The 72,089-nt window shown below is 34.9% G+C and overlaps 2 protein-coding genes across 2 annotated transcripts; both read right to left on the reverse strand.

Annotated features, from left to right (window-relative positions):
- Positions 1–2,614: 2,614 nt before the first annotated feature.
- On the reverse strand, positions 2,615–24,982 carry BIRC2 (baculoviral IAP repeat containing 2). The gene is made up of 9 exons (XM_016133992.2): positions 24,826–24,982; positions 21,435–23,578; positions 21,238–21,337; positions 17,996–18,074; positions 17,353–17,401; positions 7,545–7,787; positions 3,735–3,989; positions 3,423–3,464; positions 2,615–3,312 (listed from the first exon to the last, which is right to left on the reverse strand). Exons 2-9 carry the CDS (start codon positions 22,267–22,269, stop codon positions 3,119–3,121), a joined length of 1,797 nt encoding a protein of 598 aa, XP_015989478.1. The 5' UTR covers positions 22,270–23,578; positions 24,826–24,982; the 3' UTR covers positions 2,615–3,118.
- A 7,520-nt stretch (positions 24,983–32,502) lies between these two features.
- On the reverse strand, positions 32,503–48,365 carry LOC107504640 (baculoviral IAP repeat-containing protein 3). The gene is made up of 9 exons (XM_016133991.2): positions 48,236–48,365; positions 41,745–44,925; positions 41,543–41,642; positions 39,840–39,918; positions 39,026–39,074; positions 37,161–37,403; positions 33,815–34,069; positions 33,501–33,542; positions 32,503–33,389 (listed from the first exon to the last, which is right to left on the reverse strand). The coding sequence occupies exons 2-9, from the start codon at positions 42,613–42,615 to the stop codon at positions 33,196–33,198; spliced, it is 1,833 nt and encodes a 610-aa protein (XP_015989477.1). The 5' UTR covers positions 42,616–44,925; positions 48,236–48,365; the 3' UTR covers positions 32,503–33,195.
- Positions 48,366–72,089: the final 23,724 nt, after the last annotated feature.

Consider the following 72,089-nt stretch of genomic DNA (forward strand, 5'->3'; position numbering starts at 1 on the left):
GGCATACTCGTTTCTCTCCCAAAAGTACCCATAAGGTTAAGTGCGGAAGCAAAGAGAACTATGCTGCAGGACACTTTAAAATAAAGACTAAACATTCTCCCTAACACAGTCTTTCCTGGATTAATTTTCGTAACAATAAGACTAATGATTTTTTGATAGAGTAATGGAATGAGCCAACATTTGGGAGACCTGCATAATTCAGTAAACAAGTATTTTCCAAATGACCAATGCATGATGACACAAGATTATGCATGGGTTAATGATCCATTCCAAGTGTACCATTGGCTCTTAATATAACAGAATACAAAGATCACTCAACAGTAAAAAGATCAGGGCTTACCAGGGGTTAGCTGGGAGGGAGGAATTAATAGGTGAAGCACTGAGAATTTTTACGGCAGTGAAACTATTCTCTATGATATGACAATGGTGGATACATGTCATCTATCTGTTAAAACCCATCTAATGTATAACACCAAGAGTGAACCCTAATGTAAACTATGACACTGAGTGATAATGATGTGTCAATGTAGATTCGCCAGTTTGAACAATTTTACTGTTCTGTAACAGATGTTGACAATGGGGTAAGTCGTGCATGTGTACTGAGAGTACATGAGAACTTTCTGTACTTTCTGCTCAATTTTGCAGTGACCCTAAAATTACTCTAAAAAATAAAATATAAATTTTTAATTTCATTTCAGTTTTTAAAAAGATCACTGATATTATTTTAGATTCCACATTCCAACTATCTTTAAGGAACTACCACATGTCAAGTTTTGGTGCAGCATCAAAAAGAATATTCACCATTATCTGAAAAGTTCTTCCTTTTCCAAATACATACTCTAAGAATAGTTACTATGCACTAAAGAGTTTATTTTGTATTGAGAAAGCGATACATTCATCTATTTGTTCAACATAATGAATACCTGTTATGACACTGATTATTATCATTAGGAGGGCAGAAATGATAAGGACTCAAACCCTACTCTCTCATCTATGTACACGGAATTCAGTAAATGATAAAACAATAATTACATTACCATTTACTTCTATTTTAAGCAATATTTTGAGTGAATGCAAAAAAAGTTCTTGCATATTATTAAAACTAGCTAAATAAGACCAAATAAATGAACTCTCAAATAAACAGAACTCAAAAAGTTATAGCTGGATGGCAGCCCATGTAATTTTAAAAACTATTAATACAGCTTAATAGGACAATTGTTCTAAAAAAACACAAGTTAAGGAGTCAAGTAGATCCATGTTCAAATTTTACTTTGCAGTTGTTGAAAGGAATAGGGCTAATATGCTCTGAAGTTTCTAGCACCTTGTATGAGTTTGCTAGGGGTGCCATAACAAAGAATCAGGCTAAGTGGCTTCAACAACAAAAATTTATTTTCTCACAGTTCTGGCAGCTAGAAGACAAGATCAAGATTTTGGAAAATGTCGGTTTCTTCTGAGGCTTCTCACCTTGGCTTGTTCATGCCATCTTCTTTCGCTATCTTCACATGGTCCTCTGAGTGTCTATATCCAAATCTCTTCTTGTAAGGGCAATTTAGATTGGATTAGGACTCATACAATCTCATTTTACCTTAATTACCTCTTTAAAGGCCTTATCTCCAAATACAGTTACATTCTGAGGTACTAAGGATGAGGGCTTCGACATATGAATTTTGTGGAGACACAATTCTGCCCATAACACATCTTTAAACAGTTTAAAGAATCTGGCACTGTGCCTGGCACATGGTGGATCCTCAATATATTGTAGCTATTTCTAAGCAAAAAGAGAAAAGAGAGGACAGTTTCTTAAAGGATTTAATCCCCCCTTAACATTCCTTCTATAATGGCAAGAAACTTTCCCTCGCTGACATCAGGTCTTGCACCTAGATATATGCGTTGTGGACTTAAATAAATCAGCACATCGGGATGGAAACAAACGCAACAAAAGAGAATGAAAGATAAATTTTTACTTTTCCTAGTATATTTTCTATTTAAACGGATCTAAAGAAGTTGTGAGGTGAGAAGACAAATGGAATTTTTAATATCAGACTTGCTTTCCACTTGGTCTCAGAAGTCTGCCAAAGACCCAGATCAATGAAAGATCAAACTAAGATTCGGTTCCAAAAGGAGATACTTACTACTGCCTGTATTCCACCTCTTCATTCCATCAACACCTATGCAAAAAAAGCAATTATACTATTTTTTGAAAATCCACTGCAGATTTATCTAGTTTTATTTGAGTTTTTTGATATGGATTTAAAATTCAAATTACATTTGTAATATACAAAGCAACTAGACAAATATTAACTAAAGGAATTCTCATGTTACTATTAAAAAACATTTAACTTTGGGTGGTGAAAAGACAATGTAATAGACATATGACATTATTGAAGTGTATACTTGAAACCTATTTGATTTTATTAACGAATGTTACCCTAATACTTTTAATTAAAAATATTAGTAATTTGTTTCAAAAGTCTAATTTTTATCTAATATCTAGCATTTGAATGCTTACAGCGTGACAGGTACTATGCTTTGTGTATGTTATCTCATTTAATCCTTATAACCCTATAAAGACATATTAAAATTATTTTTTAAATCAAGAAAAAAATTGATGATGTAGTCTTTTTAAAGAACTTTATTAAGATGTTTCTCACAAATCAGAGAAAAGCTTATTTACCAGTTAAAGGAAAACTCTTATTTTACTACATAAGTGAAAAACACCAAAGAAAATCTGACACCATAACTGATAAACTCCAGAGTTCCTAGTTTCCAGTTTTTAAACTATACTATATTGTAGTACTCAAAGCTTTCAGAAATAACAAATTCAGTCACTCCTGAAATTATACATAATAGCACTGAGACGACTTTAATTTCTGTGTTCACGCATGTACATAAAATAGCCCAAACATAAATCTTCCCTTTCATATAAACAAAGATTAAGATTAAATTTAATATACAATACTAATTACTTTTGGAAACAACATTACTAGTACTAAAGCAGAGTAGAACACGTTACGAATTAAAAAACCAATAATTCCTTTTTTACTGTAGATGGCGTCAAATGTTCAACAATATTTTAAAGATTTTTACATAAAGGCTAACTAACATATAAACTATTTTTTTATGAGAGAAATGTACGAACAGTACCCTTAATTATACCCCTGCAAATAGGGCATTTTCTTAGAGAAGGGGCACATTCCTGGCATACTACCAGATGACCACAAGGAATGAATACAATAGAAACTTCTTTGTCCATACACACTTTACATGTTCTTTCTTCTTGCAATCTTCTCAATTGTTCTTCTAGTGACAAACCTAGTAACAACAACAAAACTTTAGTGAAACTGTTCCTACTTTACCTCCCATTAAAAAAAAATAATAATACAGGTAATATTTCACATTGGTCTTAAGTCTTTTTGTTTTACCTGAAACATCTTCTGTTGGAATATACTTCATATTCTTTTCCACTGAGGAAAGATAAACATACAAAAAGCATCACTTTACCAAATACAACACTGCTTAACCACTACCTATCTTGTTTTATCTATTATCTATTGAACAACAAAGATTCTAGGTATATATTTTCAGAAAATATTTAGCCATACTACTTGGGCAATAAAAGTTTTTTTTAGAACATGTTAAATTATAGACTATAGTTTGCTAATTGGATTTACTGTTTGTCAAATACAAAGATTAACATTATCCCAAGGATTTCTAAAAAATTTTTACCAACTCACCAAATAAGTTCTTATATAATGTAGAGTCGATTTCTTTTAGACAGTTTTTGAAGATGTTGGCTGCAGCATTTCCTTTAACTAAAACAGTATCAATAAGTTCTCTTGCTTGTAAAGGTATCTGTGTTTTCTGTTTAATTATATCATGTTCCTGTTTATTAATTATATTGGCCTTTAAAAGATTATCCAGAATAGGAAGCACACACGTCAATTGCTGAAAGAGAGCCATTCTATTCTTCCGAATTAATGACAAATCATCTTCATTTGAAAAAAAAAAAAGAAAGAAAATCCATTAGATTTTAAAGTACTCCTACTAAAAAGAGGGACAAAATTACTTCTTTGCACATTAATGTCTGTCATTTGGAAACTCCCAGAAGACTTAGTTAAGGTATATTATATAGTGTACATGTAAGGTCTGTTTTTTGTCTCTTTAAAGTCAATATATTTACATGCTTAGAATTTTGTTTTTTCTTTATTCTGTTGAAAGCAAGCAGAGAATGTTAGCAGACAGTAAAAATTGCCCACCTCTGTACTTTCCTCTCATGGAATACTAATTTCTATTTGCATTATGTCACTACTTAAATTTTTTTTTTAATTTAAGTATAATTGCTATACAATCTTATAGTGGTTAGATTAATTTCAGCTGTACAATATAGTGATTCAACATTTTTATACCTTACAATGTGAGGTATAATTGGGCAGAAGACATGAAAAGAGATTTCTCCAAAGAGGACATATAGATGGCCAATCAATGTATGAAAAGATGCTCTACATCACTAATCAGGGAAATGCAAATCAAAACCACAATGGCATACCACCTGACACCTATCAAAATGACTATTATCAACAAGTCAACAAAGAACATGTGTTGGTGAGGATGTAGAGAAAAGTGAATCCTTGTGCACTGTTTGTGGGACTGCAAACTGGTATAGCCCCTGTGGAAAACAGTACGAAGAGGCCTCACAAAACTAAAATTAGATGAACCATTCGACCCAGCAATTCCATTTCTGGATATTCATTCGAAGAGAATGAAAACCTAATTCAAAAATATACATATCACTTTACTTTTATAAGTACTTCTTATGTAAACTGTCTTATTTGATATAAAGATCCTGTCAATTAAACAAGATAGGTATGACTGCTCATTTTCGAATAGGGAGAAAAAGACTCAAAAAAGAATGAGTAACCTGTTCAAGGTCACATAAGTTGAGGAACCAAATCTCCTAGTGTTCTTTTCAACTCCATGCTTATGAAGCAAGCAGTATAGTAATCCTCCCTTAACCAGGATTTCACTTTCTGTTGTTTAAGTTACCCACAGTCTGAAAATAGCAGATGAAAAATTCCAGAAATAAACAATTCAATTCATAAGTTTTAAACTGAGCACCATCCTGAGTGGGGGGATGAAATCTCGCTCTGTTCCAGCTGTGATGTGAATCATCCCTTCGTCCAGTGTATGTATGCTATATATGCTACCCACACATTAGTCACTAAGTTATCAGATCAACTGTCACAGAATTATAGTGCTGTGTTCAAGTAACCTTTATTTTACTTAATAATGGCCACAAAGCCATTCACATAACTTTTAATATAGTATATTATTATAATTGTTTTATTGTTTAATGTTATTAATCTCTTACTGTGCCTAATTTATAAATTAAACTTTAACATAGATATTAATGTACAGGAAAAAAACATAGTACATGTAGGTTCAGCACTATCTGCAGTTTCAAGCATCCACTGGGGTTCTTGGAATGTATACCCCATGGATAAGGAGGGACTACTGTACTGTGGTGTTAGAGTCTAAGCTATAAAGTCAGGACAGATAGAGATCCCCAAGCGGGCCTAGCCACGTACTAGCTGTGTGCCTAACCTCCAGATACCTTAGTTCCCTCATCTATAAAATAGAGATAATAATAGTACCTCCCTCAAAAGGTTGTAAGGAATAAATAAGTATTTGGCATAATATCTGGTATACAACTACCAATATTATTTTGGTACTAATATTATTGGTATTATTATTATTAATGGCTAGGTTTATACCAATTAAAAAAAACAAACTGCATATGAATCAACCCTAATCTTTTTTTAAAAGTAAATGTTTTCTCCTCTAACCTCAAATCACATCAAATTCATAGTTAAATTTCCTATATTCCATAAATATGGAATATAGGCATGGATTCCCAAGGTATTTTTCAGAAACTTCCTTCTTTTGGTTGTCCCAATCTCCATTATATTTAACTGCCTGTTTTTGGCCTTAAAAAAAAAAATCTTTACATTTATAAGTTTAATGAGAACTAAGTTGTGAAAAGTGAAGTCTATGTTCCTTCCCCTTTTACTTCTTTCTAGAAGTTAAATGCTCTATTCAACTCAAAACTATGAAAGTCCCTTCTCTGATCACAATTTATCCTTTTACCTTAATAACTGACCTCAGTAACAAATTTGTTATCCACCTTTTTAAACATTAACATGTCATTCCCAATTCCACTATTAAGAGCTGTCTTCCAGCTTCGTTTACTTCCAATTCTAGTTTAGCTACCAGTCAGGCGTTATAATGATCTTTTAAGTAGCACCCCAAACTCTTCCCTATTCTTTCTTTGACCATGTCTATTGAGAATTCCATAATTTCAAATCCATAATTCAAGATTATTCTCTGAGCCTCACGAAGAGACAGTAACAAAACAATGGTTACAAGATTATAGTGAATTCATTTAACCTGTGTTTTATTACTGCTTAACAACCCTTAAAAGTTTTCACTCTGCTCAGGGCCTTTCTTTCACTAAGCCCCTCCCACTTCCCAAACCAATCTACTTAGCAAAAATTTTTGATGTGCTAGGCACTGTGCTAAACTGTTTTATTTGAAACATCTCATTTAATTCCATGCAATATGCACTATTATTATCCCCATTTTAAAGATAAGAAAGCTGAAGTCTGGTTAAATAAATTGCCAACCTGGTAAGTGAGAGCGCCAAGATTTAAAGACAAATCTGTCTCAATTTAGAAGTCAGGTTTTAAACATTTTGTTACATGGCCACACAGTAAGGTTCCCTTAAACTAATCCTATTAATACTTATAAGCTTAAACAGAGAGAGTGTCTTTCAATTAATGTACCCCAATTTACACTGTATATGCAACCTTAACCTCTGCTGGCTCTTTATCTCTATCTTTCACATACTAGTCTCCAGAGCTAGTCTACAAGCTGAGAGCAAGCACCATGATTAACACAGTATTTGACACAAATGTTCATGCTCAATAAATATTTGTCGAAGGAATGATTATTCAAAAGACTTGTTTTGGGAAATCTGAGACTTAACATAATCTAGATGAAAACCAAAATCAGTTCCCTATCATTGGGTTAGACAGGGGCTTTTTATCAAGCCCTAAGATTTCATCATCAGTTCTATTTTTTGTTTCAGGATCACTTACAAGGATTAGAGAGTCAAATACCATATTAGGAATATGATTTGAAGAAACTTAAAGAGAAATAAGACTTACATTCAACTTTAAAATCTTGCTTTTTCAGAACTTAAATTTGTCTTAAAAAATATAGCTCAAAAAAGGGGTTATGCTAAAGTCCTCTGATTAACATATATCGGGGAACATTACTGGAAAATAAGCATATAGAAAAAAGCTAGTCAATGGTTCTCAAGTAGGGTGGTCCACTGCCCACAGTGAAGAAGGGCATGTACAGTTTGGAAATGACTGGGACTACCTGGAGTTAGTGGACAGACAAGGATGCTAACTGTCTTGCAACATATAAGATAGTCCTATGAGCCTCACTGAGAAATAATGCAGTGGACTAACATTCCCAAATACCTGATGCCATTTCTTCAGTTTGTCTCTCCTTCTCCTCTTGTCTTTTTTCATCTTCAGCATTAAGAAGTGCTGACACAATATCATTAACTGTTTTGTAATTCTCTCCAGTTGTTAGGATTTTACTCTGAACTGTCTGTTTTACCAGGCTTCTACTGAAGCCCATTTCCAAGGCTGCTTTAACCACAGGTGTATTCATCATGACTGCATCTTCTGAGGAACTTTCTCCAGGTCCAAAATGAACAACTAGTTGAAAACACATGTAACAATGTTAAATTCCACAAATATAAAAATATGTGGAAAAATAATGACTATGACACCGTCTTTACTCTCATGCTGCTTATATATCCTGGTAAGGGAGATGAGTGAGATGCACCAACTATCTATAACCCCAACAAAAGTTTGAACTTGATCAGGATCAAATTGGGGTTTAATAATATGCTGTACTTTTTTTAAAATACAACTTCCCAAGCTATATTCCAGAGCTGCTTAATGAAAAAGTAGGGATGGGGCATAGGAATCTGTATCTTTTAAATGATTCTGATGTAAAGTTATTTTAGAAACCAATATGCTACACAATTTACAAGTAAGAAATTAACTTAAGCCAGGAAAGTAGGAGAAATCAACAAAGACTTTATGGAAAAGGTGGCATTAGAGCTTTGACTTGAAGATGGACAGAATCTAAAAAAATGAAAGATGAAGCAGCAAAAGTAACAGAGACAGTAAAATAGGCTAGTTCACAAAATATATATATATATGGTTAAAGAAGTAAACAAATAATATGATTTCAGATTGTGACAGATGCTCTCAAGTATAAGGTGACTAAAACAAACTAGGAGGCAAGAAGACAATTTAGATAGGGTGATCATGGAAATTTTCTGGCAAGAGAGTCAATGACAGCCAATATGGCCCTCTGTGAAAATTACAAAAAGACATCATTCTTCAAAACACTTTACTGCCATCTGCTGGAAAACTGTTATAATAAACATAAATATGCAATGGCTACAATGTGTATGTACTGTGCTCCCTTGCTCAAATGTATGTGGGAACCCTGTCTGAAGAAATGCTACTAGAACAAATAATTGAGTGATAAAAAGGAGTGAGTTATGGGACTATCTAAAAGAAGTCTTCTAGGCAAAGAAAACAGCAAGTGTAAAACCTTAAGCCAAGAGTAAAGCTTGATATGTTCAGGAAACAAGGTGATGAAAGTGAGAGAGGAAGGTGATGCCCACATCATATAGAGCCTTGAGAAAAGTTTGTATTTTATTCTAAGTTTGCCAGACTATTCTAGGAGGGTGTTAAGCAGGTGACTAATAAAACCTGACTTCTTTTTCATAAGATGATTCTGGCAGCTTGCTAATAAACTTTAATAAGTTAAAATGGAATCAGGAAGACCTGTTAGAATACTACAACATAAGGTGATGGCAGGCTGGATTAGGTTGGTAGAAGTGGAAAAGTAGAAAAGTGGTAAGATTTGGGGCATATTATAGAAATGAAAGGCCTTAGAGGTTTGAAAAAGTAGTCACTAAATGAGACTATTCATAATCAACCAGGGAAATAGGGGAAAACCAAGAGTGTGGTGTCTGGGAAGCCAAGAAAAGATGTCTTAAGAAGAAATGAAGGAGAATGACGTCAGCAAGACTACCGAATAAGATCTTTCCTGTTCATATACCCCATCAAAAACAATTTGAAATCCATCCACGGATAAGGTGCCTTTGTGGGAGCTTTGAGATCCAGCCAGAAGATATGAAACCTAAATGCAATCCAAGACCAAGGAGAGCTGTCTTAAGACAGGCCAGTAACCAAGCAGGTGACTCACCACTGATCTTGGTCCTACCTACAGACTCAGAAACAACTTCATACCCCTCAGATCTTGGCTATAATCCCATTTAACTTAGTCTTGTCACCAACACCACACACCAAGAGAATGGAGAGGAGCCAGGCCCACCCTGCTCTGGGTAAAAGGCATACAGACCTCAGTACTGGCTGTGGACACTGAAGTTGCCTATGAACTGGATCCAGCCATGGTCCAGGAGCCATTGGAGGTAAACCCACCAGACTGCTCCAATCCATTCCAGCCGGAGTCCACAGTCCTGCTGGCACAGGGACCCAACAAGTGACACTCCCAATAGCATTCAGAGGTCCTAAAATTGTCCTATACTTTACTCTAGCCCCTCTCAGCTCCAGTCCACCAGCAGTACTGCTAGCCCAGGGACCTGGTGGGAGACACTTGTGTCTGTACCTCAAGAGATCCTAAAACAACTTCAGTCTTTCTAATCACAGTTAGGGGGCATTCCAATCCACTGAGGGACCTCAAAGGAGCCATGCCCATCCATGATTCCAGAGCTAGGTCTACAAGACCTCAATCTTGGCTATAGAACCTGAAATAGCTCTGGGGCTCAGTTCCAGCCCCTCTCGGCCATGGTCCAGAGTCCATCCTGCCCATCAAGGGACAAATCCAGTGTCCAGACAAAAGCCCTCCCAGGGACCTAGAGGGAGCCACATTCATCTGCATATCTGGCAAAAGGCCCACTGTCTGGAGCCCAACTGTGGACACTGAAGCGGACCACTGTCCCAACAACAGCCTACTGAACAATGTCCTGGAGGTAGTCCCATCCACCAAGGGACCAGACATGATCCATACCAGCCCAAATTCTTGGTAACAAGCCCACCATGGATCCCATCACAGACTCAGCAATAGCGACTTGTAACAGCTTCAACCAAGCATGACTGCAATTCCCGAAGCAATTCTGTCAGCTAGGAACCCTACAGAAGAAAGGCTTTACCTGCCAAAACCAGTCTGTAAAAAATAGAAGAGATGCATGCTCCTTCACATGCAGAGACACAAGGCAAGGTGACATGTATCATGCAAATCAGGCAAGTATGACCCACCAAAGGAAACTAATAATGTTCTAGTAACCAATCCAAGAAATGGAAAGCTATGGTTTGTCTGACAACTGATTTGCCTGACAACAAAAATAATCATCTTAAAGAAACTCAATGAGATTCAAGAGAACAACAGATAACTAAATGAAATGAGGAAAACACATGAACAAAATTATAAGTTTAATAAAGAAATAAAAACCCATAAAAAAGAACCAAACAGAAATCCTGAAGCTTGACGAATACAATGACAGAACTGAAAAATTCAATAGAAAGATTCAATAACAGACTTGGTCATGTAAAAGAAAGAATCAGAGAACTCGAAGGCAGAGCATTTAAAATTAGCTAGTTATTAGTAACAAAAAGAAAAGAGAATGAAAAGAGTGAAGAAAGCCTATGAGATGATGAAACACTATCAAATAAATGAACACTCACATCACGGGAGTCCCAAAAGAAGAGAGTGTGAAAGGGGTAGAAAGTAAAGAAATAATAATTTTTTTTTAAAGGAAAACTTCCCAAATCATAGGTATCCAGGAATAATAAGCTCAAAAAACCCCAAGCAAGATCAACCCCAGGATTACTCTAAGGCACATAATTAAAATGTTAAAAGTCAAAGGTAAAGAAAGAAGTTTGAAAGAAGAGAAAAACAACTTGTCACAAATAGGGAACCCCCTAAGGCTATTATCAGATTTCTCTGCAGAAAACCTACAAGACACAAGTGACTGACTTGGTATGTCAAAGTGCTAAAAGATAAAAACCTGCCAAGAATAATTGCAAAACTGTCCTTCAGAAGTGAAAGAGAAATAAAGATACTCCAGATAGACAAAAGTTGAGGGAGTCTATCAATACTAGACTTGCCTTACAAAAACTGCTACAGATTTTTTCAAGTTGAAATGAAGGGATGCTAAGTTAACAGCATGAAACATATAAAAGTATAAAACTTACTGGTAAAGGTAAATATATAGTCAAAATAAGAACACCCTATGCTGTAATAATGCTGTGCAAATCACTTTTATCTCTAGTACAAATATTAAAAGACAACAATAACTATAGCTACAATAATTTGCTAATGCATGAACATGAAAAGATGTAACATTTAACATTCATATTGTAAAATGAGGTGTAAAGAGAAGTGAAAATGTAATTATTCTATATGATGGAATGTAAACTGTTATCAGCTTAAAATAAACTTATATTTTTAAGATATTTTATGTAAGTCTCATTGTAAACACAAAGAAAAACTTATCAGAAAAGGAAGACAGCAAAAAAAAAAAAAAAGAAACTTTAAAAAGTCAGAAAACAATTAAAATCATAACAGTAAGTCCTTAACTATCAATAATTAGTTTAAATGTAAACAGACTAAATTCTCTAATAAAAAGACACAGAATGGCTGACTGGATTAAAAACAAAAACAAATACAAAACAAGATCCATCATTATGCTGCCTATAAGAAACTCACTTTAGCTTTAAGAACACAGAAAGTGAAGGTATAATAGAAAAAGATATTCATGAATATGGTACCCAAAAGAGATGAGTGGCTACACTTAACATCGAATAAAGCAGACTTTCAGTCAAAATCAGTGACAAGACAAAGAAGTTAACTACAGAGTGATAAAGGGGTCAATTCATCAACAAGACATAACAATTCTCAATATATATGCACCAAACACTGAGGAAACTCAAATATATAAAGCAAATATTAATAGAACTAAAGAGAGACATAAGAGAGCAATAATAGTAAACTTCAATATTATACTTTCAACACTGGATAGGTCATCCAGGAGATAATTGACAAAAAAAAACAGTGGGCCTGGATAACACTATATATCAAATGGCCCTAACAGACTTACATGTAATATTCCATCCAATGGCACCAAAAAACACATTCTTCTCAAACTCTCGAGGAACATCTTCAAGACAGGTCAGAAAACAGGCTTTAACAAATTCAAGAATACTGAAATTGCAAGTATCTTTTCCAACCACAATGGGATAAAATTAGAAATCAACAACAGGAAGAAAACTGAAAAAGTCACAAACAGAAAAATTAAATAACACACTCCTGAACAACCAATGGATCAAAGAAGTCAAAAGGAAATCAGAAAATAATTTGAAACAAACAAAAACAATATACCAAAACTTAGAGGATGAAGCAAAAGCAAGTTCTAAGAGGGAAGCTTATTGGAATAAATGCCTACAATAGGAAAAAAGATCTCGAATAAACAATCTAACCCTAAACCACAAAAAATTAGAAAAAGAAACTAAGACTTAGTTAGCATAAGGAAAAAAATAATGTTAGAGCAGAAATAATATAGAAACTGTAAAAAGAATAGGGCAAAAAATGAAGCTAAAGAGGTGGTTTTTTGAAAAGATAAACAAAATCGAACCTCTAGTTACACTAATCTAGAGAGAACTCGAATTATAAATGAAAGAGATATTACAAATGACACAGCAGAAATGCAAAGGATCATAAGAGACTATTATGAACTAACGCTAACAAATTGGATAGTATAAATTAAATGGACAAATTCCTAGAAACATACAACTTACCAAGATTGAATCATAAAGAAATAGAATATGTGAACTGACCAATAACAACTAAGACAATTGAAACAATAATCAAAAACCTTCCAACAAAGAAAACTCAGAACCAGATGGTTTCACTGGTGAATTCTACTAATGATTTTTAAAAGGATTAACTCCAATCCTTTTTGAACTCTTCCAAAAAACTAAAGAGGAGGGAAAATACTATACATATTTATGAGGCTAGCATTACTCTGATTCTAAATCCAGATAAGGACATTAAATGAAGGAAAACTACAGGCCAATATCCTTATGAATACAGATGCAAAAATTCTCAAGAAAATATTAACAACTGAATTCAACAGCAAGCACATTAAAAGAATCATACATATAATCAAGTTGGATTTATCCTAGGATGCAAGGATGGGTTAACACATGCGAATCCATAAACATGCTAAATCACATTTACAGAATGAAGAATAAAAACCATATGATCCTCTCAACAGATTAAGAAGAAGCATTTGAGAAAATTTGTCCCCTTTCATGATAAAAGCTCTCAACAGATTGGGTACGGAAGGAACATTCCTCGCCATAATAAAATCCATATATGACAAACCCATAGTTAACAGTGTACTGAATAGTGAAAAACTGAAAGCTTTTCCTCTAAGATCAGAAATAAGACAAGGGTGCCCATTCTTATCACATTTATACAACATAGTACTTTAAGTCTTAGCCAGAGCAATTAGAAATAAAGGCATCCAAGAAGGAAAGGAAGAACTAAAATTGCCTCTGATGACTGATGACATGATTATATATATATAAAGAACACCCTAACAACTCCACCAAAAAAAACTATTAGAACAAATTCAGTAAAGTTGCAGGATAAAAAAAATCAAAATACAAATATCACTTATACTTCTATACATTAACAATGAAATACCTGAAAGGAAAACCATCCCATTTACAATAGCATAAAAGAGTAAAATACAATTTAATTACACCTCAATTAAAAGACATAATACTTAAGATGTCCCATGTTCATAGATCGAAAGAATAGTGTTAAAATATCCATACTGCCAAAACCAGGCAGAGATTCCATGCAACCCCCATCAAAATTCCAATGGTACTTTTTCACAGAAATAGAAAAAATAATTCTAAAATTCATATACAACTACAAAAGACCCCAAATAGCCAAAGCAAGATTCAGGAAAAAAAACAAAGCTGGAAGCATCACACGTCCTGATTTTAAACTGTATTACAAAGCTACAGTAATCAAAGCAGTATAGTAATGGCATGAAAACAGACACACAGAACAAGGGAACAGAATACAGCCCAGAAATAAATCCATATACATAAGGAAAACTAATACATGACAAGGAAGCCAAGAATACTCAGTGGATAAAAGAGAGTTTTTTTCAATAAATGGTACTGGGAAAAACTGATATTCACATAGAGAAAAATGAAAATAGACTATCTTATTCATAAAAATTAACTCTAAATGGATTAAAGACTTAGATTTTGAACTTGAAACCATAAAACTCCTAGAAGAACACAGAGAGGAAAAGCCCCTTGACATTGGCCTTGGCTATGATTATTTGGATGTAACACCAAAAGCACCAGCGACAAATGCAAAAATCAGTAAGTCAGACTACATCAAATTAAAAAGCTTCAGCACAGCAAAAGAAACCATCGACAAACTGAAGAGGCAATCTACAGAATGGAAGAAAATATTTACAAACTATGTATCAGAATAAGGGGTTAAAAGCCAAAATATATAAGAACTCATACAACTCAATGGCAAAAAAACCAAACTACCCAATTAGAAAATAGGCAGAGGACCTGAAGAGGCATTTTTCTAAAGATATACAAATGGCCAATAGGTACATAAAAAGATGCTCAACATCAACAATCACTAGGAAATGCGAATCAAAACTACAATGAGATATCATCTCACATCTTTAGAATGGCCATTATCAGAAGAAGACCAGAGATAAGTGTTCACAATGCTGTGGAGTAAAGGGTACACTTGTGCAATGATGGTGGGAATGTAAACTGGAGCAGCCATTATGTAAAGGGTTTGTTCCCAGGTGTCGGCACCAAAAAAAAAAAAAAAAAAAAAAAAAAAAAAGTGTGGAGGTTGCACAAAAAATTAAAAATAGAACCATATGATCCAGCAATACCACTTCTGTGTAAATATCTAAGGGAAAATAAATTACTATCTTGAAGAGATATCTGCACTCCAATATTCACTACAGCATTATTCGTAGCAGCCAATACATGGAAACAATCTCTAAGAGTCCATTAATAAACAAATGGCTAAAAAAAAATGTGACTATATGTACACATACACACAGTGGAATGTTATTTACCCATAGTGGCATCATGCTGCCACTATGATGAAATGGATGGATCTTCTAAGAGAAATAAGTTATAAGTTCTACAGATCTAACATACGCCACAGTGACTATAATAATAGTGTACTGAATACTTTGAAGTTACTACAAGAATTTTAAATGTTCTCACCACAAAAAAAAAATGACGTGAGGTGGCCGATGTGTTAACTAACCTTAAGATGGTAATTATTTTGCGATGTGTTATCAAATTATGCCTGTGTCTATCTTAAACTTACACAATGTTGTAAGTCAATTATATCTCAATAAAGCTGGGGGGGAGGATGAAACACTCAACTACTTCAAATGTGGATAACAGGTCAGGTAGTGAATTTGCTAAGATGGTGGTTCGTGGTGACTGACAGAATAGCTTTTTTAAAATCTTTTTATTATGGTGACATTGGTTGACAAAAACAAGAATAGTTTTTAACAGAACAAGTTACAGAAAAAATTGAGATGAAGAATAAAGTATGCACAATAAATCTCCCTAGGCTTTCTGTTGTAAAAGGAAGCAGAGAAATGAGACAACTGTCAGATGGCAACATAAGTTCATGGAAATGTTTTGTTAGGATTGGCAATAGTATGTTTGTATGCTGAAATAAATGATTCAAGACTAACTTAAAGATTTATGATGTAAGATAGGGTAGACTACTGCCAAAGCAAAGTTCTTAAGTTGACACTAGGGGATGAGATTCAGAGGAAAGAGGACAAGTGGAAGAGGTGAACTTAGATAAGGGCAAGGACAATGCAGTCTTCATAAAAACACAGAAAGCAGAGTATATGTACATTATGTAGACTGGTGGTTTTGCTGGTGAGAAGATTAAGTAGTTCTCTTTTGATTTTTATTTTTCTCAGTGAAATAAAGTTATGAGCTAAGACTAAGGTAAGAAAGAGAGTGTTAGAAACTTATGAAGACTCTATGGCCATGCTACCCCAACAAGCCCGACCCCGTCTGATCTCGGAAGGTAAGCAGGGTCAGGCCTCATTAATACTTGGATAGGAGACCACTTAGGAAGACCAGGTGCTGTAGGCGTAAAAAAATAAAATAAAATAAAATAAGGGATTGTAAGCTGACAAGGTCCTTGCAATCTGTGAGGTCAACCAAAGGTTGCCTTGCCTAAAAAAAAAGAAACTTATGGAGAAAATGTGAAACAGTCATTTGGAAGTTTAGCAAAGTGATTGTTATTAGGGTACTGCAGTAGGATTGCAGGACAGCCCACTAGAAAGCTGTTGTTATAAATTTAAAGTAAGAACAGTCAGCACTACTGTCTTATCTTTTCCAGCTCTATTATACAGGAGATAGTTATCATATATCCATGTAACTATTTTTCTTTTCCAAGTAGCTACTGCCAACCAAATTCGCAACAATCCTCCTGAGCCATGGTTTGTAGGATTCTCATACATCTTATTCACCTTTTTCTGGTTCTGCTACAAATTTGCCAGTATCCCTCTTTGAAGTGGTGTGCCAAGAACAGACCACCCCATCCTAATCATTATTAGTGCAGAAAACAATGTACTACCATCTTCATTATTTTGGACACCATAACATGTGTACATTAATACATTAACTAAATGTCAGATGTGGTGAAAATTAAATACTAACCAGAAGATATATTTCCTAGCCTTGCACTATAATACTATCTACCTGACAAGTACCTACCATCTAGCCCCAATTCTTAAATCCTATGTGAACTGGGACTTTTCAAACATACTAGCTTATTGCAAATAACTTTTCCTCCTTGGAGGGCTTATTTGTACCTTTCATTGGTATTCTTTAAACTATCTATTATCAGTTTTTCTTTTGCATGTGTTTTGTCTCCCCAGTTGGAATGTCAGCACTTTAAGAATAGTATAATTCCAAGAATCTTCTAACGGTGTCATTAATCTTAATAGACACATAACATTTATTAGTTAACTTTCCAGCCTTTTTTCCTATAACCTCAGAAATCCTTTATTTACATATTTTTCATTCTTAACATTCTTATAAAAATTTCCATTCTATATATTTTCATACATACTTGGTGGATCAGCATTTTCATCTCTAGGAGTGTCTGAAGTTGACAACAGCTATCAAACAGGAGAAAAATTAATAGGTAAAATCAGAAATCTCAAACAACCTGAACAAAGCAAAATTATGATAAGTTTCCCTTAAGTAATGTACAACTCTTTTGAAAACTAGGTGATTTATATAATACTTTGCTTTGCTTTGTTTTATACCTTAATCATCATAAAAATTTCCTCAAACTTCATCTACTTCCAAATTGAATTCAAGTATTTCTATAGTTTCAGGAAAGTAGAAAAAAGCATTAATGACTTCTCATTCCATTCAGAAAGCCATATTTCAGCCAGATCACCCTCAGAGGTTACAATTTCCTGACAACTTATTTTTTGTTTATTTTTCTGAAAAAGATGGAGGGACACTAAAGACCCTCCTCCAACTCTACCACAAATTGTATAGTAAGTACCATGTTAAGTAATTTTCAAAAAATAATTTTTTTAAAAAGCCTTGAACAAGGTAGTTACAAAAATAAAAATTAAATGTCATTAATACGCTTACAAAACCTAACTATAATAAAACAGATGTAAATATCATTTCTAATGATATTTTTGTAATTATTATTTAGGAGAATCTGATGTTGCCAATTATAAAAAGTTATTTACCTGTTCAAGAAGATAAGGATATCTAGCTTGAATCTCATCAACAAACTCCTGTCCTTTCATGCGTATTAAGAACTCACACCTGAACATTAAAAGAAAAAAATTTTTTGTTTGTTTTATACCAAAAATATAACCTGATCATTCTAGAAAAGCGGCTTTCAAACTCTTTGTATCCCACAGAATAAACATTTTAAGCCACAACCTAGTACACATACATATGTAATGGGAACAAAATTCTTATAAAACACTACAGACTCTTACTATGCGTTGATGCATTCTGATATTTTCTATTTAATTCCAATTACACAATAACAACAATAAAAGTCTTGACCTACAAAGGATCACAAACCGAAGCTTGAAAAATGCTATTCTAGACAATTTACTTTGGGGCTTAACACAGTCTCAGAAACTATAATTCAGTATTCCTAAAATATTATCTTCGCAATATAACAACTGCTAATCTTTACCCACTGTCCACTCTTCAACTAATTTGAAGCACAAACCCTTCTTCCAAAAAATAATGAATCACATCTTTTCACCTATACATAATGTGACAGCTTTCCCAAATACTTGTTTTCAAACTACTAGGAAGTTCACATCACATCCATTTCCATTTCATTCCTTTGTTTTTCAGTAAATTGTGCTAGACAACTAGATATCCATGTGCAAAAAACAATGAACTTCAACCTATGTCCATACTATATATACAAAAATAAACTAAAAATGAATCATATATAAATGTAAAATGTAAAACAACATAATTTCTAGGAGAAAACACAGGAAAAAAATCTTTTTTGTCCTTAGTTTAGGTACAGATTTCTTAGATAAGACACCAAAAGCATAATCCATAAAAGATAAAATTGATAAACTGACATTCACGAAATTAAAAACTTCTGTTCATCAAGACAGTTAAGAAAATGAAAAAACAAGCCACTGACTCAAAGTCTGCAAAACACATCTGAAGGACTGTATCCAGAGTACATTATGAACTTGCAAAAATTTAAAAAAACAACTAAAAACGGGCAAAAGATTTGAACAGACACTTCACAAAGGTGTATAGATGGCAAATAAGAAGCTTACCATCATTAAAAACTAAGGTAATTAAAATCACAGTAAAATACCACTACGTACACATCTCTTAAAATGGCTAAAATAAAAAAAGACTGACAATACCAAGTGCTGTCAAGAATGTTGAAAACCTGGAGGTCTCACACACTGCTGGTAGAAATTTAACATTTTAAGTGGTACAGCCAGTTTAGAGACAATTTTGCAGTTTCTATAAAGTTAAAAACAAAACTTGCCATATAACCCACCAATAATACCTACAAGTATTTACCCCCAAAAATAAACACATGTGTCCGCAAGTGTTTATTAATGTTTAGAGCAGTTTTTATGCATATTGCTCCAAACCAGAAACAACCCAAATATACTTCAACTGGTGAATGGGTAGAATTTAGTAAAGATCCTATAAACATTCTCAAGACAAGTTTATCACCCACCCAAACAACACAACTAATTGTCATTGTGTTTTGATCTTTATACTTTAAATTTTTTTTTCTGGAACTGATTTATAGTAATAATGATTAAAGACAGGAAGTATAATAAACCCTGACCGCCCCTTCCGCCAATAAAGTCCACGAGGACAGGGATTTTTGTGTCTTATTTACTGTTATATATATCCTCAGCATCTAAAATAGTATCCAGTAGGCACCCAAATATTTGATAAATGAAATATGTTAAAATATACTGATAAAATTATCAATTTTGATTTTTCCTTTACTAAAATTAAAGACAATCACAATTAAAATTTGTTTTCAGAAGTGTTCGCAAAAAAGCACTCCTAAGCCTTTTCCTTTATTTAACCATTTAAAACAAAACACAAATTACGACAATAAACCAAGATTTTGTTTTGCTTTATAAAAGACAAAATGTGGCAGTTCAAACACTGCATATAGAAAACTGTTTTTATCTTTTTCATACAGTATTAATTTCAAATTACATGTTCACAACTCCATAAAAGCAAACATGTCATTAAAAATTCTGACAATAAAACATGTTTTTTCCTACATAAATTTAAACAAAATATATGTCATGTTTTAGAGTGAAAGTCAAAATTTACCTTGATATATTCTGAATATTAAAGATTCAATTTTAAAACACAACTTTTAACAACATACTGATCCATAATAAAATATTTATTACTTCAAATTTTTTTATCTTAAGCAAAAATGACAAAGAGATTTTTTAATTTCCTAAAGAGGTTTAAGGGACTCCTCATTATTGTGAAAGGCATTCACAGGTCAAAACATTATCTATATTACATGTTTCCACTTAAAAGAGGTACCTAGAGTAGTCAAATTTCATGGAGACAGAAAGCAGAATGGTGGTTGCCGGGGGTTGAGGGGCCAGGTAAATGGTGAGTTAGTGTAATCAGTACAAGTTTCAGCTTGGGAAGTTCTGGAAATGGATGGTGGTAATGACTACTAAACAATGTGAATGTACTTAATTCCACAGAAATATATACACTTAAGAATGGTTAAAATGGTTAATTTTAGGCATGTATGTCTGATCACAATTTAAACAAATTATTTAACCCCTTCATTTTACTGAAGAGGAGGAAACAGTCTCAAAGACATCAAACAACTTATCCAAGTTCACATAGCTACTCAATAAAAAAAAACAATTTCTAATTCTATTTCTACTAACAACACTGCCTCTAAATTCTTTCTAAAAATAGGATACTGCAAGAGAGTGACTAAAAGGAGATAGATGACATCACAAGATAAAACTGCACAGAAAAAAATACAATTATAATCAGACTTAACAATCAGGTTTTATTATATGCATTTTTATATTTATCTTATTCCTAAATCCATTTTAGGTACCTTCTTGTTTTCCTTTAACCTTCTTAACTCTGATGTTCTTCTGGTTCTATTTTACATATCTTTGTAATCCTTAAGTCTTATTTAAAGCAAAATGGGAAATTATATAAATAAATGTACAGCAATAATTGTAAATGAGTCAAGTAAAACCATATCCTGAATACATGTCTTACAAAAGAAGAGTACACAGAACATTCTATCATATTTTTCATCAAAAGAATCAAAGTTCAAATTTGGTGTTTTAAAAGGCTAATTCCCCAGTGGTGTAAGAGAAGCTTTGTTATATTGAGATGTAAACTTAACCATGCAAGCATGCCTACTTCTTTAAGCAGTTTTGTGTAGAATACCTTTAAAAACAGTTACCTTGGAAACCACTTGGCATGTTCTACCCATGGGTCATCTCCAGATTCCCAACACCTTAAGCCACCATCACAACAAAAGCATTTGACATCATCATTGTGACCTTAAGAAAATAAAAGACTAAAATGAATTCACATTCTAATATGTACATCAAAATAAATTAGATAAAATGTAAAGCTGTATATTAGTTTGTATCTTACCCACATAATAGAAACCAGCACTTGCAAGCAGCTCAGGTTGAACTGGAACACTCGATGGCCAGCGCATAAATGTTCTCAGTCGAGCTGCGTGTGTCTGCATGCTCAAATTTGAAGTGCTAAACCTCAACGTTTCCAGAGAATTTTCCAAAAACGGACAGTTGGGGAAATGCCTCCGGTGTTCTGACATAGCATCATCCTTTGGTTCCCAGTTACTTAGTGTCCCACCACAGGCAAAGCAGGCTACCCTATCTCCAGGTCCTATGTAATAAAAACCAGCTCTTGCCAATTCTGATGGTGACAAAAAAGTTAATGGCCACATGTGGTAAGTAAGAAATCTGGATTCTTCAGTACTCATTGCATAACTGTAGGGGTTAGTCCTCAATGGGGAGAAGTCTTCAACTGCTCTAGAATTAAGAGGGTTTGGTGAAAGGCTGGAATGAGAACCACTGGATGTGCCACTATGTTCCAAAGTAGGAGATAATGAATGTGTCAAACTGTTTCTCATCGGAGAAATATTCTTAAAGGTGGATTCCAAATTAGTAAGAGAAACCAGATTCTGAATAAAGCTACAGCTAGGATACAACTTTTTATGCTTTTCAATAGGATTGTCTCCTTGTTTCCAATTATCCAGCATCAGGCCACAACAGAAGCATTTGACCTTGTCATTCACACCAGTGTAATAAAAACCAGCACGAGCAAGACTCCTCTCTGAGACAGGAACACCAGCAGGGAAAGCTGAATACGTAGACATTCTGTAGAGTTCACATGAAAAGTCATATTTCATTTTGTGTTTGTTGCTGATTGTCCAATTTGACAGGATCGTGCTATCTTCCATGATACTGTTAATATTTTTGATATGAGGGACCTGGGACAAGTCGTTGGGAGGTAGTTTTGTGCATGAGTGATTTTACTTTTTGATAGGCAAAAACCTTCACATGATATTTCTCATCTCTTCACACTAGATTTTTACTATAAAAAACAATCAAATGATAGGCTCCTACTTATGTAAAAGTCACTCCTCCTTTACTGGATTTGCACCTGAGTTTACACTCAGGTGGAATGGATATCTCTTCTAAATTACCAAAATACTCTTTAGTACTGTTTGAGATTATATTAACTCTTTTAGGTAACTCAAGTGTTAATGGCTCATTCTTCGGTGTAATACTAACCTAATGGCCTGAAAGAAATTGACACACCTTTGAAAATGTTAAAAAAAAAATGACTTTTCAAGGTTTATATTCTCAAAATTCTAAACAACTATACAGTACCGAAATTATACTTTTAATTTGCTTTTGGTTACAAGCTACAAAGCCTGAATAACTTTGTTATAAGAAAAAAACTACATGCAGGCTTCTTCCCCTACAAGTACTTTAATGCGATTATCAAAAAAAAAAAATCTTGTTAATCTAATAAACAAGAATTAAGGTCTTCATATGGGCACACTATCTAAAGGCTAATTTCACACAGCTTATCTCCGGATTTTACTAAAGTGGACTATATTAGTTTCAGCTAACACTTTTGGGAACGATAACACACAAGCTTTGTTGAACCTATACCTGTTACAGTGTGTACGATGTCAAGAGAAGTGAATTTTGCTTAAAGCTTAGAAACTGCTAATTTTTCTATCTTTGTTAATTATTATCTGTTTCCATTTCCTATAGTATCATGTTGTCTTTCTTCCTAACTTGGCATACCACTTTATTATAGTTGATCAATCAAAGGTACTTTCTCCAAAAACTAGTTAATAGAATTTCCACAGCAGAAACTTTCTACACTGCATTTAAAAATCAACCTGTCTTAAGGATCATGCATCTGTATCATTCATTTTGTAACTAAAGATAAATCAATTTATCAAAATATAGCTTGTCTTTTCTAGTGTTATTACGAATGTCTAATAAAATATTGTATTACCAAAAGAATTACTGATTATGCATAATGTGCCAGTAATTAATACTACTTACTAGCCTTCTTTATGAAAACCCTTCATATTTTAAAAATACAATTCATACACAAAATTACACTCCACAGAATTCAAACTATATCCCTTTATAAAGTTTCTGGGTCTCCATAATGGGATTTATTGCTTCAGTAGGAAAAAAAAAAAAAAATGAGGGGGAAAAAGTAGTCTCTTCAGGGCTGTAAATCTGAAAAAAAAACAAAAACAAAAAAACCCTATTTTAGAAAACCATTTTTAAGGTAAACAGAATTTATAGACTCTTCAATGCATCCAGTAAAGTCTAAAAATTATTTACACTTTAGATGATACCTCTTAATTCCAGCAATGTGTCACCAAAACTTTCTAATTATAAAGGGTTTTAATGAAAATAAATGCAACGTAGCCCCCATAGCACACTGTGTTTGTAGATACACATATATTTTTTCTTTTTAAACATGTAACTTAGAAAACAGATGGAAATTTCCTCAGAGGAAAATATTTTGTCCTTGGTCTCCTCCCCTTTTCTGGTGACAACTTTTTATATTAAGGCTAATATCTCTGGCAGTTTGCTAGAGGCAAAAATGGACAGTAATGAAAGGCACTATATACCCATCAGCAACAGTAGAGCAACAATTAGACAGTAAGGTTATTTTTTAATTTCAAGTCTCTCCAGGACTAGGCAAACTGATCTGTAAAGTAAAATGCATCAGGCACTCATTACTATAAATCCTTAAACTCTATCATTCCCTCCCAATTTCAAAGAAACAACCACATAAAGCACCTCAAAAATATAACGTAGCACAATGGCCTGTGAAAACACTGGTCTTGGGAATACGACCACTTGCATGAATGCTTTCGTTACACCAGGACTGGATATCGTATCTTATAACTTTTATCCACAAGTACCGTACTGTGGATTTTGCCCTTTTTACGCGAATTGTAACAAGGTGGAGGGATACAATGGAAAAGAGCAACTACGGGATTTACCCGTTAATTTCTCGCAGTTATTTCACACAGCACACAACAGACGAAACGCAGTTGAAACTATCTTAAATATGAGATCTTCGTTAAATATGAAAAGAAAAACTGTTTTCGTTTCAACAAATTAAAGGAATATCGAGGGCTATATTGAAAACCCTGCAAACACTCTAAGAGACAACATCTTGGTTAAAGTCCAAAGGCCGGAAAAGTGGGCGGCGGCCAGGGCAAGTATACAAACAGGTCAATTTTCAAAAATTATTTTAGAGTGCAACTCTTGAAGTTGGAGCTTCCTAATTAAATAAAAGCTTCGACGAGAAGAGAGAGCCCACTGAGACCCTCGACCCGCCGCGCACAGGGGCCCAGGCCACGGCTTCTTTGGGCCCGCCCGGCCACAGCTTCTGGGAAGTGAGCCCCGGGGGCCCGCGCACCCCAACCCGCCTCGCGCTGTCCGGGCCCGGAAGCAGCTGCACTCACCTCACTGCAAGGGCAGCACACCCAGTAACGGCGCGACGGCCCGGCGACCTCCTCCACACTCCCGAAAGGAGCGACGCCAGCGGGAGACGCTCCCCTGCCAGCTCCGGCTCAGCGCTCCCGAAGCCCCCTCCGCCCCGCCCTCACAGGGAACAAGCCGGCGCGCGGTGACGTCAGCGCGCCGGTCCCGGGACTGCGTCACCGCCGCGCGAGGCGCCGGGGAGTCTGAGGTCGCGGAGCGCTGCCGCGCGCGTGGCCAGCTGTGGGCCGTTGGTCAACCCGCGGACTGAGGCGGGACCAATCCCAACAACCTGGTATTTTGTTATTTATTCTCGCGGTTTGAGTACTTTTGACGTGTCTTTCTCTTCCTGTTCCGAACATTCTCCCGAGGGGGACGTGGCAAACCGTGAGCCGAGTTTGAATCTTGGGAAATCCTGCGGAAACGCCCATGCGCGGGTCGTTTTGCACCTTTTCTGCGCGTCACCTCAGTTATTTGATCTATCTACTAGCCAAATTCCTCTAGTGTGACGCCTCCACTTGTCGTAGATGACAACATTTGAGGATGGAGTCAACCTTTTGCTTCAGTTAAACAATTGTGCCCGTTTTAAACAGTTACAGCCGTTTTTCCTCAGAACTCAGCTGTGTAACAAACGTTCAACAGCTGGCGATGGAAATTGAAAAATGCGAAGTGTTGCAAAGTAGAACAGCATCAGAAGATTAATTTTGAAGGGTTGGTTTTATAATCTTTTGGGAATTATAAATATACCTCTTTTATAATCGACCAGTGTATCTTTTACTTTTAAATTTATTTGTTTTTAAACTTTGGTTGTCTGTTCTGGAATGCACGAAAAAGTGCATTTCAGAAGCTCATTGCTAGAACCATGGACGGTATATCAGACCAGGCTTCACTCATGTTTTTTCTGAATGTGACTAATATAGATTGTATACATTTATATATGTGTGTATATAAAACGGTATGCAAATTACAAAGGAGCCCACTTATCAATGAAGTTTTAGTTAACTGATGGAAAATTGCAAGAAATCTTGGTGCTGCTAGTCATGGACGTTTTGTCCCCCCACCCCCAGTAGTGCCACGAAAGTAGTGGCGTGCAGTAAATGTTTGTTGTGTTGCAGCCAGCGAACTTCTTAATTTATGGGCTGTGAAGACACCCTTTGTCAATGAAATCAGATGCTTTCTTTTCTCAGGGGAACTCCAGGGGGCAATCATTTCAAAAACTTCCAGATAACAAGCCACTTAATTAGGCAGCCGGGGAATTCCAAGACCCAGCACCATTTCCCATTTCCTGTCCTTGTCATTTCTGCCTGCCAATCAATCAGCCACAGAACAGGAGTTCTTCTGTTCCAATGTTAATAGTAAAAAGAAAGTATTTGTAACAGTTTGTGATACAGAGAAAAGAAATGCCATGGCTCCCAATGACTAAAAACTAGCAAATATGCATACGAGTATTTCAGCGTTTAGTTCAAGTCACTGTTTCTCGGAAAGTTACAGAACCTTCCTTATATATGTGGGAAAATAATAGAGTAAGAATTGTTCATTATGAATTAAAGATTATTTTTCTTTTTCAGTTCTTGTCCAGACCAAAAATTAACATAATATACTTCAGTATAGGGGGAAATTAGAATTTTAAAAACTCAAAAGCCTTAGATATTTCCCCCCAAAAAAGTATGTAATAACGTTCAGATATAATAAATACTAATTTATAACTTTGATCTTGTATAACCTTGTAGTTCGAGGTTTAATTTATTCAGTTAGTGTTTTTCATATTTTCAGTGTGGAGTTGATGGTGATTTTTAAAAATAAGATCTATTACTGCTGAGGTTGCTATCCTAATATTTTTCACATTTATGTAGAGAGAAATGTTTACAATTTTAAGGGAAAGAAGATTGAAGACAATTTTAAGAAAAAAAGGTTGAAGGGACTTGTCCACCAGATAACGTTGTTAAGAAAACCATAGTAATTAAGACAGTATTGTATTAGCATAAGAATGGACAAATAAAGGACTCCAAAAAGACACATATTTATATAGAATATATATTCATATATATATGAATTTGATATATGACATTACTATTACATATTAGTGAGAAAAGGATGAACTACTCAAGTAATGCTCGATGAACATGTATTGTAATGGAAAAGTTAGAACTTTACCTAAAATATTGAAACATTCCTGGTGGATAAAAAACCCTAAAAGTGAACAGCTATCATTATGAATCCAGTGATTTAAATGTATTTTGTGAGTTGTAACCCATTGCAGTTATTGTCATTATTGGAGCTTAAGTTTTGTTTTTTGTTTTTTGTTTTTTTTAAATCTTAGGCCAACAAATGTATATTTCCTTTAGGAAAGGAAATATATCCTGTTTTTAGAGCTTTTCATGCTGATGATTATCAGTGGCCTTTAGCTCAAAATAATCCATATGCCGAAGAGGCACATTTTGGGACGGCATATTCTGGTACCCCTCAGTATACAGGTGAAATGTATACTTTGCAGTTTTTGAAGTATTTCATTTTTTTAAATCAAATGAGCAGAACCCAACACATTAAGAATTTGAAAATTATGACAATATCACAACTTCCTTCCCCAACTTGTAGATATTTACAAACATCTTTTCATCTGTTGAAAAAAATCACTTAATAGATCTGTCTTAACAGTGGATTTTTTTCCTTCATAAAACCTTTTCAATAGGTTCACTTGGTTTAATTTATCTTACATAGGATGTGACCAAGAAAAGTATGGAAAAGATTTTTAGAGCTACATTGTGGGAAATGAATGTTCGTGACAGCCTTTAAAAGTCTATTTGAAGTCTTATTTTTTAAAATTTCAGAAATATTACTTAAAACCTTAATTAGTGAACTTTAATTATTTAATGTAAATTAGAATCTCTGCAGCTCCAATTTCAAAAATCAATGAGTTAAAAGTTTATTTAAATGGGTTTAAAGATGGCCCTTATATACTATTAGCCTTGTGTTAATGTTCTCATGACAGACTGGGACCGTTAGCTCAAAAGCTTCCCTTTGTCAAACTTAAATTTTTACACATCTAATTGCTTTAAGTATATCCCATAAAATAAACATATTTTAAGCCATTTAAAAGCTTGCCTGTTTTTCATACCTAGCATCCACCAGCTAATGACAAACCCTCTGGTTCTTAAAGACCCCAAGCTGATCCTGTTCTTTGGAACTCCCTGACTCAGAGACTCACCATCTAGCTGTTGTGCAACATCACCCGGACAGTAAGCCTTCTTTCTGTTTCCCCTTTTGCCTTAAAGTTCCCTTGCCATCTTTCCCTTCTGGTAGTGACTCCATACCTCTTTGGAAGCTCACCTGCTGTAAGAGACTAACCCTTGCAGGCAGTCTGTCAAGCACCATCAAAATCAAGGTCAGTGATGTGCTACTGCCACCTTGTACACTTTTTTTTAACTGTCCCCCCACCCCCTGCAAGTCCTCCAACTCATAACAAAAGAAAAAAACTTATTATTAGAGAAAAAGAGTCAATAATTCATGAAGGTGAACACAAGACATAGAGGACCTTGTTCTTCCTATATATATTTCCTGTCAAGGGAGGAAAAGAGAAAAGATTTCTGGAATCCAAAAAGCTGATGCAGGTCCAGGACAGCTTTCCTGTGGTTTACCAGAAAACAGTGATGTGGGAAACTGACCAGTTTAATCAGTAGTAGAATTATTCCAAAGCTTTATAAAAGTACAATAAACAAAACTTTAGGTGAAAATTGAGTTCTCCCCACACCTTATTATATTAAACTATATTAAATACTGAAAATATATACTTTTTAAAAGATGATTGCTCAAAATTATTCTAATCTTTGGAATATATGCAATACATTACAATGTATAAAACTTGGGCATTAAAATGAAACAGGTTTTGCTTTACTCTCTACTGCTTCTTGAGTTATATGGCCTTGAACAAATTACTTCATTCATTCAAGAAACGTGGAGTACAAACCATGTGTTTAAATTCTAAGGACAGAGAAGATAAAAACAGTCCCTTTCAGGAACTTACAGACTAGCAGAAGAGACCAAGAAATTAATCCCATACAATGTGATAAGCACTATCATAAAGTCAAACACGGACAATAAATGAACATGAAGGAGATTTTTAACCCAGCCTACAGGGGAGAGAGTTGTTTCCTAGAGAGAATAATATTTTATAGTACATGTTACTTCTGTATATACTCTGATGAAGCTCTAATGTCTTAGTGTGATAAAATTAAGGGCAGGTATATTTTTCTAGACCAGTGCCGTCCAATAGAAATGTATTATGATCTACATAAATTAAAATTTTCTACTAACCATGTTAAGTAAAAAAAAGTGAAATTAATTTAATAACATAAGCCAACATGATTAAAATATTATTGTAACATTGAGATATTTTATATTCTTCTGTACTAGCTCTTTGAAATTTATTGAGTATTTTACACTTACAACACATCTCGATTTAGACTAAGCCACTTCTTAAGTGCTCGATAGCCTGGCTAAGGACTACCATATTAGAAAACACATCTATTTTGAACCAATGGTTCCCAATATTTTCAAGTACAAAGACCTTTCAGAATGTTTTGAGGATGCCCACATTATTGTCTGACACCTTTAATATCTATTGATTGATAAAAATCATATTGGCAAAACTATTAATTTAACAATGCTTTTCTATGTATATTTATTTTGCAAAACAGTGTCTACGTATATTTAGAAAATAGTGCAGTAGTATATAGTATTATGTCATTACATATTATAATATGATGTAATATACTGAAGCTAATTTGAATTAGAATTTGTTCTGGATCACTAGTTTCAGGCATGATTTAAGTTGTCGTATTTACCTTAATTACTAAGATTAATAAAGCTGACAGGTGAGCACTTTTGAGAGGTTCCTAATAAAGGTGATTCAGATATCTTGGTGGTAGGATGATTGATAAGCCGAAGAACTCCCAAGTTGTCTTTCAATTTATGGTAGTAGTTAACGTGGGTTCTCCTCCCAACTCCTTCACTTCTTAGGTTAGCAGACCCCAAATATTTTGGCACCAGGGACCAGTGCTCCTATGAGAATCTAATGCCCAGTGATCTGAGGTGGAGCTGAAGCGGTGATGCTAGCCCTGGGGAGCGGCTGCATTTACAGAGGAAGCTTTGCTTGTTAGCCCTCGGTTGATCACCTGCTGCTGCGTGGCCTGATTCCTAACAGGCCACAGATGGTTGCAGCCCAGGGGTTGGGACCCCTGGCTTAGCCAATATATTTAACCTCTTTTTAGCTTCAATTTTTTTCATCTTTAAAAAACAAGAATGTTACCTACTTAATAATATTTGCTCATTCTGAGCACCTTATATGTATATTAACTCTTAAATTCACCACAATCCTGAGTTGTTGCTATATTATCCCCATTCCACACAGATACACAGAGGCCTAGAGATGTTAAATAATTTGTCCAAAATTACTCAGCTGTGATTTGAACCCAAAGCCTGCATTTTAATCCCTGTGCTATACTGCCTTCCTCAAATTGTAGTGAGTCTAAAATAAGATAATGTATATAGATACCTCATACATGCACTTTTAAGAAGTGTCATTAAGATTCTAAAGCCAATATTTGTTCCTGTTAATATGTTCTTTACTAAATTGAAATACCTTGCTTCATCATTCATAGAACAGTTCCAAATCTCACCACCTTACATGAATCTTTTTTTAACTGGGTTGCTCTTTCCCTTCTAAAAATTCCTTATGATATTTAAAGGAATACAGAATTTGGCCCATGATTCTCGATCAATGATTATGCCTTAGTGCTTTACCCATGGTAGTAAAGACTCACAGAAAGTCATTTATTCATTCATTTATTCAATAGGAGCCTATTCCTATACCAGGCTCTGTGCTAGGTGCTAGATGTATACTGGTGAATAAAACACATGGTTCTCTTTCTCGTGGAATTTTGATGATAGAATATGACATTAAACAAATAAGCATATAAATATAAATTGTGATAAGTGTTATGAAAATCAAAAAGGTTGTTTGAAAGACAATCTAAGGGATAGGAGTCAAAGATAGATTCTCTGAGGAAGTAACATCAAGGCTAAGCGAGACCTGAACAATGAGTAGGAATTTGCCAGGGAAAGAGTGAATGAAAGAACATTCCAGTCAAAAACCCTAAAGCAAAAGAGCTTGTCATGTTTAGAAAGTGAAGAAAGCCAAAGTAGTTGGAAAATAGTGAGCAAGGGAAAAGTGGCAGAAAATGAGGGTGAATACTATGCAGGGCCATGTCACAATCTAATAAGGAGCAGGTACATCGTGCAATTTGAAAAAAAAATATCTATTATTTGCATAGTGCAAACACTGCAAATTAGATCTTGCCAAACTCTTCTTAACTAGAAGGATGAGGTAAGCAGAGTTTTAAAAAGAATAAGCAAAACAAAAAACAATGAGCAATACTAATCCACTGAGTTTATTCTAAACATGTTAGTGTTGCTTTTAAAATAGTGAATCCCTTAAACATCACATCTGATAATTTTGCCTGGAATTTATTTAGTAAGCTTCCACACTGTCTACTATGATGTGCAAGATGTTAAAAGGTGGTAAAGATGGTTGAATCATATTGCCTGTGTCCACAAAGGAACTTAATGGCTAATATTATCAAGTAATATAAGGAAATAAGTGCATGAAAATTATGAGTATAACCTAAATATGAAATAAAGCCTGCTGCAAAGTTCTGAATTATTACACTTATTATATATTATGTATTGAGGTTTAAATTATCCACCAATCCTGGGAACTGAAGGTCAGGTTGGATGTAGGGTGAAGTTGGAGAGAATCAAATGAATTACTGCATGTCAAGTATACAAAATTGGTGCCTGACATATCAGCAGTGGGGCTACCAGTATTATCTATAGTGATTTATTTTTTCCAAAACAAAATTTCAATTTAATACTTAGGGAATAAAATACTTAAATAAATTGGTTAGCTATAGATTACTAAAATGAGAAATGAACAAGTTTCACAGTGGAGAAAGCAAAATTCAAATATGTATAGAATGCAGTAAGAACCAGATTAAAAATAGATGATGCAAAAAAGGGCATATACTATTTAAATATCCTATAGCTAAGTTACAAATCACCTAAGCAATATTACAATTAATTAAACCTAGTACTCCAGGAGGATCTTGTGGTTAACATGTTATCCAACTGAGCCTTTTAAGAGAGGCAAAATCAGTTACATTCCAAAGAAATAGTCTCCCAGCATCAGAATGAGGAAATGTGTTCTCTGACTCCTTGCTTGGTTCCTAATCTTTCTCTGTAGAACTCTAGCAAACATCTAGAACTGGTTTAGATCATTGGCTTCTGCTCATCCCTCCAAAATATTTCCCATTATACCGTTACTTCTGGATTTAAAGTCCCAATAACTCTATAGGAAATAAAGGATAAAGATTATGAATTGGATGTGGTACTGAAAAGTAATGCAAAGGAAGAAGTTTTGCTGCATTGACAGTACATAACAATTTATTTACCAGAAAGAGCTGTTAGTTCCAAGGGCTCTCACCAGTGTACTTTCCAAGTCCCAGAATTAATACCAGAGTGGTGAGAATAAAACTAGGGACTTTTCCCAAACATAGAGCTGGCATGAGACATCCTCAATGAATCAATATACGAATGAATAAACAAACTTACTGAAAGGATTATTTATTTCATCTCAGACAGTCCATAGAATCCCACAGATTAAAGCCATGTGTGATTGACCCCCCATACTCTACGAATGTAAATGATGAAGCATCTTAAAGAAAGGGATCTAAAATGTAGGCCTGTATTCAATAGGTCCTAAGGAGGTATGGAAGGAGCCTGAGAGTGACTAAATTATTCAATATCATAGAAATAAAAAGGTTAAGAACAAGAGTAATTCTGAATGCTTTATTAAAATGTTCTTCGCCAAATTCTTTACAAAAACACCATGTCCCCAAAAAGTTATTCGACAAATATAAAGACCTTCTATGTATAGAACACTGATCCAAAAAAAAGCAGAGGTTCCATGTTCTTGGTTCTTAATACAACTTCAAAATATTTAAAATTCTGAAAGGTTATTTCAAAAATCTTAAATGTTACTTCACTTATAATTTCAATAGTGCCAAAATTTTGATTTAGTATTATACTTGTAGTGCTATCCCTATTTTTTATTCACAAAAACAAAAGCTTATCATTCTCATGCTATGTAAAATGTTTATATGTTTTAGTTATATGTTTAAATATATGTGTAAAACAAAATTTTCTGAGTTGTAAATAAATTAAAGATCTTAAGAAAATCAAATCAGTATAAAAGTTAAAATTACAATACATTTAATCCATTCTAAAATTTTGTATTGTCTTCATGAAAGAAATGTACGAACTGTACCCTTGATTGTACCTCTACAAATAGGACATTTTCTTAGAGAAGGGGCACAATCTTTGCATACTACTAGATGACCACAAGGAATAAACACTATGGATACTTCTTTGTCCATACACACTTTACATGTTCTTTCTTCTTGTAGTCTCCTCAATTGTTCTTCCATTGGTAAATCTAAAAAGAGAAACAAATTTTAATAAAAGACAATTTGTTGCTTCTCCAATGAAAAGCCAAGAAAATAAAAATAATGTTTTCTAGTAGTTTAAATTATTAATACTACTTTACCTGAAACATTTTCTGTGGGAATATACTTTATGTCCTGTTGCACTAAGGGAGGAAAAAAAAAAAAAGCATCACTATGGCAAATAAGGTTAATATTTAGTTACAGAATATATACTTTTAAACTAATGGTTGAGACTCTGGCCAAATACTATAAATAACTAACTGTCATAATGTCAAGGCAACAAAAGTTTTGAGTCTTTTTGTACAATTAATAGTTTATCTATTAGATTCGATTCTTTCAATAATCACAAATTATTAATAAGAGCATATTTTCAACTGCCCTAGAAAGTTCTTGAAAGTAATTTTCCGGCACTCACCAAATAAATGCTTGTATAATGTGAGGTCAATTTCTTGTAGAGAATTTCTGAATGCAGTGGCTGCATCATTTCCTTTTACTATAATGATATCAATCAATTCTCTTGCTTGCAAAGATGTCTGTGTTTTCTGTTTAATAATATCATGTTCTTGTTCGTTGATCACTCTGGCAGTTAGTAGACTATCCAGAATTGGAAGCACACAAGTCAAATGTTGAAAAAGTGCCATTCTGTTCTTTCGGATATATGATAGATCATCTTTATAAAAAAAAAAAAAAGAAAGAAAGAAAAGAAACACAAACGTTCAAATTCTGCTCACAAACTTTCTTCCATACCTACACATATAACTGAATGAAAAACAACCATAATTCATAATCAGTTAGGCATTGAAGTTGATTGCTAGCTAGGTTTGGGGGTACCTGATCCCCTTGCCTAATATTACTACTACTTATAAGGAATAACACTGAGCACTGTAGTAAGTACTGTACATGTATTTACTTATTTCATTTTCACAACAGCACTATAAGGTAGATCCTAGAACCCTTATTTAACAGATGAGAAAACGGAGGCATGGTGTGGCAGGTAAATTGCTAGAGGACACACAACTAGCAAAAGTTGAACCAAGGTAGCTTGGCAGGTTGGCAGGTTACCACCATAATCTGTGCTCTCAACCATTTGGCAATACTGCTAAACCTTTAACCAAATAAAATTTAGAGCCAATAAAATTGAAATTTCAATTCAATCTAGTCAAATTGGGGGACAAATAAAATCAAGAATATTAAAAACATTTTAAAAAATCATTCACCCTCAAAATTCCTTTAAAATTGCATTTTAAGGTGAAATTTTAATTATTTCCCCAAATTTAATATGATATTGTGACTACCTAAATATTTTGTAATAAAAGGGGAAAGTCACTAATAGCATTTTGAAAACTAAGTCATACTGTCAATAACATTCCTGTCCTATAGGATCATTGTATTCTCCTTTGAGATCTAGGTTTTGTTGTATATTTTGAAACTGAAATTGTATTATCTCTTTGGAAAGTGACTCTAAGTTTATGAATTTATTATATAGTTTCACCATGATCCATAAAGCTATTTCTATAAAATAATTAATGACAGAAGTTGGGCTGTCTAAATAATTATTTGGGGAGAGATGATTATTAGGTTTTAGAAACACTGACTTTGTCAGGTAATAAGACACAAAAATAGAATCGTTTAATGAAGAAGAATAAATTGTGCTTAGTCAAAAAGTCAAGGTTAGAGATATATTTTTTGAATATAATTGAAGCTCTGAGAATAAAAAGACCAGGACCTAGAACAGTGTCTGGCACGAGGTCAGTGCTCCATAAATATCTATTGAACAAATGAACAACCACGTCTTAGTAATTTAAAGAGCAATAGGAACAAAGAAGTAATAGCCAGAAGGGAGAAGAATTATAACTTAATTCTGTTAAATTATCTATGTTAGAGAAGTAGTGATGTATTAGAAAATTAAAATATAATTTACACTTGATGTCGAAGTATATTCATTCTGATATTAATTTTCCTAATTACATCTTAATATAATAGGTTCTCTGAAATTCTTAAGATTTCTAAAGTTGTATTGCCGGTAGATATGGGAAAAAGTCTCATTTCAAAGTCATAGACTATTCAGGCTTGTAAGAGGTGAAGACTTGAAAATACCTTTGAAGCATATCATTTTTCTATTCTGGAAAAATATATCCTTAATTGCCTTTTTGTTTATACACCTGTCAAGAAATTACATACCCAGTTTTTGGGAAAGTATAAAGTAATCAGTAACCTAAGTAGAAAGTATTTTAATTCACTCATTCAAAAAGTATTTTTGAGTACAGATTATGTGCAGATATTGTTCAAGGTGGTATTGGTATAATGCTGAGCTGAGAAGTTAACAGATCTTTTTGACAATGCAAATCATTGTATATTGTTGACTGGGGGTTTTCTCTGGAAACTTTGTTGATTTTCTTTGGAATAAATATAAATATAACTGGATAGCTCTAGACTTCATGGGGTCTATAAATAATTATGAAGATGGGTGTTCTCTTCTTTGAGCAGTTGTTCACTGATGACCAACGGCCAAGACTGAGAAGACTACAGAAAGGACATGCAGCCTCGTCTTCACAGTAAAAAAGAGAACTTGACTGACTGGGCTAAGATGAATTTAGACTATGTTGCTGTTGAATTGGTGGTGTGCAGGACTGAATAATTCACATTTTGGTAAATATGTATTACTATGATCTGATATGTTTGTCTGGGTTGGCCAGAAGACAAATCCACCTTTATGAGCAAGGATAAGTTTATCCAGGAATGGAGTGGACAGTCTCACAGTCAAACATCCTGAAAAGAAATAGATCTAAGATGGCCTCAGACAAGGATAAGGGGGATACTCTTTTTATCTTTCTGGGCTTTGTAGATATTTGGGGGCCTGAGCTTCAACAAGGGCAAAAAATGCTTGGGACTTTCCTAGTAATTTGTATAAGCCGGCGAGGCTACCCAGAGATGAACCAGAAGCTAGGCAGGGAAATTCATGAGGATGGGCATAGGGGCACCAAGAGAGGCCACATACAGTTACAGTTGTCAATTGTCATTTGTGACCTAATGCCCCTCTGTCTTCCCTAAATCTCCAGTAAGAGCTTGTTTAAAGTTGCAGTCTGGTTTCACCTGTGTTGAAACAACTCTCAGATTTGGTCCATGCTGGGGAAAGAGTGGCAAAGGAGAGATCATTTCTCGGTGTCAAGGCCAAAGTCATGATAGTAGTCATAGTAACCAAATGAGATTGAACAGGCTCACAGGAAGAGAGTTTTGGTGAAGGGCAATAGAGCAGAGGCAACAGAGTAGCAGAAAGGCTAATATAGAAAGGCACGGGTAACTTGTGTTGAGAGAATGTGAAACAGTTTTCTCAGCTCTTATGTGGGCAGGTAGAAGACTCAATCATAATTTGTACATTAATTTATAGTCACAGGCTAAGACATACTGTTATACTAATATTAAAATTAATCATTATCCCTGATCCCACCCCAATTTACAGCAAATGGGAGTGAACAACTAGCCTGGGATCAAAAATATGCCATAAATAATAACATACACAGTCAACTACCCAGAGTACAAATATAAAATAAGAAAAAGCAGGAAAAATTGTTTTCATTCAATATATACATTTTCAATTTCCTAAGCGGTTCAAATATATTTTAATGTGAAGAAATTTTCAGAATTAAAATGCAGAATACTAAACATAAGATCTGATTAGGTTGACTATATTTTCAGTAACTTACAATACGGAGACATCAAATTGTTACAGAAATAGAGATTATACTAACAAATACGTGTACCTGATTCTTGTTCCTCAGTGGCCCTTTCTTTCTCCTCTTCTCTTATTTCATCTTCTGCATTAAGTAAATCTAATACGAGATCACTGACGGTTTTATAATTCTCTCCAGTTGTTAGGATTTTACTCTGAACTGTCTGTTTTACCAGCCTTCTGCTAAAGCCCATATCCAAAGCAGCTTTAACCACAGGTGTATTCATCATGACCACATCTTCTGAATGGTTTTCTCCAGGTCCATAATGAACAACTATATGAAATAAAGAATTTAACACATATTGGAATAATCAGCATACTGTTTAAATTGAAAATTTTTACAGTATCAAAAGCATAAAGCCCCTAAAATGTAAGGCACTATTTGCATTAACTGTTAAATTTAAAATAATGATATATATCTTCAGTCACTAGCATAAGAATATGGAATATTGTATTCAGATGCAAAATATGCATTATCTGACATAACTATGAGTGGGAGAAGGAAAGAGAATGTTAGGGATCAGCCCCCCACCCAGAATTAAGGTTCTTTTTTCCCATGTTGAATGAACAAATGAGGTTTCACATTTTTTTTTTCACATTCTTTGAAAGAAGCCATTGTCATCACTCACCTTTATTACAGCAAAGGCCTCTTACAATATTGTTCCCATCTAGTTCATTTTCAACATTGCAACAAGAGTGACTTTTTAAAAACACAAATCTGATTGTGTCATACTCCTTAAATTCCATCAACAAGTCTATTGTCATTAGGATAACATTCAGTTGTGGCTTATAACATCTCACACAATCCGGACCCTGTTTATTTTTTCACCCTCATTTCTGGCCACTTATTTATTCACACTTTATACTCTAACCCAGAAGTCACAAACTGATGGCTCTTCGGTCAAATTCTGCCTACAGTGCTGATTTCTCTTACAGCTGAACTGCCTCATTCATTTTTCTGTTTGCAAATCCTATTTCTGGCCATAGAGAATTTTATTCAGTTCTTCAAATGTGCCTGTTCTCCCTTGTCACTTAAGTGTTCCATGTGATATTCTCTGTGCCTGGAATATTCTTTTCTTCTTTTTGTCACTTGGTTAATTCCTACTCTTCCCTTTGATTCTGTGATAAGACAAATACTTCCTCTGATCTGAAGCCTTTTCTGACCTTCTAAGTTGAGGTTAACCGTCCCTCATGTACTCTCATAGCACACTTTACTTTCCCACCACATTTCTTTCTCCTATCTGTGTTATTTGTCTGTGTTCCTTATTATTAGCTCATGAGAACAGTAGTTGTGTTTTTTTTTCTGTTCTCTATTTTTATCTAAAAATAGTGGATACACAATAAATATTTATTGAATTGAACACTAGATAATGGAGTTAGAAGAGCTTGTTCAAATATAGACCCTATCACCTTTTAAGTTTAAGGTGACAGGTCACTTAACTCTCTGAGCCTCAGGGTCCCTATTGAAAAATGGAAATAATATTTTGTACCCTCTCATATCATAGAAAGAATATATGAGCAATCTAATGTCATAGTCTATCTGTTCCCACACTGGTCTGAGAACAAGGGTTAAGATGCATGTGTGTAGTTTGTTAAAACTACACATGCTCAAGTTCCACTCTTAGATACTATGATTCAATTCAGTAGGTTTAAAGTAGAAACTAGAAATCTGTAATATTTCTTAAAGTAGAGATTAGAAATCTGTAACATTTTAAAAATCTGTACTATTTAAAGTTCCTTAGGCAATTATGGCCTAAAGTTTGAGAAATACCAACTTAATGTATTTGAAAATGCAAAGTATAACACAAATGTACATTATTACCATTATCAAATTTCAATCTTAATAGTACTAAGTGATTCTAATTTAAATGTAGCAATTATTATCATGGTACATACTTGGTGACTCTGCATTTCCATCTTCTGGATTGTCTGAAGTAGACAACAGCTACAGAAAAAAGGTAAAAATTAAAATATATAAATTTTATCCTATCCATTGCAAAAGAAAAAAAGACATTTTATTCAACTTATTGCAAACTGACTTGCTTACTGGCAAAATAATTTTTTACGTCAAAACAGTATTTTATTTACATCCAACAGTAATTCTCCAAGCCATAAACTAAATGAGTTTCTTTGTGTATATATGTGTGTGTATTAACAAATAAAATCTATTTTTATTAAGGAAAGAGAATGAATACACCTTTTCAGTGCTCTATGAGACAATCATTGTTTGCCTTTCATCCCAAATATCTACATTTCCTGGGTCTTCCTTTGGGATAAGCTGGACCCTGTATCAGTTACTATGGCAAGAAAGTGTTTGACTCTCAAACTACTGCATAAGTTCTTATGTGCTTTTCTAGGAAAATTAAAAATAGCAATACAATCCTCTTTATCAAATCTTTTTAAGAAAAATTTATATAGTAAAACATTAAATGCTACTATTTGACCCAATTTTTTTCCTTGAATAATTTAATTTATTGCAACTTTATTAGAAAAATACTTAGAAAGAAGCATAAATATTATTTTTCAAGAAGGTTCTAATTCTGGATCTGTCCAAAGAATAGTACTAAGATCATGGCTGGGTTTTATAAAAAAGAAAATGTATTTTTAAAGCAATGCTTGCTTTTGCTCTAAAATACTACTCCCTGTATTAGAAAATAATTCATCTGTTGTTAATGAATGATTAAAAAATAAATAAAACAAACCATCCTACCTGTTCAAGTAGATGAGGGTAGCTGGCTTGAATTTGACTGATGAACTCTTGTCCTTTAATTCGTATCAAGTATTCACACCTAAAATGTAAACAAAATTATGTTTGGGGAGTTATTTTAATCTGGCCATTTATAGACTGCTAAATATTTCAAATGAACATAAATATACATATAACCACTGGACTATTCATTGAGCATATCAGAAGTGGTAAGAGATACTAAAGTCAAAGGCAAGATGATGTAAGCAAGAGGAAGGCCATCGCTGGTACTCTGCCAAGGCCAAAGCAAATAAGGATCACGAGGCTCTCAGCTGATTATAGATGCATATGACTCTCTCCACTCAGACCTTCTAGTTACTCTCTTCAACTGTTCTCAGATTCCTAGAAACATTCTAAACATTAGGAACAGAGCCAAGGAGATGGGTAGAAAGTTCCCTAATTATACTAGTCATACATAAGCTTTGTATGTGTAAAAGCTGAAAATATACAAAGAGGGACAAGAGAGAAAGAATGAGGAAGCGAAATATTTTCTAGTAAGATATTTACGAGTTTGGCATTTCCTAGATAATATACCACCATTGTCAAATTTCAGGACAAAATGAATTCATGACACTATCAAAGCCAATTTAACATCCCTTTTATACATTTACAAAATTAGCACAATGGAAATCTAGCAGCACTTTTTAAAACAGCTATGTAAGATGTTCTTAACCTTCATAATTTTTGAAATCTGAAATATTTGGGGAGCACAAAGTTACTATAAATGAAGATATGGTATTATATTTAAAAAATAAGTTTGCTATCAAGTTTAGTAATCAACATTCAAAATACTAAAGTTCTGACCATGAGAAACATATAGGCCACCTAATTTTGATTTTTTAAAAAAGGAGAGTGTAAACAAATATAGAATAATCAAAAGTGAAAGACTTAACAATAAAATGCTATGTAGTAATGTAAACAGATGAGATGGGTCTATATTTACCCTGATCACTCTATTTAATTTTGCAACCTGCTTGGTGCTTCTGATCCCCTTTATCCTGATTTATTTTTTCTTTTTATCCATAGCACTTACTACTTTCCAACATGCTACATAACTTATTTATTAAGTTTTTATTATCTGTCTTCTCTTGCTATAAAATCGTCATATGGGACCAGGAGTCTTGGGGTTTGTCCCACTGAGTATTTTAAGCACCTAAAACAATGCCTAGCAATAGGTGATCAATTAATGTTATTGAATGTTGAATGAAATATGTCTAAGATATAATGTTGATTGAAAAAAGTTTCAAAACGGTACATATAATATCTAATTCATGTAATAAAATTGTATACAATTATGTACATGTGCATAAGGAGATATCTGAAGGGATGTTCACTAAAGTGGTAACTCTAGTCATCTTTAGGTTATGAGTTCTGAACATTTAAATTTTTTGTCTCTACTTGTGTACAACATGTAATTTTGGTTCTATAGTGAGTTATACTGTTTTTAAATATATATTAATTACACAACAAATCATAAACCCATTTCTTCTTTATCTTAAATTTCCATCAAAACCTTTTAAGTAATTATTTTTCTAAGTAATCCATCTTAAATTTATTCACAAATGTATTTTTGAAACAAAGAATAAACACCTGATTATAGAGTTAACGCATATAACCCACCTCATGATAGTTCCACACATTTGCAAAGAGAATTTCAAAACAATTACCTTGGAAACCACTTGGCATGTTCCACCCATGGGTCATCTCCAGATTCCCAACACCTGAGTCCACCATCACAGCAAAAGCATTTGACATCATCATTGTGACCTAAAATTAATTTTGGACCAAAACTTATGAATACATACAATTTTCCCATGAAAATGTACAAAATATGTTGAATTTTATTATGATGATGATTAAGTTTCTTACCCATATAATAAAAGCCTGCGCTTGCAAGCTGCTTAGGATGAACTGCAACAGTAGAGGGCCAATTACTGAATGTTTTCATACGAGCTGCCTGGGTCTGCATGCTCAGATTAGAAACAGTATATGAAGTGTCTTGAAACTGATTTTCTAAAAATGGACAATTTGGAAAATGTCTCAGATGTTCTGACATAGCATCATCCTTTGGTTCCCAATTGCTCAATTTTCCACCACAGGCAAAGCAAGCCACTCTGTCTCCAGGTCCTATGTAGTAAAAACCTGCTTTTGCCAGGTCTCTTGGTGACAGAAAGGTCAAAGGCCACTTCTGGAAAGTAAGTAATCTGGCATTTAGAGTATTCATTGCATAACCGTAGGGACTTCTCCTCAAGGCAGCAAAATCTTGATTTGGTCCCGAGTTTACAAGATTTGATCCAAAGTTTACTGGATTTGATGGAAAGCTTGAAAAAGAGCCACTGAAATATTCACTGTTTTCCAAACTTGACGGAAATGACTGTGTGGAATTTGTTACTGAAGAAGGAAAAGTAAACTGAGAAGTGGCTCCCAAAATGCTACCTGAATTTAGTTTCTGAACAAAGCTGCAGCTGGGATACAACTTTTTATGCTTTTCAATAGGATTGTCTCCTTGTTTCCAGTTATCCAGCATCAGGCCACAACAGAAGCATTTGACCTTGTCATTCACACCAGTGTAATAAAAACCAGCACGAGCAAGACTCCTCTCTGAGACAGGAACACCGGCGGGGAAAAATGAATACGTAGACATTCGGTACAGTTCACATGAAAGGTCATACTTCAATTCAAACATGTTGGCACTTTTCATCAAATTTGATAAGAATACGCTATTTTCTACTATATTCATAAAGAAATAGATGGGGAGGAAAAGGGACTAGCCTTTCTCTGGGGAGGTAGTTTTGTGCATGGCTTTTGATTTTTTTTTTTTTTTTTTAAGTTTTAGCACTAGGTTGAACACCTAGAATGGGAAACCTTCCATTTTTTTTCCTTCAATGCATTTATGATTCTAGCACGGAGAGACTTAGATCCTATACTGATAATATTAAGAGACAATTATGCACAAGAGCACCTTTGTATAATCTTTATACATATAACGTAAACATGATGCTACAGAAACTTGTGATGAAAATTAAAACCCTTCGTAAAAGTGTAGAGTGCTTCAGGTCATCAAAATGCCATTTAGTGTCAGACATTTCCACAGGTAGGTAAAATTCTCCACTAGGATGCTTAAGTGACATTCGGTCAGCCTAAAGATAAAATGTCAGTCTGACTCACACAGCTGGCTTGTTTTCATGGTGGAAGATTATGCTCTGTAAGTACTCTACAGAAAAAATATTCAAACTATATTTTTTTCACTTTATTTAAATTGTGAAATTTGGTAGCCAGAAAAAAAAAAAAGCATAAGACCTACCTCAAAAAAGGAAAAGAAATTGTAACCGTATTTCACTGCTTCTAAGATGCATGTTTTAATATCTGTGATGGAGATGTATCTTTCAATTAATGGCATATTTTAGTTACCAGCATTTCTATTTCTTAGAGGTACATAAAATAATGGTGTGTTTTACAATTGATGGCATTTTAGATTCAATGAAATAAGGTGTATCCCAAATCTTGCTCAAATTAAGTACTTTTTCTTCCTCCATTCATTTTAACAGGGAGAACAAAACAATCTAAAATTTTCCTCCCAATAAAGAGCTTAAGTAGTAACAGAATTGGCTGATACATCTTAAGGGTTAGTTTTAAGATTTATTAAATAATAATAATTTCCCATAGATAGGAACCTGGTTACTTAGTAATAGCGATTCTATTAAATCTTAGTATATTAGACCTATTTTAAGTAATCAGAGATGAATATATTTTTGCATGATGGTCTTATAAACTCAGCTTCATGCTGTGTAGAGCCAACATCAAATCTTCTACTCTGATAGTGAATTTGTTTTTTAAAAACAAACTCAGAGTGCTGAGTCTGTAGGTCACAATGGAGAGCCAAATCGTACAAATTTGACTTTGGTCAGAAATTATTTCACAAATAGCATAGCTTGAAATGAAATTTATCAAGACCAAAAAATAAATAAATTTACTTTGTCACAATCCACTCCCTTTGAACAGTAGAGTTCTCAAAATTCAGATGATCTCAATTATGACAATTAGAAAATAATATCAGCAATGACCAATAAACAAGTCATCATGGTTTTTCCAGCAGTGATTTGCAAGATGGTTTCCTGGGTCCCACAGATGTTGGGAATTTTTTTTTTTAAATATTGGAATTTTCTACTTCAGACTTTAATGCTTTGTTTCCAGGTGTTGGGAGAAATATTCAATACCAGTGTTTATTTCCCTCGAAAATAAATTATTATTATGTCTAATTTCAGTTTTCCTTTCATTGGCCAAAAAGTTTACACATTATTATCAAAACCTTCTTGGTGTTGATTACTGTCTATAAAATTTTCTTTCTGAATAAGTTTGTTCAGTTTACCAAAATGTAACCACCCAGCCATCATTCTTATTATTATCATTCTCAGAGATAGTAGCTCACTTTAACTAAATTTTAGTCTTTTAAAATACCAATAGTCTTATCAGTGGTTAATTTCTTCACCAATCATCAAGTTCATCTTTCCTACTTTGTCTAAATTTGTTGTACCTATCAAAAAGTTTTGTTCTTGACATTTCTTTGTCATTGTAGAAGTCTTTTAACATGTCAAAGGTCTTATTTGCACATTTCTCTAATTTAGCAAAGGGTCAATATTGACTTGTTGTTTTAGATAGCTGTTATTCATTTTTAAATTTTACCAAACAAAGGCACTTTTTTTCTATTCTACACAGCAGCCAGTGAGAGATTTCCTGACCAATTTTGAAGAGTGCTTCAACAATGAGTCCCAAATACAATCACTTCTCCACAATCAAATTCAAAATCGAACTCATTATTACTTTATATTTATACCTTATGTAACTAGATGATATTTTTAAAATTAACATTCTTTGGATGCCAAAAACTCTAGTTAGCTACTTAATTTGTTTAATTCATGCACAAAACTACCTCCCGGAGATTAGACTAAGTCCCTTTAAAGGGTTTTAGGCCTCCATTTTGAGCTGTTTTGATTTACAGAAAAAACTGGAAAAAATCTAGAAGTAGAACTGTTCACTTCCTTTGCAAAACCTGTTAAAAAAAAATAAAAGACAGTTTTAAAAGTCAAATAGTTCACAGAAGTAATACAATGATCTTTTTAAAAACATTTTCTCCAAAACAGAGCTCTAGTGTTTACTAATTGTCTACCATGTACAGGGAGCTGTACTAGGCACGGTAGAGGCCAGGAAGTCCCAGAAGAAAACCAGAAGGCTCAAACTGGAAGCCAGCAGAGTTATTATGTTTGGTTTGCACAGAAATGGACTAAGTATTTTGCTAATATTTTAAACTTTTTTTATTTTTTAGTTAATTTATACTTAGAGAACCTTACAAAAATAACAGTTCTCACATACCCTGCACTCAACTTCCCCAAAGTTAACATAAATAACCATAGTACAATTACTGAACCAGGAAATTAATATTGACATAAAGCTATTAATATTGACATAAAGCTGTTAATTAATCTACATGCCTTGTTTGAATTTTGCCAGCTTTCCAAATAAGTTTATCTTGGACCACAGTATTTTGAAATGTTTTAATTAATTACCGTTTTTTAAAAGTTAAAAGATTTCTCATAACATCCTAGATTCCAAGTTTCTCTTGAAAAATCAGAATATCTCACCACACGGGGCCTGTATTCCTGCAGGGCAGCAATCAGCCAGTGACCAGCAGTGACTGTACCCTTTAGGGAGGGCACATGCTCTCCAGTTTGACATCACATTTTGACTCCTGGAGACTGGCAGTTGCTATTTGTCACTGAGCTGGCACCACTGTTTTTCTCACAGTAGAATTATGTGGAAAGTGAAATTATTCTAATACATGTGTCTGCCCAAAGTCACAAAAATGAAAGGTAGACAAAGAGACACATGTTTAGAGAAAAATGAGCATATCAAATTTCTTTCTGGAAAGGAAGAATATTCTTACATGTTAACATATGTAAATAAAGTGTTTTGTTTAAAAGAGACACCCACAGTTTTATTCAATTATATCACCTGCCTGGCCCCTATGCATTTGAGATTGCCAACCCTTGTACAATATTACACTAAAGAAGCTTTAGTGTGAAAGCAAGGCATGTGTTTGTGAAAATTTAGGCAACGGTTATACAATAAATAGACAAAAAAAAAAAAAAAAAAAAAAAAAACAACAAGATGCCAACCCTGGATCAATTTAAACTCTACCTTAACCATTTCCAACACTTTGACTTCCAAAGTGCTGCTGCAGAAAACCTGCAACCCTGCAGACTGGGACCAGCATGACTCCACATGCCACCTAAGCTTGGTCCTTCCCCATCCCTAACAATTCCACTTAACCCTGGTCAGCTCCCTAGCCCACTGTCCTATACAACTCTTCTAAACATTCAATACCTTCCTCAAATTTCTCCTTCACCACTCCCCCATCTTGTTTTTGGTAGACCGCTTTGCCTTCTGTTTCTCAAAGAAAAGAGACATCACTGAGCAGTAATCCTCTCACATTCCCAAATCCATGCCTTTTTCACTCACAACCTACTTGCTACCTCAGATAACAATGCTTGCCCCTTTACAGGTCTCATCCTCATACAGCCTCACTCTTCACTGGCTGTCTTCCTTCAACATAACAAGCATGCTTAAGTTCGTCCAAGCTTTCAAATAAAAACAAACCAAAAACTCCTCTTTGAACCACACTTTTCACTTTAATAACTATCATGTTTCTCACCATCTCTTCACGGCCAAGTGAATTAACAAGCATCTACGTTAAGGTCTCCAACTACAATTGGCATTAGCCAACACCACTTAAAACTAATCTCCATATTATTAACACTAATCGCTTCTTTGCCAAAACCAGTGGAAATTTTTTGTGTCTGACACTGGGGCTCACTTCCTCTTAGAAGTGCTCTACTCACTTGGCTTTTCTGTTACCACGCTCTTAGAATTCCTTTCTAGTGGTTCCTTCTCAGATTGGCTCAAGTCCCCAACCTGCTCTCATTACTCTATCATTTCCACTGGGCAGCCTCCCTGAGTCCAGGGCTGTTGGGTGTTACTATCCTCTTGGGCACTTAGCATATCCATGTCTCTGACACTGCAGTGTAAGTGTGCCTTTTTTCCTGCCTCCCCCTGAGCTCCTACAGATCAGAACTCTATTTCTGCTCTGTAACGGCCTTCCCAACCCCAACATCTACCCAGCCCGGCATATAATGCAGACACTAAGATTTTTTGTTTGAGAAGTAAATTTTAGCAAACTTGACTGAGCCCCTCCCCCCATGACCACCATACCCTCATTTGCATGGTATTAAGGACATCGATTTTATACTAATGACCCAAAGTCTGCACAGTGATGGTTTCATACCAGGCTTTGGAGTCAGACATTTTGGTGGTGGTGGTGGGGGGGGGGGGTTCCAACACCATTCAGTCTCCCCTACCGGAGCGGGAGCGTAGGGGGTGGCGACCTTAGGCAAGTCAATCTCCCTGAGTCTGAGTTTCCTCATGGTCAGTGGAGCTACTTATGGTAATTTCTTCCTAAGATTTTGAGAATTAAACCTGAAAAACACCTGAAAACTCTTCGGAGGGGATCCTAGCATGATTAGGTATTAGCAACACCTGATGTTAGCAATAAAGAGCAAATATTACTGTTAGTTACTTTAGCATCAGCCAACTGCCCCCAGTACTTTACTAATTAAGAGCACTACTGGATTTCCCTGCCAATCACCAGGAAAAGAAACAAAACCAGCTGTCTTTCTTCCACCACTTGGGGTCATTTCTACATTTATTCATTAAATAAATTTGCATGAGTCATCATGCAAAGCTCTGCTTTAGGTTTTATTCTGAAGTTTATTTAGCACACTCAAAGACTCGGTGATACTTCTTGGCAAGCAAATTAAACCAAATACCAAAGCCTCCCCATCCCCAGTTCACTGCCTCTCCCCAAAAGTAAAATAGAAGCTGAGCCCCGGCGGGAAAGCACACGGAAAGCGAGTGCCGGCGAGAGCAGCGCGGGCCGGGCAGCACCCTCACGCGCCTCAGAGCCCTGCGGCCCAGCGCCTCCCGGCGGGTTGGCAGCAAAGTCTCCGGGGCCGGGGCGGCGGGGACCCGCCCAGAGAGCGCCAAGCGCGCGGGGGGCGGGGGAAAGACGCCCACGCTCGCGGGGCACCCGCTGTTTTGCTTGACGCCAGTCTGCTCCAGGGCCGACCTGGAGCCGACCTCTGAGCCCTAGAGCAGTGTTCGGTGACCGTGCCTCCCTGGCCCTCGTCCTCCGCCGCGCGCCCCGCCCGCCTCTCGCCCAGCGGCAGAAGCGGCTCCTGCCCGCGCGCGGTGGGTGTGGGGAGGGCGTCGCGCGTGCTCGCAGCCTCGCTGCAGCGCTTGTCACCCACCTGCTGCCCTGAGGCCGATGTGCGCTAGCAAGACCTGCCTGCCGTGTCTTCTCGGGTGACACCTGTCACCCCGGCTGTTTTCGTGCTGGCTAGAGTCTCACACTGTCTTTTAATGTCTCACTTCGCCCTCCCCACCCCCATCTACACACACCCGACACGCCTGGTGTCCTGCACTCCTCCCACTGGTTGGTGCTTTCCTCTTAGGACTTAGGGGAACTCCAGCGGTAATAACCACACACACACTTCCTCTTAATCAGTGGCCTGTCAAACCCACTCGGGGATTTCCATGACCCTACAAGCATGGGCGTGGCATTTACTGAAAGACCTTTGGTTCATTGTTCGTGGGTCAGAGGAAATAGTGATAACGGTGCAAAGATAACCTGAATGGAAAAGGTCCATCTCCCATATATATTAAAAGAGAAATAAAAGAAAAAACAAAACAAAACACGAAATTTTGTGAATTCCTTCTGATAATTTTTACTTTTTGTTCTAATGGAGAAAGTAAGGAATAAATAGAAATGCAGAGGCACGTAAAAGTCACATGACTCTTTTTTTCAGCTTATTTTTACTGTTTAAAAGATTGAGATCACCTCATTGGTTTCCTATATAGAAACGGGTTTTTTTGGTTGGGTGGGGTTTTTTTTTTTTTTTTTTTTTACAACTAGGGCAGAGTTGGCTATAAAAAATTCCTCCTTTTGTCTCGCAGGGGATATTCTCATGGAAACCCGAAGTCTGAGTCTAAGGGAACTGCCATATTTTCCTCAACATTCCTTGTCTAACCAGTAAATTTAAGCAACTTCATTTGAGGACAGTGCCAGGGAAGCATGGATTGGGAGAGCTCACCTGACTTTCCTGTCTTCCAGTATATCCGACAATCGGGAACTAAAGGCAGAATCCATAATATTATTCCTGAATTCATCATTATCCTGTGGAAACAAGAAGGATGGCCATTCCATTCAGTACAGCCAGGAAGAGCTCCAGATGGCTTTATATCACAAAGATTAAGTTTGTCTATCATGCGGAGATTTCAATATACTTTGGGGTTTTTCCCCCCCTTTTTTCCAAGTCGATATGCTTTTGAACGTGCTTAATTCAAAATTTTATGTTATTTTCAACTCATCTTTGGATGATCAAAAACATTTTGTGGTCACTATACACTGGTGATCATGTACTCACCAAAAGATTTTGGAAAACTATTCCTCTGCACATATTTAACTTGACATTAAAACATAAAAGTCGTCATAATTGCAAAGGAAATACAAAATATAGACATATTTTAAAATAAAACTGATCTACCGCTCTTTTAAACATATTCAATGAATTACAAATACTTTAGCCACTTTATACTCACTGTCATCTGTTCAACATTTAATATATCTACTCATCTTTAATAATTGGAAATATTATATCACTGCCTTTTTCCTTGAATGTTCTACTCCCTCCCACAGAATTTTAATATATGTTCATAATGGACATCTTTATGACCACTCTGGCACATATTTATGAAACAATATATGCATAAATTAAAAATTAATCTTTTTTTAACAGCTATAGCACCCAGTCTTCCTAGGTGGTCTCCTATCCAAGTACTAACCAGGCCCGACCTTCTTAGCTTCTGAGGTCAGACGAGATTGGGCTTGTTCAGAGTGACATGGCCATAGACTGAAATTTAATTTTGATAAAATTTATTTTTTTACTTATTTTGTGATCATAGGCTCTAAGTGGTAAAGAAAAATTTCTCCTTAATTGCATTATCACATATTACTTTCAGTACTTATTAAACAATTGATTAAACAATATAAATACGTTATAAACGTTGAAGTAAAAGAGTTGCAGGTTATATTTTAACAATTTATTCAAGTATGTGTTCACGAATATCACCTATTACTAGAATATGACAGGGTTTAGCATAGTTTCTGTTCCTGTTTTTCATTTCTAAAGATTATTAAATTTTGAAAAATCTACATAAATAAGTAGATAGGCCCAGAAGGGATGTTATTAAATCAACTTTTTACAATTTTTTAAACATTTGTTTTATAGCCCAAAACTCGTTTAGTGATCTTTATTCTGAAAGATCAGTTATCAGTAGACAACTCAATTTTCTTTAAATCAGTGACTTGGAAACCACAAGACTTTTGTTCCCCAGTTAGAGTTGCCATAGTTAGCAAATTAAAATACAGCACATCTAGTTAAATTTAAATTTGAGATAAACAACACATAATGTTTCAGTATAAGTATGTTCCATGTAAAGCATTATTTGCTGAATACGTTATTCATTGATTATCTGAAATTCAAATTTAACTGGGTGTCCTGTATTTTATCTGGCAGCTTTATACACAAATACTGGAATCATTCATTTTTCTGAACACTAACAATGAATATTTCTAATGGTTCAGGAAGATTTTATACCTAGGGTCAATACACCATTTTAAAACCCAAGTTGAGTAAGAGGCGAATCTGTATTTTTTAAGAGAGAACCATTGTGGGAATGTTGGTGAGAAGATAGAAGAGACCTGGCAACCTAACAACTCTTGTTTTCAGGAAGATCAGTTTTAGGGAAAACTACATGTGAAAATACAACATCGGATTGTTAATTCCCTTAAAACTATTTGAGTTCCACTTACACATGGCTAAATCTTTGTAAAGACTTGATAAGTTCATCCACGGGAACACATATCCCAATTTAAAGACCACGGCCTAAGAAATTCTAAACTGACTATAAGATTGCCAAGTTCTTCCAACTAATAATGATTGTTGGTTGAGACCAGAACTGTCAGGGCCTGGAGTGGATCAATATGTCTTCTTTGTGACATTTTATACAACTTCAATTGTTGATTTTTAAAAAGCCATCGTTTTCTTGTAACAATTCTAAGTTGCATAGGAACAAGGGCTGTACATTTGTTCACTGCATTGTTCTGGTACCAGCAGGGCACCTGAAAATAGTAGGTGCTCAATAAATTTTTGTTGACTCACAAAAATGGAGTCAATCTATCTACTTGGGCCTACTCTATTTTAAAATTGCACCCCAATTTTTAATAGTGTGACATACTTTACATTTTCCCTCTAACCCTTTGAATATCATAATATGTTATGCAAAAACTCTCCTTTCCTTTCCAGTGTCCCACTTACCTAAATATATTTTTTTGCCAAATACACTTTTCGAGACAGAAAAAATGTTTGAGGACTGGTTTGGGACTTTGATCTCTTTAGCAGTGATATGTTCTCAATATCCTATTATTAAATAATCAACTTTAAAGTGTTTTTTTCCCTTCAGGGTAATTATGATAAAAAAAAAAATTCTTTCTCTGAAAGTAATTTCACAAGTAATAATGCTGAAACAACTTCAGTACTAACTTAATGCTATTGCACTGTAAATTTTAAACATTTTTAATTAAAGAAATACATAAACATTCTACCCAGGAATCTAGAACTGAAAATAAAAGTGAAATCTAACAAAGGGAACATGCTGTTCTGATTCCAAAGTGAATAAGAGAGTCATCATAAATGCTGGGAATTTCCTAATCTGTTGACAACTTTACATCATGTAAATAAAATAGATTAGCCTAAACAAGTGCTAATGAAATTTACAAATAAATATATTTTAGTAGAGGCCGACCTGTTCTCAAACATAATGAAGTTTGCCCTTATAAATGGTGGCTTACTTCTAATTTCTTTGTCCTGACAGTGAAACCAGCAAGCAAATGAGTCCAGGGCTTGTGCTGCCTGCCCTGCTTAGCCAAAACACTGACACAGGAGTTAGACTAAATAGAATAAGCGTTTATTAGAGAATTGCAAGTCCTGGAGACGGGTATGCTATCACTCAAAGGCCTAGCTCCCTCTCAGGAGTACAGATTATATAGGAAAAAAAATCAGTAGTCATGGAAACTAAGGGCATTGGGGTCATTGATCAGTGTCCGGTTCTTGAATCAGCCATGGCGCCATCCTGTCTGATCCCGTGACCTTTGCCTCAATGAGGCCGTGGCTGAAACACATCTAAAGCTAAAATGTTATACTTAGCTTAAAGTTCAACCAAAACCTATTTGTCCTCATGATTATAGACCAGAGGCTCAGTTAATCATGTCCTAAAGCTCAACGATTTAAGGAGCAGGCATACAGAGGACAAGAATGGGGGAGCCATAAAGCCTTTACCTGGGCAAAACCAGCTTGAATCAAGAGAAAAACTATATTAAAGAAATAAAGTCTGTGTGCAGGTACAAGCTATAGGGTAAGTAGAGGTGAGACTGGGAACACTGTGAGGCCCATAATATAGGGGTCCTTGCATCAGGCCCTTCTTTAACAGTACTTTAATGACATATACTTTACATAGTCTAAAGTGTACACATTTTAAGTGCACAGCTCTTAAATTTTAACAAATGTATATCTTGGGTGACCATCAACCAGATTAAGATGAAAACCATTTTTCATCACCCCTGAAAATGTCTTTATGCCTTTTTCTAGTCAATACCTATCGAATCCTCTATCTCCCTGCCTCAACCACTATTCTGATTTCTATCGCCATAGGTTTGGTTCATCTTTTCTTGAACCTCATATAAGTGGAAGCATACAGTGTGTACTCATAAAGGCTTATTTCACTCAACATATTTTTAGTTTCATCCAAAATGTAGCATTAGCAGTAGTTTGTTCTTTGTATTACCAAGTAGTTTTCCTTTGAGTGAATATACCATAGTTTGTCTATTCTCCTGTTGATGGACGTTTGGGTTTACGAGTTTGATCACTTATGAAGTGTGAAGATATGAATGTTTCTTTATTCAGATCCTTGTGACTGGGTTCATTTCTGTTTCATAAATAACGGGACATGTAAAAGCCCTTGGATAGGTATATATTCGTTTTTATTAGAAACTGCCAAAAACTTTTACAAAGTGTCTGCACCATTTTACATTCCATTTGAAGCCAGAAAGCAACCAAGTCTGGGGCTCGTGCTGCCTGCACCCCTTAGCCAATAGACCAGCACAGGAGTTGAGCTATTTAGTGCAAGTTTATTGTCAGAGCACAGGGGACTTGAGAAGGCAGCAGGTTCACACCTTCAAAAACCGCCTTCCCATTCTCAATCCATTTAAGGGAAAACCTGGGCATTGTTCCAGGGGCTACCTGATAATTAGGGATATGTGTGTGTGTGTGGGGGGGGTGTCTGTTCAGGTTCAGAGTCTGCCGGCGGGCGGCGGGCGTCCTGGGCTTCCTTCCGGCTGTGTGGTCTTTCCTGTGGCGTCAGCAACCCAGGATCAAAGATGGGAGCAGTCTGTAAAGAATGCTAGGCCATAAAGATTTTGATTAGCAAGCATTAAAACATAGTCACAAGTTTCAGGGCACTTTTCTGAGGCAGGGCACATTCTAAGTTTGAGTAAATTTGAAAGAATCTATTGTCTGATAAAAGACTGGGGAAACTGAGGGACACTGGGGCTGGGACACATCTAAAGGCAAGATGTTATCCTTAGTCTAAAGTCCAACCACAATCTATTGTCCTCATGACTGTAGACCTGAGGCTCAGTTAATCTTTTGTCCTAAGGCTTAATGAAAAGGAGCAGGCATACAGAGGATAAAGAGGGTAGGGGGCAAGTGAGTCATGATGCTGTTATCTGGGGGAAAACCAGCTTGTATCAGAGGCAAACAAAAAACAAAAAACAAACAAACAAAAAAGACAACCTATATTAAAGAAATGAAGTTTGTGTGCAGGTACGAGCTATAGGGTAAGAAGAGGTGAGACCGGAAACACCGTGATGGTCATAATGTAGGGGTTCTTGTAACAGGTCCTTCTTCACTCCCACCAGCAATATAAAAAGATTTTAGATTCTGAACATTCTTCCTAGACTTAGTTTGTCAACTTTTTAAATTTGAGCACTTATACTGAGTAAGTAGTGATATCTCATTATGCTTTTAATTTTTATTTCCCTGATGATTAATGATGTTTAATATATTTTCATATGCTTTTTGATGATTTATGTATCATCTTTTGTGAAATGCTGGTTCAAATCCTCTGCTCATTTTTAAATTAAATTGATTTTTTTATTATCGATTTAAGAGAATTCTTTATATATTCTGGATATGAGTCCTTTGATATGTTCATTGTGAATATTTTCTCTAAGATGGTGACTTGCCTTTTGCCTTTATTGTTTTTTTAAAAAATATTAGAATCTTTTAATTCTGATGAGGTCTAATTTAACAAATTTTTTCTTTTGTATATAATGCATTTTATAGCCTTTTAAAGAAATTTTACTTACCCCAAGATCATAAAGGTCATCTTCTATATTTTTTAGAAGCTTTGTGATATTAGTTTTTACACTTAGACTATGGTTTATCTCAGATTAATTTTGCACATGGTGTGATTTGAGGGCCAAGCTTCATTTTTTTGCTCTAAATATTGTTCCAACACAATTTATTGAAAAGACTCATTCCCCACTGATTTGCTTTAGTGTCTTTGTCAAAAATCAATTGCACTTATATGTAAAAATTTCTTTCTGGACTCAAGTCTGTTTTATGACTCCCTATTACATAGACAAATACCATACTGCATTAATTACTATATATTTATAGTAAGCATTGATATCAAATAGCAATCAGACTGTTGTTCTTCAAAATTGCCTTGGCTATTCTAAGACCCTTATATTTTGAAGTCACTTTTAGAATCGTTTTGTGAATAGCTTTTAAAGCTGCTGGGAATTTCATTAGCATTGTGTTCAATCTATAAATCAGTCTGAGAAACATTGACATTTTAATGTTATTTTGTCTTCTAATCCATGAACATGGTATTATATACCTCTATTTATTTGTTTTCCTTAATTTCTTTGTTCTCAGTGCAAAGATCTTTGCTAAGTATTTCATATTTGTGATGCATTGTAAATATTATTTTTAATTTAGGTTTTCAATTATATTTTTAAATTTGTATTTTTAAACTGTATCTTCAGTTATTTGTTGTTAATATGCAGAAGTAAAATTAATTTTAATATAAGAATCTTTTATCCAGCTACCTTTCTAAATTTACTTATTATTTCTTAGATTCTTTTGGATTTTATGTAGCAAACTATCATGTCATCTATGGATAAAAACAATTATATTTTTTCCTTATTTATTTATTTTATTTTTTTGCTTTGTTGTGCAAGTCTGGGCCTCTAGTTTAGTGGTGAATAGACTTAATTAGAATCAACCTCCTTGCCTTATTCTTGACCTTAAGAGAAAAAGTAATGTTAACTATAGATTACTCATAAATACTCTTCATCAGATTGTGGAATTCTCTTTCCATTTCTACTTTACTAAGAGTCATGGTAGGTTTTTCGTTGTTGTTGTTGTTGTTGTTGTTGTTGTTGTTGTTGTTGTTGTTGTCGTTTTTATAAATGGGAGCTGCATCTATAAAGACGATCATGTAGTTTCTCTCCTTTATTCTGTTAATATGGAGAATTCCATTAATTTATGAGTATTAAATAAACCTTGCATTTCTAAGATAAACTCCACTTGATCATGATGTATGTAATATCCTTATTATATATTTCTAGATTTAATGTCCTAGTATTTTGTTTAGGATTTTTGAGTCGAGGGTGGAATAGGAGAGCAATGGGGCAGGGGGAGGGTGGAAATAGGACAACTGAGATTCCAAGAGAATATAGAACATCACTTGAACAAAATATTTAAATTTGATAGAGAAGATAAAAACTAATTAAAAGTCGACAATTTATAGTTCTGGTCAGGATGGTGGGCTAGGTAAAAGCAAGGTTTGCCTCTTTCAATGACCACCATTAGAATTACAACCAAATTATAAAACAAACAATTTGGACAACCACCTGAAGTCTAGCTGATCATAACACATGCATCTGAGGATATAAAGAATAAACCACATCAAGTCCAACAGGAGAAGCAGAGATGCAAAGTAGGCTGGTCCTGCACCCATGCATGGTGGTTGAGCAGCTGGAGGGAGAGTGTGGCTAGAGAGGCACCCTCCTGAAGGAACAAGGGCACCTAGCCCCACACAGGGGCTCCCTAGCCCAGAGTTCCAGTCTCAGGAAGAGGAGTTCCCACAAAATCTGACTGTAAAATCCAAATGGGTCTCTGGCCATCTGGGTGAATTGGAATAAACCCACAAACCAAGACATTCTGTTAAAGGGCCTGCACACCAGACTCACTCACTCATAGACACTCACCCTGGGCTCCAGTGGAGGGTCAGAACCTCGGGAGGAGCAAGGGACATATGAGGAAAGACTGAGTCGCATATTTATTGGAGGGCAGCAGCTCTCAGTTCACGTGGCCTAAATGTAGACCACACATTTCGGGGGAGACTTTTGGTAGTGAGCCACTGGTGCTAACCCAAGCTTCAATATCTTTTGAGCAAATCACACGAATCTGGGGTCCTGAGGAGGACAGAGGCTGCCTTGGCTGCAATCTGATTCAGCACTGGCATGAAACCTGACTTTGCATTGGCCAGGTAAAAGTCTTTCACCGGTGACTCCTTGGGTCCCCACTCCACCCAACTATCATACCGCATAAAGTCTCTTCCAGGTACAGAGTCATACGGGCAGCTGGCAGACAGTCCCAGGCCCCGAGATGCACTGGTCCCTTTCCTAAGCTGCCCCAGGCTAGGTACTGAACATAACCAACCTTGGCTCGCGGTGTGGTCTATCCCACTTGCCTCCAGATCCAGCACAGGCAGCAGCCATTGGTGGATCGTATTTAGCTCTGACCAAGTAGCCCCAAGCAGTCAAAGGCAGCGGCTAAAGTTGGCCTACTTGGAAGCCCCTCCCAAGTGGCCACAGAACCAACCCATATGAGGCTACCATCAGATCACAACAGAGCACCACCAAAATAGCCCCATAAATAGCACACTCAAAGGGTGCACGAGTGGCTGAGGGATATGCCACTCTGTGGCCTTCACACAGCAGCTCATACCCTGTGGGCATGGCCAATCCCCACAGCCAGTCGGCCCAGAGTCAGTCCCATCTGCTGACCTGCTAACAGCAAGCAAGGCTTAGCTATAATGGAAGAACATGCACAACCACACAAGGAACACACCTAGAGCCTCCAGCACAAGTGATTGGGGAGATGACACCACTAGGCCACGCAGGACACTTACTACATAAGGCCATCTGGCCAAGGCTGGGAGATGTAACAAATCTTCTTAACATACAGAAATGAATATTGACAACTAAAATGAAAAATAAAGAAACATGCCACAAATAAAACAAGAGGAAATATCAGAAAAAAAAAATGAAATGAAATGGAGGTAAACAACCTACCAGGGACGAAGTTCAAAATATTTGTTATAAGGATGCTCAATGAACTTAAGGGGAGAATATATGATCTCAGTGAAAACCTCAGCAGAGCTAGTAAGTATTAAAAAGGACATAGAAACCATAAAGAAGAACCAGTAATAAATTAAGAATACATTAAGCAAAATGAAGAGTAACTAGAACAAATCAACAGTAGATTAGGTGAAGCAGAGGACTGAATTAATGAGTTGGAAGACAAGGTAGCAGAAAATACCCATTTAAAAGAGCAAAAAGAAAAAAAAAATTTTTAAATGAGGACAGTTTAAGAAACCTCTGGGACAACATCAAATGTGCCAACATCCGCCCCATAGGGGGTTTAGAAGGAGAAGAGAGAGAGCAAGAGATTGAGAATCTATCTGAAGAAATAATGACAGAAAACTTCCCTAACCCAGTGAAGAAATAGACATACATGTCTAGGAATCACAAAACATCTCCAATAAGAGGAACCGAAACAGATGAACAGTTAAGACATATGTCATCATTAAAATGCCAAAGATTTTAGACAAAAAGAGAGAATCCTAAAAACAGCAGGAGAAAGGTAGCTAGTTATTTACAAAGGTACTCTTGTGAGAATGTCAGCTGACTTTTCAACAGAAACTTTGCAGGCAAGAAGGGATCGGCATGAAATATTCAAAGTGATGAAAAACAAGAACCTACAACCAAGACTACTCCATCCAGCAAGGCTATCAATTAAAATTGAAGGTGAGATAAAAAGTTTCCCAGACAGGAAAAAGCTAAAAGAATTCATCACCAACAAGCCAGAATTACAAAAAAAAAAAAAAAAAAATGTTAAGGGGACTTCTGTAAAAAAAAAAGGGGGGGGGAGGTGGGGAAACCATAAATACAAATAATAAAATGACAAAATATGAATAATAAAATGGTGATAACATATCAACAATCATTTTAAATGTAAATGGATTAAATGTTCCCAAAAAAAGACATAGGGTAGCTGAATAGATAAGAAAACAAGACCCATATATATGCTCTCTATGAGAGACCCACCTCAGATCAAATGACTGACACAGACTAAAAGTAAAGGGATAGAAAAAGGTATTCCATGCAAATGAGAATTAAAAGAAAAAGCTAGGGTAGCAATCTTATATTAGATATAATAGACTTTAAAACAAAGGCTGTAATAAGAGACAAAGAAGGACATTATATAATGACAAGGGATCAATACAGTAAGAGAACATAACCTTAGTAAACATATATGCATCCAATATAGGAGCACCAACATGTATAAAGCAATTATTGACCAACATAAAAGGGGAGATTGACAGTAATACATGCATAGTAGGAGACTTTAACACTCCATTTACACCAATGGACAGATCTTCCAGACAGAAAATCAATAAGGAAACAGTGGGCTTAAATGACACCTAGACCAGGTGGATTTAATTGACGTTTTCAGAGTTTTTCACCCCCAACGCAACAGAATATACATTCTTTTCAAGTGCACAAGGGATATTTTCCAGGATAGTCTACATGTTAGGCTACAAAACAAATCTCAATAAATTTAAGAACATTGATCATTGATCATTTACCAATGATGAACTATCAGAAAGAGAAATTAAGAAAACAATCCTATTTATAATTGCATCAAAACCCTAAGAATTACATAAAATACCTAGGAATCATATTAACCAAGGAGTAAAAGACCTGTTCTCAGAAAATTATAAGTCATTGAAGAAAGAAATTGAAGAAGATACAAATAAATGGAAGCATATACCAAGCTCATGGGTAGAAAGAATTAACAGTGTTAAAATGGCCATACTAACCAAAGCAATCTATAGATTCAATGCAATCTCTATCAAAATACCAACAGCATTTTTCAGAGAACTAGAACAAACAATCCAAAAATTTATTTGGAACTATAAAAGATCCAGGATAGCCATGGCAATCTTGAGAAAAAAAGAACAAAGTTGGATGTTTCATACTACCTGATATCAAACTATACTACAAAGTACAGTAATCAAAGCAACATGATACTGACATAAAAATAGACACATGGATCAATGAAATAGAATAGAGAGCCCAGAAATAAATCCATGCCTATACTCTCATTTAATATATGACAAAGGAGGCAAGAATATACAATGAGATAAAAAACAGTCTCTTCAACAAATGGTGCTGGGAAACTGGACAGATACATGCAAAAAAAATGATACTGGACCACTTCCTTACACCGAATACAAGAATAAACTCAAAATGGATTAAAGACTTAAATGTAAAACCCAAAACCATAAAACTTTTAGAAGAAAACATAGGCAGTAAACTCTCTGATATTGCTATTAGTAATTTCTTTTGTGATATATCTCCTTGGGCAAGGGACACAAAAGAAAAAATAAACAAATGGGACTATATCAAACTAAAAAGTTTTGCACAGCAAAGGTAACCATCAACAAAATGAAAAAACAACCAACCGGAGAAAATATTTGCCCACAATATATTTGACAAAATTTATAAAGAACTCATACAACTCAAAAACAACAACAACAAAAAATCCAATTAAAAAATGGGCAGAAGATCTGAATAGATATTTTTTCAAAGAGGAAATACAGATGGCCAATAGACATATGAAAAGATGCTCAAGGTCACTAATCATCAGAGAAATGCAAATTAAAACCACAATGAGATATATCATCTCTAAGATATATTACTCTGTGTCAAACTGTCTATCTTCAATAAATCAAAAAACAACAAATGTTGGTGAAGATGTGGAGAAAAGAGAACCCTCATACACTGTTGCTGGGATTGCAAATTGGTACAGTGTCTCTGGAAAATAGTATGGAACCTCCTTAAAAAGTTAAAAATCGAACTACCTTTCGATCCCACAATTACACTTCTGGATATTTATCCAAAGAAAACCAGAGCACTAGTTTGTAAAAATCTATGCACCCCTATGTTCACTGCAGTATTATTTACAGTAGCCAAGATGCGGAAGCAACCTAAGTGCCTATCAATAGATGATTGGATAAAGAACTTATGGTATATATACACAATGGAATATTATTCAGCTATTAAAAAAAATGAAACCTTATCAATTGTGATGACATGGATGGACCTAGAGAGTTTTATGCTGAGTGATATAATTTAGTATGATTGCACTTACATGTGGAATCTAAGGAACAAAAGAAATGAACAAACTAAATAAAAACAGATCCATAAATTCAGAGAACAGACTGGTGATTGTCACGGGCAGGAGCTTGGGGCAATGGGTGAAAAAGGTGAAGAGATGAAAAGTACAAATTAGTAGTTACAAAACAGTCATGGGAATTTAGAGTATAGCATAGGGTAAAAAGAAAAATGTATTTTTTAAAAAGTCAGCAATTTATATTAATTACTATTACTGTGTAGTTAAATGAAGAGAAACACATAATAAAATATACTTATTACATTTGATCCCATGAACTAAGTATTACCAACAGAATTTTAGAGCCCTGGCAGAAGAGACTGTGACCCCAGACTCACATTAGTCAGAGATCATTCTCTGAAGTATGTTACAGGTGTAAGCAGTTAGCAGCTCTCACAGCTTTTGGGGTTTGGCTCGGGGAGATAAAGCAGATCGATTCATGATTGATGGCTAAAAAAATAAAAAATAGATACGTGTCTGCCCTAGGACCTGACCAATTCTTACAGGAGCCAAACCAGGTGAACACATGATCTCTTTGAGAGTGAAAATGTTGGGACTGATGGTTGGGACAGAATGGCTAGGAAAAAAATACTCTCACTCCTAAGGAAGCTTGTTTACAGCTAAAGAACTGGTCTAAGAAGACCGAAAGAGGTTACAGGAGAGAGAAAATATCCAAAGAGCTGTTTGTATAAAGGAGGACTCTAGTAATGACTTGTCTCTCCATTCTCAAAGCTTTCCAGTCATCTACTGTTGACTGCGTGTCTGTGTTAGTTTGAGTATATTCCGAAGACCAGAAGCTTTAAACGCTGAAGCGATTAATTCCAGATGCTGACTTTTCTCATTCTACCATTTTCCCCACTTATAAGGTATAGGAAGAGAAACAGAGAAATACCATTATACTTAGGGCCAAGCAGACTCCCTGCTTGGAAGATAAAGAGAGAGTAAAGGGTCATAACCCCTCTCTCAGTGCCACTGGGGCAAGGCAAGACAGGCATGTAAGGCAAACATTTTAAGGAGGCACTAGCTCTCTCTCAGGGTTGGGTTCTCTAGTTCTGGCCCAGGGCAAATACAAAATGTGCATTGAATAGGCCATTTTGATTTGGGAGCAATGGAAACAAGAGTTCTTGATGAATTGATCTTGCAACCTCTGAATCAGATGGGCATAAAAATTTCCCCAGACAAAAAGCTCTAATCTCTCTAGAAAACTGGAGGCAGTGCTTGTTTTGGCAAGTTAGAGGCTTCCTGGTGGATGGTGCTTCAGGTGTTTGAAGACAGCAGTAGCATTATATCTTAACCAAAAGTCTGAGAAGCAATGGCAACAGTTGCTGAGTTTGCCACAGGGCTGCAGCAGCAGCAAGGCAACTCCGGAGCCAGATTATCTGGCTTTGAACCCCACTTTCCCCTTCCTGTTTATATAAGTGCACCAGAGACAGTCGGTGCTCAGCCCAGATCCCTTTCTCTTCCCTGTGCAGTCAAATCCCAGATGTTTCAGAGCTGCTAACAGCTTACATCTGTGACCTACCCTAAAGCATTACCCTTGGTTGATGCGCATCTGAGACCACAGCTGTTGCCATTGCAATCCCCTGCCCTTCCTCCTGTGGATAGGGCTGAGGCTAGACTCCTTTCTTACCCAGCTCATTCTCCACACTGTACCCTGCTGGTCTCATTTGCCACAGGCTTTCCTGAGGACTAGTACACTAAGGAGATCATGTGTTCCTGAATTCCTGTGCTAGCCTAACCTAGTGGTGCCTTGAGAAAGTTACCCATTATTATGCATCCATCTATACCTCAGCTGTACAATGGTGATAATGATAGTGAAATAACTTTTAAGAGTGTTGTGAGGATTAAATAAGTTGATACTTGTGAGGTACTTTGAAAAGTGACACATAAAAAGAGTAAGTTTAATTATTATGAGAGGTTGATGTCATCTTTTATAAAGATGTGACAGTCCTTTACAATAATTTTCAGAATGGCTAATTAATACAGTTGTTTTGGGAATGATGCTTCTCAGACTAAGGTAGTGCTTACTTATACCAATAATCACAAAGAACACATTAAATTGTGTGAATGTTTCACACCAACCCATCGCTACAACTGAGAAAAAGAAACTCGAAGTGTAAGCCATATCAATAAAAAGAAATACACAATATTTTCTGCCTTTTCTCCTCAATGTCTATCAGTAGAGAAGTAATTGGATAAATCATATGTTTAGATCATGGAATATTACACAGTTGTAAAAATGATAGTAAATGGCCCGACAGAAGCAAATCCAAATTCTCTCTGGAAGAATGCATCCTCATACTGAGTCTCCAAAACCCATTGATAGAGCCCCAGTGAATATGATCTTACACATAAAACTCACAAGACATATTAGAATCATTAAATATAAAAGCAGTATATCTAATATGTTTACAGAAATAAAAGAGACTTGAAAATATAGGTAAAAAACAAGAGATTATCAAAAATGAGCAGGCAGATTTGTAAAAAAAAAAAATAGAACTTTAAAAACCAAAAAATAATTATTGAAATTAAAATCTTAATGAAATAATTAGACTGAAGAAATAATTAGTGAACTTGATAAGCAATCTGTATGAAATTAATAAGAAACCTGTAAATTGCAGCATAGAGAGATGAAGAAATTAATGAAAATGTCATTAGACATGGAGGGCAGGTCTTATGTTTGCCTAATTCAAGATCCAGCAAAAGATAATGAAGGGACAGGGGAAAATCTAATTTAATGAGGCTGAAACTGTCCTATAAATGGGACTTTAAGGAGGCAACTGGATAAACAACCTGTAAAGACTGCTAGGTCTCAGTATAGCGAGATGAAGAAATTAAAAAATAAAAATATTGTTAGACATGGAGGACAGGTTTTATATTTGCCTAATTCAAGATCCAGAAGTCATAGACAGGGGGAAATTCAATATAAAGAGGCTGAAACTTTCCCAGAAATGTTAAAATGCACCTAGCCTCAGATTTAATACTTTAAGGTGGCAACTGCTTCATTACATTGAAAGCAAAAAGGAATCACCAGTGAATGAATATTCAATAACAGATTATCTCTTAGACACATTTGAAAAGTCATTTACAAATACTAATAAGAACTTCGATTTCTCTAGAAGTATATTATGAAAATGAGAGTAAATATCAGATTTGAAGCTGATAAAATGAGTTTATGGAGAACACTTTGACATATTTACTTGATTGTATTCTCATATCAGGTACTATTTAAAAAACATTGTAATAAATAAGGGATTATTTTGCTGGATGTCTGGTGAATATATTGAAAAAATGATTTTTAAGTGTTTAGAAGGTAATATTAACTTACCTTCTAAATTTAAAAAGTTCAGAAAATAGAAAATAATGCAAATTCTTATTATTTCATTTCATAAAATTTCCTTTTATTTTCATCTGCAGATGAAATCAGGAAATTATAATTTAATCTAATCTGTGGCCAAATGCATTGTTAAAGAAAAAATAATAATTCTGACTCATGCACCAGACTCCTCCAAAAGGGTCTATAAAATTTTATGCAATAATTGTATAGAACTACCTGACTTTATGTTATCCTATTTTTACACTTGAATTGCAAGTGTAAGAGAGTAGGAATTTAGAAAGGGAAAAGTAAATGAATTTGCTTTTTGGAGAAATTGAGAAATATTTTCTCTTAAAATGTAAAGCATTAGTTTTTTTCTAATTAAAAATATAGCATATTGACTCAGAAACTGAGACTACCTGAGGTATCAGGTTTTGTCAGGAAGGGAGTTTTGAAAATAGACCTCATCTGATATGGTTAGAAGTGCTTCAACTGTTGTTCTGATGTGTGGAAAATTTTAAATGTGGCTGAGTAGCTATTCACTACAATGGCATAGTAAAAATTACAACATTCCAAGTAGTAAACCAAAAAATAATAAGGCATACTAACTCTGAGTACTTCAACTATTCACATAGCAATCTCATGCTGTTAAATGTATCCACAACAAAAATTTTTAGGAATGTTCTCAAAGATAAACTTGACTTGCTGTGCTGAAAAGGTTTATTTCTTATAAGACAGAGGTGGTAAGATTTGACCTTTATGGTAACCAACACAGAAGAATGGTCGATGAAGTAAAAAATAACAAGGACCTTGAGAGAAAAGAAGCAATGTGGTCTTAGATTTTTTCTTTTTTAATAACTGTTGTAGATTTCATTCTATGGCAGAGACCCTGAGATAGAGATTGTGTTCAAGTTGGTTATGAGACACCGCTTTTATAGACAATGCACATAAAGGAATGAAAGAAGCAAGACTGAGCAGAGGTGTAAACTGAACCGTAATACAGTTACAACAGAGGTCTGGGCAGGTCTCACATGAAATTCTGAAACTAGGATGACATTTCAAAAATGTCTGTAATAGACATTGAGCATCTTTTCATATGTCTATTGGCCGTCTGAAAGTCCTCTTTTGAAAAATGTCTATTTAGGTCCTCTGCCCATTTTTTAATTGGATTGTTTTTTGTTTGTTTGTTTGTTTGTTTGTTTTTGGTGTTGAGTTGTATGAGTTCTTTATAAATTTTGAATATCAACACCTTATTGGATATATCATTGGTGAATATCTTCTCCCATTCAGGAGGTTACCTTTTCATTTTGTTGATGGTTACCTTTGCTGTGTAATAACTTTTTAATTTGATGTAATCCTATTTGGTTTTTTTGTTTTTTTCTTTTGCTTTGTTTATTTGTTTCCTTTGCCCAAGGAGATATATCAGAAAAAAATATTACTAAGGACAATGTCAGAGAATTTACTGTCTATGTTTTCTTCTAGGAGTTTTAGAGTTTGGGGTCTCACATTTAAGTCTTTAATCCATTTAGAGCTTGCTCAACATCACTAATCATCATAGAAGTTCAAATTAAAAACAAAGTGAGATTCACCTCACATCTTGCAGAATGACTATCATCAATAAATCAACAAACGACAAGTGTTGACGAGAATGTGGAGACAAGGGAATACTTGTGCACTGTTGGTTGGACTGCAAATTGGTGCAGCCACTATGAAAAACAGTATGCAGGTTCCTCAAAAAATTAAAAATAGAACTACCATGTGACCCACCAATTCCATTTCTGGGTATTTATCCAAAGAAATCCAAAACACTAATTTGAAAATATATACATGCCCCTATGTTCACTGCAGTGCTATTTATAATAGCCAAGATATGGAAGCAACCTAAGGACCCATCAATAGACAACTGGATAAAGAAGATGTGGTACATACGTAAATGGAATATTACTCAGCCATTAAAAAAAATGAAATCTTACCATTTGTGACGAGATGGATGGACCTAGAGGGTATTAAGCTAAGTGAAATAAGTCAGATAGAGAAAGACAAATATCATATGATCTCATTTATATGTGGAATCTAAAGAACAAAATAAACAAACAAAACAGAAATAAGACTTTTAGATACAGAGAACAAACAGACACCAGACAAGAGCTGGGTTTTGAAAATTATGAAGTACAAATTAGTAGTTAGAAAATAGTCCCAGGGATGTAAAGTACAGCATAGGGAATATAGTTCATGATATTGTAATAAAATGTGTAGTGTCAGGTGGGTATTACACTAATTGGGGGATCACTTTGTAAATTATTTAAATGTCTAACCACTATGCTGTATATCTGAAACTAATACAAAATAATATTGAATGTCAACTATAATCGGGAAATAAAAATAAAAAGAAATGTCTGTAATTAAAAGGGCCAGCCCTTAAACTCCCATATCAATCACTTAGATATGGGGATGCTGCCTGGAAAACCATGGGAGAGGCAGCTCCTTTCAGCTCAGTACAATTGCTCAGCTCTAGCTCAGTGCCATTAGCAATACTTTGAATAGCTAGGTTAATGAGTGACTCAAAGCTAAAGGGGTATCTGGGCAGCACAACACTTTCATTACAGTGGCCAAGGAAGACAATGTTTTTTGTCATATATCTACCTTCAACTATATGACATTTGTAGCTAACAGAAGCATTCATTCACTCATTCATTAAGTATCAACAAATACTTAAAAGGGACTTGGTCTTGGTTAATCTTCATGTAAGACCCTGCAGAAACAATGAAGAATAACAGTTCTGACTAGTGCTGTATTGAAGCTGCTGCTACATGCTGGTGACAGGCCAGTTATCAGTATTTCTTCCCAACTTCCAGGGATGTCCAGTTGGTAACTTAAAATGGTCCATGGTGAGAGTACTTACACATGAAAACCGGATAATACTACCAAAAAAAGAAAGCTTTTTACCTTAGAGAGCCCATTGCTAAACATGTACCAGCACAATACTGCACCCCACTTTTGAGCTGACAATCTAGTAGAAATGGGAATGTTTAAAATTGTTTGCTCTGCCTCTGGTCTTTTGAAGTAGCTGCATATAACCATGTATGTAAGAAAAAAATGAGTTCTTGACACTCCTAGACTGTGACAAGAGCCTTCAACTCGTGCTATATCATGCTATACAATGGAAAGATAAAATGAGTCATATACGTAATTTAAATTTTTCTAGAAACCACATTTAAAAAGTAAAAAGTAGTGAAATTTTTATATATTTTATTTAACTCAATATATCCAGAATATTAACATTTTAAAATGTAATCAACATAACAATATTTTACTGTTTTTGTATTATGTTTTCAATATCCATGTGTATTTTACGCCTATTGCACATCTCAATACAGATGCTAAATCTACATCAAAATACTTGAACTATATTAGATTTTTAAAAATTCAAAGATGAAAAAGTACCTTCATATATACAAGTTTTTCAAAACAGTTAAAATTTTTCAAATAACTAAAATGAATGTGAAAATTTATTTCCTTTTAATATTTTCATCTACATGGACAAAACTTGTTCATCTTTTCTAAGGACTGATTTGACTCTGAAGCTAAAACATATCCAGCAGCCATTATGCTTTGCAGTTCGTTCTCGGGGTATAGGGCTGACACCAAGCAAGAAATCACATTTTCTCCGGTCACAGATCCTATAAGATTGGCTCTGTCCCTCATATTTGACTGAAATTTCACTGGTTTCAGCACTTTACTACAGTTTTTAGGATTTCAGTAGTTTCCCCCATATTTGCAATTTTGATTTTCACAATTTCAGTTACCCACGGTCAACTGTGATCTAACTATATTAAACGGAAAATCCCAGAAATAAACAATTCATAAGTTTTAAATTGCACACTATTCTGAGTGGCATGATGAAGTCTTGTGCACCTGCTCCATTTCACCTGTGATGTGAATCATCCCTTTGTCCAGTGTATCTACACTACATACACTGCCTATTAGTCAAAAAAAACTTCGACTATTGAGAATGCCCACCGGCATCATTATCTCTTCCTAATATCCAACCATAAACATAGCCATGGCTCAATGATCCAGGATCACCCAAAGAAGACGATCCTCCTTCTGACATTGTCAGAAAGTCAACAGTAACCTAAAGTTATGTCACAGTTTCTATGTCTTTACCTCATTTCATCTCATCATGTGGGCATTACATCATCTCATATCATCACTGATAGAAGGGTGAGTACAGTACAATCTGATACTTTGAGAGAGAGATTATGTTTATGTAAATTTTATTATAGTATATTGTTATAATTGTGTTTTATTATTAACTATTATTGTTCATCTCTTACTGTACCTAGTTTATAAATTAAACTATATCCTGGGTATGTATATGTAGGGAAAAAAACATAGTGTATATGGAGTTTGATACTATCCACGTTTTCAGGCACCCAGTAGGGGTTTTGGAACCTATTCCCTGAGGATAAAGTGGGCTACTGTATGTGGGAAAACTGGTAAATTGGTATTTCTTAGATTGGATAACGTGGAGAAAACAACATTGCTGCACATCCTAAAATATGACAGACTTGGACAACGTGTCTCAACACTAAATCCCATTACAGACGAACCAAACATTTCTAACATGACCTTTACAACTTTTGATCTACGTGGACATGTTCAAGGTCAAAGAGTGTGAAAAAACTGCCTTCCTGCTAAGAATGGCATTGTATTTCTGGTGGACTGAGCAGATCATGAAAGGCTGTTAACATCAAAAGAACTTGATTTACTAATGACAGATGAAATCATTTCTCATGTGCCTATACTGATTCTCGGAAATAAGACTGCCAGACCTGACGTCATTGGTGAAGAGAGTAACAAGAGATGCTTGGTTTATATGGTCAGATGACAGGAAAGAGCAGTGTATCACTGGAAAAAATGAATGACAACACTTAAGTTTTCATGAGCAGTGTGTTCAAAAGACAATGTTACCAACACACTTGATGTTCATATTCACAGTGGCCAGGATATGGAAGCAACCAAAGTATCCTACAATAGATGATTGATTAAAGAAGCTGTGGTACATATATACAATGGAATATTACTCAGCCATAAGAAGAGATGAAATACTGCCATTTGCAACAACATGGATGGACCTTGAGATAATCATGCTGAGTGAAATAAGCCAGACAGAAAAGGTTGAAAATCACATGATATTACTTATATGTGGGATATAAACCTAACAGCAACAAACGAATAGGACAAACAGAGACTCATGGACATTGACAGTGGACTAGTAGTTACCAGAGGGTAGGGGGTGGGGGAGGAGGGCAGAGTTAGATGGAGTACAGGGGGTCAAATATAGGGGAGTAAGAGGAAGGTGAAGGGGTAAAGGGGACCAAATATATGGTAGCTTAAGGAAACTGTACTTTGGGTGGTAATTACACAATAGAATTTATAAATATCAAATTATAATGTACACCTGAAAATTATATAATTGTATTAACTAATGTTACCCCAATAAATTTAATTTTTAAAAAAAGAAAAATAAATAAAAATAAAAATAAAGAATGACAGTCCTGACCAATTTTATGGAAGGAAGAGCATGACATGGCCTTTAGAGCCTTAAAGTAGAGGTTAATAAACCCCCTGATCTCGGGCATCCTAACTATCAGGTTCCCTTTCTCCTTTTTGTGCACAAAGAGGAAGGAATGTCCTCAGGGTACACATTCAAAAACATGGGGATCACCATAGACTCCTAGGATACTATAATCAGTAACCAGACCCTGTGGCTCAGGGAAAACCTCCTCGCCTCAGAGCCATTGCTGCTACTGCCCTTTTGGTTAAGGCCACAGAGGAAATTGTTACAGGATCCCTTCTAACCAACTTTATACCTCATGCAATAGAAGCTCCCCTGATTTATTTTGTTATTGTTGTTGTTATGCATTTAATTTTTATTTTATTAGCTTCAAGTATACAGTACATTGGTTAAATATTTATATAGTTTATGAAACAGTCCCCCTGATCGTTTTTTCTCTCCTTGGGCTCTACACTAGCCATTAGATTAATGCTAACTGCATTACCTATGACGTGCTCCCCATCACTGTGACCATCTGTCAACTACTAATTTGTACTTCTTTAACCTTCACCCCTTTCTCCCAGCCCCTCAACCTCTAAGGAAAAAAAAAGACAAGGTTACTGAGAACACTTCCTCTGCATGGCACGGAAAATTAATTAACACCAACCCGAATGGGTTCCAGGGCTCACGATTCAGGCCTACTCAGAGATTTAATTATTCAACATGCATAACTTGAATTCAATAGACTTTTGTAGATTATAAAACAGATTTTTTTTTATTATAATATTATGTCAATTCAATCTGAATGAGAACTGAAAACTGATTCAAGTAAGTTTGAATGTCCCAGTGTTAGCTTTCTAATTTCATAAAAATAGTTTTTACAGTTTATAATCTGATATTACCCTCAGTGCCATCTGTAAAGAGTAGCTTTCCAGTAATACATGTGAAACGCTTTAACAACATAGAACTACAAATGTAAGCTATACTTAAAAGCTCATCATGTTAAATTTTCTGTGCTTTTTTGTAAATAGTTTTTAAATTTTAGATTATATGTCCGAAGTGTACAGTTAGCAATTAACTTATTGATGATTGTATGCTATAGTTTTTAATAATATTTTTTCTTATGCAAACATCATCATACAGTAAAAAAAACTCTAATGTTTGGCATCCTTAAAAAGCAGCATGTCAATTTCAAAACAATGTCTGTCAAAATTTAATAAATTCACTAACTTATGACAATTCAAAGGAGTAGTGCATAAGTCAAAAAGCAACTCTATGCTGGTCATAAGATGAATAAGTTCCAATGTGGTGACTATAGTTAATAATACTGTGTTGTATACTTTAAAGTTGTTAAAAGAGTATATCTTAAATATTTTAATACCTCCCCCTGCAAAAAGAAAAAAAGGTATTTATGTAAAGTGATGGACATGTTAACTAACCTTATTGTGGTCATTGTTGTACAATCATCACATTGTACACTTTAAATTTACACAATGTTATATGACAATTATATCTTGATAAAGCTCTGGGGGAAGCAAATCAACTCTAAATATATCATTCGCAACAAACTGTTTTTCAATTTTTTTCTATTTTTTTTCAGTCAACTTATAAAACACCATTGATTATAATTAAAATATTCTGTATGTTAATTCATGTTAGAAAAATGCATAAAATTCTTATTGGCTTGCATAATAAAAAATTTCAATATCAACATTAATTCTTCTTACCTAGAGAGCTAAATTACAAATAAACTTGTCTAATTTCTTAGAGCTTCAAGTTTTGCTTGTTCATATGCAGTGTAATATGACTGATAAAACATAAATTATGCTGCCAGGTTTTGTGTTTGATTATTGAAAATTTGGCAAACATTCTTTTGTTTCAAGAAAATCTTGAGTTGGAGTTAACGACAAAGTAAATCTTTGTTAAATTCTTTTACAACTCAACCAGTGAGCACTGGTAAACAACGCAAGATCATTAAATTCTGTGTGTTGTACTTCTTTCAATAGTTTCATAAATTGGTGCTGATTCATAGCATTGGCATGTACACATTGAACAATTTTAATAACTGTCTCTAACACTTTTCATGAGTCTGATTCAGAAAACTGAACATGGAGTGGAACAAAGCAATAAGGGAAACATCAGTTTCTTGTTTTAAAATCCCCATAAATACAGATTTTTGACCTAACAGCTAAAGCACCTCAATCATGATAGAAACGATTTTTTCTTGATATTTAGCTAAAGTATCCATTGACAGTCATAAAAGTTTTAAATATATATACATATATATGCCATGAATTTGACTTTTTAGTCTATGAGTTGACATCACTTCTTCAAAGTTTGGAATACTTTGAGACAAAACATACCCAAAGCATTAATTGGGTATGGCTCATGTATAGCTAAAGAAAAGTACGTGTGATCTTTCAAATTTTTAATCAATTGGTCTCTGATATTCTTAAAAATGGCTTGTATTCTATGGACAATTATTTGGTGATTTAATTAAAGACATTTTACTTTTTATAAAATATGATTCTTTTCCTAATAATTTTAGAACATTGCCATAATTGAAATAATTTATT

This window comes from Rousettus aegyptiacus, unplaced genomic scaffold (genome assembly GCF_014176215.1).
Source record: "Rousettus aegyptiacus isolate mRouAeg1 unplaced genomic scaffold, mRouAeg1.p scaffold_m13_p_5, whole genome shotgun sequence".
Classification (NCBI taxonomy): Eukaryota; Metazoa; Chordata; class Mammalia; order Chiroptera; family Pteropodidae; genus Rousettus; species Rousettus aegyptiacus.

Coding starts and splice junctions, on each gene's coding strand:
- LOC107504640 (XM_016133991.2), bottom strand. CDS start 42,615: ATGAATATAGTAGAAAATAGCGTATTCTTATCAAATTTGATGAAAAGT. Junction 39,919..41,542: donor CATGCCAAGTGGTTTCCAAG/GTAATTGTTTTG, acceptor TTTACATTTTAG/GTGTGAATACTTGATACGAA. Junction 37,404..39,025: donor TGGAAATGCAGAGTCACCAA/GTATGTACCATG, acceptor TATTTCATATAG/TTGTTCATTATGGACCTGGA.
- BIRC2 (XM_016133992.2), bottom strand. CDS start 22,269: ATGGAAGATAGCACGATCCTGTCAAATTGGACAATCAGCAACAAACAC. Junction 3,990..7,544: donor AACTGAAGAAATGGCATCAG/GTATTTGGGAAT, acceptor TTTCAAATGAAG/ATGATTTGTCATTAATTCGG. Junction 3,313..3,422: donor TCCAACAGAAGATGTTTCAG/GTAAAACAAAAA, acceptor TGTTGTTACTAG/GTTTGTCACTAGAAGAACAA.